Here is a 71,898-nt window from a genome sequence, read left to right on the forward strand (position 1 = left end):
CGTTTTTCCCCTACGTGGCATCACTGGCAAAGTCACTCGAGAGCGCGGGCAGAGCAAATGAAACCTTTTATATAGTTTCTTACTCTATGCCCGGGCAGAGCAAATGAAACCTTTATATAGATTTTAACTCTTAAGCCTAGTATCCTGATCGACGAAAACCGTACGCCAGTCATGAGAGAGAGCGAGAGGCAAACAGCTGGCGTTCACTTTTCGTCGGGCCTTTTTTTCACTTCGGTCTCCTGATCGACGAAAAAAATACCAGAAAATTCCATAGCGTTGCCAGTCTGCGGAAATAAACTTTGGGTGAACCCTAGCGAAAAGATTAAAAAATTTAATCTTTCGGCGTGCGCTTCTCACTGAACATTATAAGAAATGGAGGGAAAAACTCACAAAACTCACAAAAGTCGATTGCAGGTGTTTACATGTGAGGACAAAATAACATTAATACTATCTGGGGTGCCTCTTGTCAGAGCAAAATGTTTTTTAGGTCCAGAATGTACGATTTTTCGTACACAATAAAAGTGCAGCTATGAACTTTAAATTAGCAAATAATTATCAGTAAATTAAAAAAAATAACTGTTAAATTTAAATTGTGTTGTTTTTTAATTTCTTTGTACACCGGCAGACTTGTCTTGCCAAGGTATTTGATAATATCTTAAAGGCTCTTTCCCGCAAATACGATATTTGAATTTTAACTGCTTGTCAACAAACCCAGCTGATTGACAGTACGACCGTAGCACGCTTAAATCTGATGAACTCTCAAAATGTTGGTCACACTGGAAAGATTATACCGAAACGGAACACTCGCCCAGATGCTATACCAATAAAAGCCAAGTTGGCCATCGTTTTAGAGTAATTAGATTTTAAATATTTAGTCTTAGATAACAATATATTTATATTTTGTATCCTTTTATTTAGATTTCTTGCCTCTGGAGACCTGCAACGCCACATTGGATCAACTTATCGGATCAGTAAGCAACATTTTGGAGTGATTCTCCTCCAGGTGTCTATTGCCATTTGGACTGCTTTGCGGGATGAACTCCCCAAGTGGACAACGGGGAATATGCTGATGTGGGTTAAAGACTTCGAAGACGAATGGAACTTTCCTAATTGTATTGGAGCAGTCGACGGAAAGCATGTGGCGATAAAAGGCCCGCCAAATAGTGGAAGCCTTTTTTACAATTATAAGGTAAGTACTTTTTAAATGCCAATAGAATTTAATAACAAAATCGTTTGTAATGTAGGGCTTTCATTCGATTGTGCTTATGGCAATCTGCAACGCTCACTATCGCTTCACCTACATTGATGTGGGGGCTTTTGGTAGCGAAGGAGACATGAATGCCTTCTCCCACAGCGCTCTTGGCAAACAGTTGCTCTTAGACCAGCTGCCCTTTCCGGAGGACAATGTTATAAACGGCCATCGAACCCCTTATTACATTGTTGGAGATGATGCATTCCCCCTTCATAAGCGCATCATGAAGCCGTATAGTGGCAAGGATCTGCATAGGGAGGAGCGGATTTTTAACTACAGGCTAAGTCGGGCTCGTCGTTGCATTGAGAACGCATTTGGGATTCTCAGCGCTAGGTGGATGGCTGTACAACGAACTTTGTTAAGCAATCCATGCAAAGCTCAAAAAATCATTGTAGCCTGTTGTGCCTTGCATAATTTTTTGATGCAAGCACTGTCCTGACCGACTTGCGACCCTGCCGACGAGGTCGCCGACAAGACTTCAGTAAGGAGGTTTGAAACAACCTTAAAGAATATTTAAACGGAAGTGCTGGAAGTGTACCTTGGCAAGACGAGTCTGCCGGTGTGCAAAGAAATTAAAAAAACAATAAAAGTTATTTTGCAATGTTAAATATTTTTTATTTTTATTGAATTGTTAACTGGCGTCTTTCTCCTCCCACAGAAGCCGGGTCATCTTCCTTTCGACTTCGGCAGCACGTTCCGGAGGAAGCGTGCTAAGAATCGACTCCCAGTAGGCATATACCGGCCTTGGAGGAGTGGGAAGGGGAGCCTTTTGTTGCTGCTCCAGAAAGTTGCCCAGCATGTCGCACATTTTGGCTGCTGGTGTTTCCTCCACCTTTCGCTTCTTGGCGCTCCTTCTTCCGCCACCCTTTGAAAGTATAGGAATATTTCATAAGAAATTATATTATTTAATAGAAATTGGACAACTTACATAGGAATACAGTTCCTTTTGGGCCTCAGACAGCTCGACCTCCAGCTCCGCCTCCGCTTCCAAAAAGCCAACTTCAACAGGGTCTTGAGTTTCCTCAATGGAGTAGTCCATTGCTTGTGCTCCGTCGCTCTCCGAAAACACAGAATGGGTTGTTCTGTTAAAAATAAATTATATTAGTATAATGTAAAAAAATTGTTGGCCAGAACCTACTGCCTCTGCGTGGATAAGTCCGGCAGGAAGCTCATGTAGGGGGCGAAATCCCACTCCGCAGCACCTGTTGGCTTCTCCAGTGGGTCTCCTCCAGCACTTCCACTCTTTGGCTGCTTGCACTTGTGGTACTTGTAGCTGTCCCGTAGAGACTTCCACGCCAGCTTGCAACTATTATCTAAACATAAATATTGTATATGTCCACGTTAACAAATATTTAATAATGTACAATTGTAACTTACCATCTTTGTCCATTTCCCAGGCTATTTCCTCCCACGATCTTTTTATAAATGTTGCATTAAAATGCTTTTTATTGGACAGATCCCACAATTCTGGGCGCGACTCCACGCATCGAATTAATGCTTTTTTTTCTTCACTGTTGAACTCCAACAACCGACTTTCCCGAGTTTTCTGATGTTTTCCCTCCATTTTTTAAAATTTCCGATGAGAAGCGCACGCCGAAAGACTAAATTTTTTATTCTTTTTGCTAGGGCTCACCCAAAGTTCATTTCAGGTGGTTGGCAACGCGATGAAATTTTCTGGTATTTTTTTCGTCGAACTGGAGACCTAAGTCAAAAAAAAGCTTCACGAAAAGTGAACGCCAGCTGTTTGCCTCTCGCTCTCTCTCATGACTGGCGTTCGGTTTTCGTCGATCAGGATACTAGGCTTTACGCTAGCGTACTCCAGTGTTGCCAGATGAAAATTTTGCTTTCCCCCTAAAAAATCTCAAACAGGCGATATTTCCCCCTAAAAAATCCAGTTTTCCCCCTAAATTCAAAAAATCTGTTAATTTCGAACATACAATAAAATAAGAAATATCTCAATATGACGTTGTAGTAATGTTAAGATTGGAAAAATCTGTGTATAGTAATTTGTTATTTAACATATATTTTTTATTATATTTTGAAATATATGAATATTCTTTATACTACAAAACGAGATCGAATTTTAAGAGATCACCTCGAGAACTTCATTTGAGAAATTGGTCTTGTACACTTCCTCGCTATTGAATAGCTTATACATTTGAGGGGATGGTTCAAAGATATTGCATTTGTTTGGTAAGGTTAATCTTATTCGAAGAAGAGCATCGGCGGTTTTGGTTGCGATTCTGTTTCGCAATTCATCTTCAACAATGTCAAAAACCGAATATGCTCGTTCAACAGATGCATTTGAAAATGGCAAGCACAGAATGGACATTGCTTATTTTGGATACATTGTCAAATATTTTTTTATCACCAGCATCGGTTTGTTCGTCGATTGTAGCCCAGTATTCATCTGAGGACGTTGCTTTTGTTTCGACGCGATGCAACAAATTGTACTCGGTCACAGTAGCGTCGAGTCTTAGGTTGGGGGTGGGAAGAGACAGGCGCACGCATAGTTCTCCGGCTAATGGGGTGGTATCTTGGCCGTCCATTTTCTGAGGTACCTAATTTTTCCATTATTATATTCGATATTTTTGCGTGCTACGACGAGCTAAATCGGGAGGACCACAACACAACACAAACACATTGAAACCAGTCTATTGGACATGCACGATCGGACAACTATTTACCCCAGCTGTTGTTGAGATTATTGATGCCCCTACCTGTCTTGGCCATTCTTTGCATTCCCATAGTCAAATGGAATTTCGATTTTTTTGGTGAATGGCCCCTTTGGGTTTTACGGGAAGATCGCACTAGCCGAAGGCAAAACTACTTGAGATTAAAACATTATAATTATTTTATTCCTTAATGACTAATAAAATTGTTTAAACTAAACATAATGTTAAGAATATAGTGAAATACAATGTGCATGCAATGGGTTTATGTGTATAACAAAGAAATAATAAATATAAAAGAGATTAAATTGGACATAACTTTTTTTTTGTGGGACAAAAGAGAATTGAAAATCGGCGTTATGTTTCGTCAAGCAAGGGACATTTAGCAACAGATCTTTAGAGAAAGATCGGAAAGTTTTGTTACTGTCGTTTCTTTTGATTTTTAATCTGTTTCGTTTTAATTTAGATTTTTGGGATTAGGCGTTTAGATGAACTTTTTTTTGTGTGCATTTTTCCTTTAGTTTAGACATTTAGATAAAGAAAATAATAATTCGGAGCCTAAGCCACCAAGTCACTCACCCGAAATATTCATAGATGTCCAACGGAGAAAATGTTTGGCCGTGGAGATCGAAGCAGTGGAAGTTAAAACTTTATACACAAAAAAGATTCTCTAAATATATTGTTAACACCAAATTTTTCTTTTAAAATTCGCCTAGATCCGTGCGCATCTTTCTTCTTTGACGGTCTATTACTTTTCTCTTTTTCTTTCCAAGAACTTCTCTCGCACTTTCACTTAGTTTACATAAAAATTAAACCAAAAAAACTATACTAATCTTAAATTACTTAAATTCTTTTTTTTTTTTGCTTCTTTTGTTACGTATATATGTGCAGAAAAACTATAGATGTCTTACCTTATCTGAGGGCTCGGCAACACAAAGGATACAAAAAATTCACTTCCCGGGCCAGCTGAGGGATCCGAATTCTAGCACCCGCGAATTTATTGGCTTTTAGCCAGACTTTTATTTAAACGCAAGCTTTTCTTAACACTCGATATAATCTTTTAAATCGCTGAGCTAAATTGACTGGATCCTCCGGCCGCCAAAAGGGAACAGAACGAATGGACGCCCCGAATTAAGCGGGAACCCATGTCGCTCTCCCAAAGGTGAATTTTCCCTCCGGAGAAAGCCTGACATTCGGCCCTGTTAAGTAATCTATCTAATTTGACCGGGGCGGGACTCTCAGCTTGTTTTGCTGGGACAAGCGTTACAAAAAACCCCCCACGTTACAAAAGGTCTGACCCCCAAGACTGATACCACCAAAGCTTGGCACAGCTATTGCTTGAGATCTTTCGCATGGTAGCGACCCACAGAGCGACCCTGCAAATCCTCAAGATCGTAATAGGAATTACCTATCTTTTCCCTTATCCGCGCCTTCAAGTAAGCTGGACCAAGTTTAGCGTTATACCCTGCCTGAAAATTGCTCTGCTTGAAATTTTTCCTGAACACTTCCTGTCCCTCGGCATAAATCCCATCTCGCGACCTCAAATTGTAAGCCCGCTCATTTTTGTCTCGTTGCTTCGCCATCACCTCCAAAGCCTTGCTTCTTACCAGATCCAATGAATCTCCTTTTCTTCTTCAATGCTTGTCGATCTGTCGTCTAACAGGCGAAAAACTCTTAATAACTTGTATGTAGCTCCTGAGCCGACAAACTGATGTCCAAACACCATATAATATTCGTCTTTGACTTTCAAAGTGAACGGTCGTGTTTTTTTTCTGCGCTTCGAATTTTGTATTTTGTTTTCGTTTATTCCCATCGGTGGGTTTTATAAAAACAACATTAAATTTTCTTTCGGTTATTTAAACATAAATTTAAACTCCGTTCGCTTCGCGAGTGCACTTTGTATTGATACTAATAAATTGTTTTAGTTTTTCGTAATTCTTATCTGTGTTTTCTATCCTATTTATATCCACGCTGTTTCTCTTTTGTGCATGCACTTTAACTTATTTACGCTCCCGCTCTCTTGCTCTCTTTGCTTTTGAAAGTTCTAAGCGTGCAGTTTCTGCGCTCTTGCGGTACTTATAACTGCTCGTTTATAAATTTCGATTTCGCTTTCTTGGTACAGTGGTAAATAAATAAAATGAATAATAAAAATTTAGTCTGCTTCTGCAAAAAATGCAGCCTCGTAATCAGGGCTGACCAGTCTAATATGACTTGCTGGCTGTGTGAAAATATGGTGCACACCAAGTGCGCCGGTTTTACTGGCCGGACAAGTGATGACCTTTCAAAGGGGCCCAATTTGCAGTTTTGTTGTGACGCTTGTGTCGAGGTTGCGAACGAGATGAAATCGTTCATGCGCCAAACTAAAGGCGGCCTGATGGGACTGATTAGCTGTTTCGGAGTGGCTAGAGATAGTTTTCGCCGAGCTGATGATCTCCTATCTGCGCTGGACTCGCAGTTTAATAGTCGTAAGCTATTAGAAGAGTCCCCTAAGCGCAAAAAGGCCGCTGGTGGTAAGGAGCAAAAGGGGAACACCCCGCAACCGAAATCAAAAGAACAACAGAGCATTCCGGCGGATCAGCAGCTGATTTCAGCAAACCCTCAAATGTTGCTAAGATCAGCAGCTAAAAAAGATTCGGTATCCGAACAATCCGTTACAGAATGCATGCAACCAGGGACTTCTAAGAATTCCGATTTGTCCGTAGTGGTTTCGCAATTAGTGGATCCACCTATCTCTCAGAATGTAGTATCACCACCACAAGGGACTACTGAGTCCGGACAACCGGCTCAAGTTGGTTTTGCAGAAACAATGTCTGCTCCACCAAAATCCCTTTTAGTGGTTCCACTAAAGAAACAAATTTTCGTTTCTCGGCTTTCCCCTGATCAAACATCTTCTGATGTATTGTCTTATATACAAGACAAAACTAAAGCCGATTGTAATAATGTAAAGGTGGAAAAGTTTAAGTTTTCTTATGCTAGAGACATTTCATCTTTCAAGATAACTGTCCCTAACGAGCTTTTTGAAGCCATATGCTCGGGCGACTTTTGGCCGGATAATATGGTTGTAAAAGAGTTCGAGGCCAAGATAAAGAAGAAGGGGCCCGTAGGAGTAAAACTTCCTAGTCGAGGCCAAACCAGTGTACCAATTTCAAAAAACTAACTTCTAACCTCCTTCTTTCCTATCAGAATGCAAGAGGTTTGCGTAGCAAACTCACTAAATTGTATTCTGATAGCCTTTCCTTTGCATCTCATATTATTGTGTTCACAGAAACCTGGTTAAAGCCGGAGATCTTTAGCTCCGAAGTTTTTCCAGGTAAGTACACAATATATAGGTATGACCGTCCCTCTAGACGGGGAGGTGGAGTCTTAATTGGAGTTGATTCAAACTTCCCGTCTGAGGAGTTATTTTTTGATGAATTCAATACCATTGAATTTATTTGTGTAAAGTTATCGCTTCCTGGTAACTTTATATACATAACTTGCTCTTATATTCCGCCGTTGTCTGAACTTCCTGATTATTTAAATCACCTATCCGTTATTAAGTCCGTTGCAAATAAGCTTTCCGATAGGGATCAGTTGATAGTTCTAGGTGATTTTAATATACCTGGAGTTACTTGGTCCACTGAGGATGGATCGAATGTCTTACTACCTATAGCACAACATGATTTTATTGATGGCCTGCTTGACATATCTCTATCTCAAGTAAACCATGTTCGAAATTCATTAGGTCGCCTACTTGATTTGTGTTTTGTATCGAATCCTGAAGGTGTGTTTCTGTCCAGAGTAGCACCACTCACGCAACCTGAAGATCCATATCACCCAACAATCGAACTTTCATTTGATACGGGTAGAGTTATAGAAGAAAAATCAGAAAAATCCAAACGAATACATTGTTTTCGCAAGGCAGACTTTCTGAGGCTTAATAATTTTATTTCTGGCTTTAATTGGTCTGATCTTTACTTATGCAATAATATGTCCGATGCAGTTAATGTTTTTTATACTGCAATAAACTCATTTTTTAATTCCTGTGTTCCGTGGTACTATCCGTCAACTTCCAATAAATCACCTTGGTTTAGCAAAGAGTTGACACACTTAAGAAATGTAAAGTCCAGACTTTTTAGGAAATATAAAAATACCGGTTCTCAATCTGTTTTTACTAGATATCTAAGTGCTCGGTCAAGATTTACCGTGCTTAATGCTCAGTGTTATAATAGTTACTTAAACCGTTGTAAGGTCCAGTTCTCTCAGGACCCGAAACAGTTTTATAATTTTGTTAACACCAAGCGTAAATCTAATTCTTATCCTTCCTCGCTGTCGTTCGAAAACATGACGGGAACCACAGATCAGGCAATAGCCGATATATTTGCCCAATTTTTTCAAACGACTTACTCTACTTTAGATTATTCATCTCAGCCTTATTCTTACACCATGCCCAAGTCAAATCTCATATTCTGTCCCACTTTAACAGAAAGCTCTCTTCTTTTGGATCTTCTTCGTATTAAGCCTGTTTATTCGCCAGGGCCCGATGGTATTCCTGGGTGCGTGCTTAGGTATTGCGCTAAGGCCCTGTGCAAACCTCTTCACAAGTTGTTTACCTTATCTCTAGAAACGTCCCAATTCCCAAATATTTGGAAGGAATCATTTGTTATTCCTCTTTTCAAAAAAGGTAACAAGTTAGAAGCCAGTAACTACAGAGGTATTTCTAAGTTGTCAGCTATTCCTAAGCTTTTTGAAAAAATTATTACTCCTCATTTGCAGCACTTTTGCAGATCAATTATTTCTCCGTGTCAACACGGATTTATTAAACGTAGATCCACAATTACAAACCTTCTAGAGCTCACTACATTTGTGATAAAAGGCTTCAATAGTAGTTTTCAAACAGATGTCATTTACACTGACTTTAGTAAAGCATTTGACTCTGTAAATCACTTACTTCTTATTCATAAACTTGACCTTTTAGGTTTTCCAGTTGATCTGCTTAAATGGATTTCAAGTTATCTAAATGGCAGGTCACAAAGGGTCCTTTTTAAAAATTCAATTTCTGAAATTCTCCGTGTTACCTCCGGTGTCCCACAAGGGAGCCATCTGGGTCCGTTACTTTTTACATTATTTATTAACGATCTTCCCTCAATTATAAGTCATTCTCGCGTACTTATGTACGCAGATGATGTTAAGTTGTGCCTGCAGTATAAGGACATTTCCTGCCATTTAGACTTGCAATCCGATCTAGATAATTTTCAAAACTGGTGCCGAGATAATTTACTAAATTTAAACGGCTCCAAGTGCAAGCTGATGACTTTTTATCGGGCCAATCCGATATACGCGACTTACACGTTAAGTGGCAGCTCTTTGGATAGAATAACTCTTGTAAACGATCTTGGCGTTCTCTTGGACCCTAAACTAAAATTTTCTAATCACATTTCGTCCATGGTTAATAAAGCCAGAGGAGTGCTTGGATTTATTAAAAGGTGGTCAAAAGAATTCGATGATCCTTATTTGACTAAAACTTTATTTATTTCGCTAGTCCGTCCGATTCTGGAGTATGGGTCTCCCGTCTGGAGTCCACAATACGGAATACATATTGGTCGTATTGAATCTGTACAAAAAAACTTCCTTCTTTTTGCTTTACGGCGCCTAAACTGGGATGCAAATCTTATCTTACCTTCTTATTCTAGTAGACTTCTTTTGATTAATTTACCATCCCTAGCCAACCGTAGAACGATGCTTGGTACTATCTTTATTTATAACCTTATACATGGTGATATTGACTGCCCCGACTTGTTAAGTCGGCTAAACTTTTCTGTGCCAAGTAGATTAACTAGAAATTATATTCCCCTAATTTTAAATCATTGTAGATCTAACTATGCCTTGCATGAGCCTTTCAGAGTATTATGTTCTGACTATAATAGACTTTTTCCTGTAATATCAAATCTTGACTCTCTGCCGCTCCTAAAACGATTAATACTTGCTTCATTGGCACAAGATTGATCTAACTATTACTTTTTCCCCGGACCTTTACCTTTATTTTCCTATCTCGCGTCTATCCTATCGCGAATCGTGCCGTACGATACACGACTGCGCCCCTCGGTCGGTTGGGCGGGTAAGTGGGCCGTGGGACTCCGCGCGAAAAAAAAAAAAAAAAACAAAAAAAAAATACGGAGAAGTTCCTATACTGGAAATCACTGCCGTCCGTAAAGCGCAACAAATGCTACTGAGCTGTTCGTCCCAGTTCTTCTGATCAGGCTTCACAAATGAGCGTATTGCTGCGATTACCAAACGATTAACTCTTTCTCAGGCGTTAGCTTGAGGAGAATATACCGCGGTCAGAGTGTGCAATATCTTGTTAACTCTGAGAAACTTTTGAAAAATCTCCGCCTTGAATTGGGATCCGTTGTCCGAGATTATGGTCTCCGGAACTCCAAACGTGAGGAACAAATCTTCCTGAAGATATTTTATTACCACATCCGCCGTCAGTTTCTTCACGGCTTTCAAAAACACAAATTTAGAATAGTGGTCTAGAACAATAAAAATGCCGATGTGCCCACTTTTCGACCTGGGCTACGGACCCAAAAAATCAATATACAACTTCTGGAAAAATCTTTGCGATTCTGCTGGTACTCCCATAGGCGGTCGCTGAATCTTAATCGCAGCCTTAGTCTCGCAAGCCAGCACATGGACCTTCACGTCTTTAACCAAACTTGGCCAGTAATAATATTTACGCACCCGCTCCAACGTTTTGTGGATGCCTCCGTGCGATGCTAAGGGCTGATCGTGTGCTTTGTTTAACACTTCCGGTACCAAATCTTGAGGAACCCATAGTTTCCATATATAGTTGTCGTGTAAAACTTCACCCGTAGCATGTTGGGTTTTTCTATATAACCTTGAGATCCGATAGTTTATCCTCATTTGCCCTTATTCGCTCCATCAACGACACATAATCACTTGACCTGAAAGCTGGCGACTCCAAGTCGACCAGAAGACCTTGACTAGCTTCTGTGGCCGCCACGCTATCCTCATTCATCCTGGAAAGAGCATCCGGTACAACGTTTAATTTGCCACTTCTATGCTCAATCTTAAAGCTGAAGCATTGCAATTTTAGAGCCCATCTTGCCAAACGTGAATGCAAATCGGTCTGTGTCATAAGCCATTTCAAGGATGCATGATCAGTTATGACCGTGAATTCATGCCCTTCTACATAAGCCCTGAATCGTTTTATGCACACCATCACAGCCAATAGTTCTTGTTCAGTGACTGATACAAAAGCTAAGGGATGCTCATCAACCTCGTCTGTCTTCTGTACCAACACACCGCCAACACCGATTTGACTTGCATCGCAATGAATAAAAAATGGCTTGCTGAAGTCAGGACTGCGAAGTACTGGAGCGACACATAGCATTTCCTTTAGTTTTTCGAATGCTTGCTGGCCTTCAGGAGTCATGGCAAACTTTTGTTTGGGCTTTATTAAATCTGTGAGCGGAGAGGCTACAGAAGCGAAATTGACAATAAATTTTCGGTACCAACCAGCCATCCCCAGGAATCTTCCTAATGCTTTAAGAGTTTTGGGCAGTGGGAAATCGACTATAGCCGCTATCTTATCCGGATCTGTACGGATCACCCCCTCTCCAACAATATGCCGCAGATATTTTACCGAGCGCCTACAAAATTTACTCTTCTCCACGTTTAGAGTGAGACCCGCAGCTCTCACTTGGTTTGCTACTGTTTGCAAAACCCTCAAATGTGATTCGAAGCTGTCAGACACAATTAACAAGTCATCTAAATATACGAAAACCTCATTCCGAAGCTCGGCCGGGATAACCTTGTCCATTAATCTCGTCATAGTTTGGGAGGCATTCGTTAACCCAAATGGCATGACATTATACTGGTATAAAGGCTTTCCCGGTATTGTAAATGCTGTCATTTCACGAGACTTTGGATCTAGCGGTATCTGCCAATAAGCATCATTCAGGTCTAAACTAGATGTGTACATAGCCTTTGGAAGTCTACCAAAAATTCCATCTATTTGCGGCTGGGGATACGCATCCTTCCTAGTCACTGCATTAACTTTCCTACTATCCAGACACAATCTTAATTTTCCCGGTTTCTGAACCAAAACAACGGGTGATGACCATGTACTATCCGATTCTTCAATTACCCCAAGCTTGAGCATTCTGTCTACCTCCGCATACAATAATCTTTCTACTGCCGGTGACACGGGAAAATGCCTTTGCTTAACTGGCTTAGCATCCCCAACATCTATAGAGTGCGACAAAAGCGACGTTGTTCCTAGCCCAGACAATTCTGCAATTCTTCTTTTTGGCTAGGCGACTGGTCATTCGAGACAACGGCGATTATAGAAATCAACATTTCAAGCGGTAACAAAAATCTATGTCCAAAAATCTATCCCAAGGTACAGGTCTTGGCTAAGGGATGGAATGATGTGCAAATCGAGCCCTCTGACTTCTTGATTATACTGCACTACAGTCCTTAATCCTTGGTTGACTAGACATACAATCGGACGAAAACGGATTTTTGACCAATGAAACGTTAGCAATTTGCTATATCCGCTTGCTTCCTGATTGATCGTCGGCCGGCGACGTGGAACACACGGTGGCTGACGGGACTGTGTGTTCGACTTCCCGTTTTTTTGACATTTACCACAAGAAGGCTTGTATACGTTTAGAGAACCACAGCCAGCAAAAGATTTTTCTCTTGCTTTCGCAGTCCTGATACCTATGTCCCTTTTTGTGGCAATTCCAACACACTAATGCCAAAGCGCCGATTACAAGGTCTCCTTCTTGATCAGAAAACTCGGAAGCCTCATCTGACAACGCTTCCTCAAGCAATTCTGCCACCTGTTGGCGAAAAGGTGCTCCTTTCTGATACCCGTGAGTCCGCTTTACATCTTGCAAGAATGCTTCCCTACGCCTGCATATCTCCCGGATGCTGTCTACCGTTTCTATAGTCACATTTAATATTTCGTGACGGATTTTAGGCCTTAAATTCCTTTTTAAAATGTCCACTATAGTCCTTTCTGACAGTGGGGACTCTAGGGTATCCATTAACTGGACAATCGAGTCATAAAATGAATCAAAGGATTCCTTTTCCCTTTGTTTTCGATCCCGAATGGCTTCAATTATATCCACATCAGTCCTAGTGTCGCGAAATTGCTTTCGCAATGCCTCACATAGAGTACCCCAGTGAACCTGCCTTTTTGCCTTGTGGAACCTCCAGAAAAATTCACGGGCCTTGCCATCGAAAAGAATGCTTGCGTTGTTGCATACTAATTCGAATCTACTCTCCAGAGTTTGGTGGGTAAGTTATTCAACTCTATAAATGAAGTTATCAACACTAATTCCGTCCGCGCTGCCATTAAATTTTAATTTCCACCCGTTCATGATGTGGCCGACTTTATCCGGCCTCTGCATTAAGTCATTTCTGTGAGTCTCCGCCGCATCGGACATTATTGATCCTCGCCGCTCTACATTATGCACAATGAGATCTGGAGTCGGATCCCTGAGCAACTATTGTCCCTTTTGCTTCTGTGCTGACTGAAGCCTCATTAATCGAGGCAGCTTCTGAGACAGGTGGACAGGTTGCTATCGCTTTCGAGTCAGCCGCTATACAGGACTTGTGGAACTCGTGTCCACATTTGGTTTTGTACGTAACTCCAGTGCATAAATCTTTCCCACAAAGATTGCAATTTGGGGTTTTGTCCTGCCCATCCATCTTTACAATGCGCTTTTCCGATCTAAGATATAGAGAGTTTCGCTTGTGATGCTCCAAGCTTAAGATACTTTGATCAGAAAGCTTAAACACTGTCTTTGGCCTTTTAGCGAGTGAGTTTGTTATTATTTTTTTTTTTTTGCAAAATTTTATTTATATATGTGCTCAGCAACCGTTGCTTCTGGTTCAGGCAGTCAGCTGAAATTCCAAAAGCCCACTGATATATATGTTTGCTACTCTGTAAACTATTTAATTGTTGAGCTGTGGATGTATTGATAATATCATGGCCTAAATTGGGCCTGAAGATGGGCGCCAGATTATAATAATGTTATTTATTGATTAATTATAATTGTAACGAATTACTTAGGTTGGTGTTGGGGTGGGAAGAGACAGGCGCACGCATAGTTCTGTAGCGTGTAACGACTGGGAGAAGTGTTTTGTTTCCGGTGGAATCTGTAGTTACGGGTGCTCGCTATAGGATCGGGCTCTCGCTCGTCGGATTTGGGGGTGGTGGTCTTGCGCGTACAGATTCTAACACTAACTACACATTATTATTGCTAAGACTAGAATTGAGCAAGCTAGCGACAAGAGAGAATAAGTTAAACGAATCCGGAAGAGAAAACAGATAAATTCTGGAAGGAAGTAAAGAGATAGAAAAGCTAGAGAGGAAGTCAGAGATCGCGAAGTCACTGGTGTTGTTGTGGTCGCATTTTGCCATCCCAACCTATGATACCCTTCCTTGGAGCATGTCTCCGGTGACCCCTTTAATACCCTACGAACGCGGGTACCTCAGCAGAGTTCAAAAATATATGGTTTTAGTTATTCATAGCTTTAATTAGCGGCTTTCTTTATAATAAGAAAATATTGATATATAAACATAATGATGTTTCGATGATAGAAGTTATATTTATAAAACAAAGTAAATTTAAATAGTAGTGAAGTAGAATAATATTTAAAGTTAGGATAAGAAGAAATTTCTTTAAGTGTAGTTAAATATTTAAATTTTAAATTTAGAAAATATTTCTTTAAGTGTAGTTAAATATTTATGTTTTAATTCAGAAAATATTTAATTAAATGTAGTTGAAAAATTTATATAAAATCCAGAAAATATATCTTTAAGTGTAGTTAAATGTTCAAGATTTAATTCAGAAAATATTTAATTAAATGTAGTTGAATATTTTAAATTAAATCCAGAAAATATTTCTTTAAGTGTAGTTAACTATTTAAGTTTAAATTCAGAAAATATTTCTTTAAGTGTATTTATATACTTAAGTTTTAAATTCAGAAATATTTCATGGTCTTCTTCCATTTTAATTTAATTTACTAATTGTAAATTCTATTAAGAGTTTAATGTATGGCTAGATTTTAATTCAAAAATCATTTAATAAATTTTAAGATTCAAACTTTAAAGTATTTTCAGTAATATTTAATTCTCAGTGTAGAAAGAGTATTCGGAGAGGTTATATTTGGCTTTTAGTTTGGCAAGAATTGAAATAAATACATAATAATGTATACGCATGATGTAACTCACTCATTTGTATCCAACGATGAAGATCGATCTCCGGCGTGGCTTACACTGAAAACCATTTTTTGGTAATATTTTGTAAAGGTTTTTAAAAATAATTAAATTCTCATGCATTTCCACTCAAGCCTTGATTATTTGCTTTTATAGCCAACACCGAAATCTCATTCTCGATTTAAATAAGATTAAGAAAATGTTAAATTTAAATTTAAACAATAAAAAAAAATCTATAAACTAATTATTTCCATTTGCCTTAAGGCGTTGCATCTTCTTCATTTTTTTTCAATATTTAAATTAATTAATTAGCTTTATATTTAAGTAATTTATCTTTCAGCTTCTTGATTTTTGTTGGATAATTGCAAGTTATTTCCACGAGGTTGAATGTATCTCTTTTCTGAGGTTAAGATTGAACGAGTAAAAATTAGGTTAGGCTCGATCGGCCATGACAAAGGCGAGGCAATATGGTTATGGCCGATATGCATTAGGTTATGGCCGACATGGCACGCAGGCCAAATTGTGCACGAAAAAGATTTAATTTCCACTCATCTGTCGTTGTTTTCCTCCTGGCAGAGATATGGCTATTTGTTTAGCCGAAAAGCGCTGCTGGATTTTCCCTCGGTGAAGCAGCAGCGTTTAGCTATGAATCCGCCATCTTGTCGGGCACTGGAGCCCCGTCTAGGAGATCACCATGTGGGGTGCTCCTCGGGACGCGATAAGGCGCGAGGGGGTGCTCCTCAGGACACTACATGCAGAGGTTCACTGAGCTGGGTTCTCCTTAGTTCTTCAGCTCTCTGGAACTCTCGGGGAGTTTATATCGTGGGGCACAATCTATGGATCGAAGATTTCATTAGCCATTTGCACTGGCAGCGGCTTAAGATGTAAAACATACCTATGTGCCCCGAAAACTGACTTGCTGGGGTTTTCTTTCGGGTTTTCCTCTGAATTGGCGAGAGATGCGGATGCGGCGCAACTTGTGCAGCAGCAGTTTAAAATAATCACTTGTAGCACTTACTGGCCACTTTAAATAGCTGGATGCCACTTCGCGACTTAATATTTCGCACTTTAAGACTTTTCCGCGTTTTTCAAACGTATGAAGAGCTACACGTCTGTATCGGCCGCCGGTTCAGAGAAAAAGAATGGTTGGCGGAACCGGGGCTTGATGAGCTAACATGGCTGCGGAAATACGTGGCAGCTGTTGCTGACAGGTGTCAAGGCTAAGCTTTCCAAAGAAACCCTGCCAACTATCGATATCAAATTTATCGATCTGGCAATACTGCTCTAAGATCGGCTTGACTGTTCCAATTTTAGAACACTTTTTGACCTCTTCAGTGTTCGAAAATCTCTACAGGATTTTCAAGTCCGGTTTGAATCCTTACTTAACTGTTTGAAAATGTCCATAATATCTTCGGTTAACAAGGTCAGTTTAAGTCAGGCTTTGCTGGATATTACGAACATTTTTAAAGTATGCTTTTAGGCAAAACAGGTTTTGCAGTCGCTACTGGCGCCGCTACAGTTCTCCGGCTACTTGCTCATCGGCTAATGGGGTGGTATCTTGGCCGTCCTTTCCCTTAGGTACCTAATTTTTCCATTATTATACCCGATATTTTTGCGTGCTACGACAAGCTAAATCGGGAGCACCGCAACACAACACAAACACATTGAAACCAGTCTATTGGACATGCACAATCGGACAACTATTTAACCCCAGATGTTGTTGAGATTATTGATGCCCCTCCCTGCCTTGGCCATTCTATGCATTCCCATAGTCAAAAGGAATTTTGATTTTTTTGGTGAATGGCCCCTTTGGGTTTTACGGGACGATCGCACTAGCCGAAGGCAAAACTACTTGAGATTAAAACATTATAATTATTTTATTCCTTAATGACTAATAAAATTGTTTAAACTAAACATAATGTTAAGAATATAGTGAAATACAATGTGCATGCAATGGGTTTATGTGTATAACAAAGAAATAATAAATATGAAAGTGATTAAATTGGACATAACTTTTTTTTTGTGGGACAAAAGAGAATTGAAAATCGGCGTTATGTTTCGTCAAGCAAGGGACATTTAGCAACAGTGTAATACAAACGGATCATAGAGAAAGATCGGAAAGTTACTGTCGTTTCTTTTGATTTTTAATCTGTTTCGTTTTAATTTAGATTTTTGGGTTTAGGCGTTTAGATTAACTTTTTTTTGTGTGCATTTTTCCTTTGGTTTAGACATTTAGGTAAAGAAAGTAATAATTCGGAGCCTAAGCCACCGAGTCACTCACCCGAACAATTCATAGATGTCCAACGGAGAAAGCGCTTTGGCCGTGGAGATCGAAGCTCTGGGAGTTAAACTATATACACAAAAAAGAATCTCTAAATATATTGTTAACACCAAATTTTTCTTTTAAAATTCGCCTAGTTCCGTGCGCATCTTTCTTCTTTTACATTTTCTTCCCTCTTTGACGGTCTATTACTTCTCTCTTTTGCTTTCCAAGAACTTCTCTGGCACTTTCACTTAGTTTACATAAAAATTAAACCAAAAAAACTATACTAGTCTTAAATTACTTAAATTTTTTTTTTTTTTTTTTTTTCTCAGTGCCTTTCTGTTTTGCTTCTTTTGTTACGTATATATGCGCAGAAAAACTATGGATGTCTTACCTTATCTGAGGGATCGGCAACACAAAGGATACAAAAAATTCACTTCCCGGGCCAGCTGAGGGATCCGAATTCTAGCACGCGCGAATTTATTGGCTTTTAGCCAGACTTTTATTTAAACGCAAGCTTTTCTTAACACTCGATATAATCTTTTAAATCGCTGAGCTAAATTGACTGGATCCTCCGGCCACCAAAAGGGAACAGAACGAATGGACGCCCCGAATTAAGCGGGAACCCATGTCGCTCTCCCAAAGGTGAATTTTCTCTCCGGAGAAAGCCTGACATTCGGCCCTGTTAAGTAATCTATCAAATTTGTCCGGCGACCTCGAGTTCGAACATCTCTCTCCTAGATGGCGCCTGCAAACTCGTGTTTTTCTCTCATAGAGGGCGGGACTCTCAGCTTGTTTTGCTGTGACAAGCGTTACATCCGTCGATGCCAATGCCGATCAAGTTTTCCAACTCTAACTTATCTGCTTTCAGTTGACCTTCTAGGCACTTTTTCATATGCTTGGCGGTTCCATTTTCCAGTTGGATAAGACGATAGAAAGATGTGCACACTTTACGTTGAGACCTGCTGGAGTAACGCACCTGATGCACTGTAACGAGCTGATTTTTACGTTCTGCTCGCTACGAGTATCGTGCGGCTAGCTCGGAAGATTTGTGTTGTTCGTCCCACCAAATTTATATAAACGTGACCGCCCGATTGTCTAGTGAGAACGCACAGAAGGTTAGGATATTTACAAAGATCTTTATTCGCCGACTTGTCCCTCGGCCTGGGACTAATGGTGACAGATGGGTATCTCAACGCCTCCCTTGAAGAATTGTGGTCGCTCCACCGTCGCTCTCCGCTGCCTCGCTGTTCGCTGCTCGCTGCTCCGTAACGCCTCCGCTGTCTTTGGCCTCGGGGCTTTTGAGGGTCTAAGGATGCGTCACCGTTCCCAGACTAGGGTGAACAGGCACTGGGCTCTCAAAGCGTACGCCTTTCGCAGCCACAGCCTCCTGTCCCTGGATCTGTCCCGGCCGGTCACACCAGACGCCACACAGTTTCTACCTGACGGTTCATACGCCGGAAGGCCGCCAATGTAGTCCCTGTGGCAGGACGCTAGGTTCAAGACGAACGCTTCCGCCCTCGCCTCTTCGCCGTGGACTAGATACGTCGATGACTGCTCGTCGTGTCTCGTGTCCTCGCTCTGCTTGCGGCGCGAATCCTGGCTCCTTGCACAATTCTCGCCTGTCGGTTCAGGCGTACGCCGGAATTCGACAAGGCAATTGTTTTCGCACGGCAGCTGGTTCTGGACAACTTCCTTCCGAGCCCACGGTTCTTTGTCGAAGGACTCTTTTTATTCACTTCTGTCGGATTCGCCGAGCAATACGCCAAGCTCATATTGCGACCAGAATTAGAACAAAGCGCCTGGACTTAGCCGCGTGATGCCTTAAGGACCTCAGCTACCTGTTTCTCTTGACTCTAGCGATCTTTGTCTTTGCTCCTGTTGACTCGGCGCGGCTCTGCTTCCTCCTGATGTTGACTTGACTTGTTTTATTCACTGATTTTCTGCTTGTCTACTGATCTTGCTGGATTGACTCCTTGTGATCGACTGATCCCGCTTCCTGCGCTCGGCCCGCTTTTATAGGCCGGCGTATCCCGTTAATTCTCGGCTTCTCCTTTTTCGGTTTTGCGCACGGCACCATACTCGGTCCAAAATCTGCCGCCTTCTACCGTTACACGTTCTCTCCAAACTCTCTCCAGCTGTATTCTCCAAACTCTCACCAGCTGTATTCTCCAATCTCTCACCAGCTGTATTCTCCAAACTCTCACCAGCTGTATTCTCCAATCTCTCACCAGCTGTATTCTCCTAACTCCTCACATTCTCCCCTTTCTTCGGGAACAAAATGAGACTTGCTCCTCTTCTCCGCTGTTCTGGATTGCTGATGTTGGTCCTCCTTCCCTCGACGTCGCTCCTTCTCGTTCTATGTATTTCCCGCCCCAAAATGTTTCCCCCTTAGACTTGATTTTCTTCTCTCCGACTGTCTTCCTTGTAAATCATTGTAGCCTTCGAGTCCTCTTGCTCCTTCAAATGGTTCCTTCGACGCTCACAGCTCGTACCTGAGTTCCACAGCGCCGATGTTCCATTCCTCTTCCCGCCCGAGATGTTTCCCCCATAGACTTGATTTCCTTCTCTCCGGCTGTCTTCCTTGTAAATCCTGGTAGCCTTCGAGTCTTTTTGCTCCTCCAAATGGTTCCCTCGACGCTCATAGCTCGTACTTGAGTTCCACAGCGCCGATGCTCCATTCCTTTTCCCGCCCAAGATGTTTCCCCATAGACGTCTCGTGTTCTCCTTCGTATCTCCTTTGAATGTCCCGCCCAAGATGTTTCCCCCATATGCTTCGCGTTCTAAGCATCTCCTTTCCTTCGTTGTCTGGTCACACTACCGCTTTCCCGATCGGTTTTCCAGCCGATATCGATGATTCGAATTAGTGCAGCGTTGCCATCCGGTGGTGGCGATATTTTTTAGTGTGCCCCTTCCTGTGCCGTCATCTCCAGTGTTCTGTGCCCATCGATCGACACTATCGTCCAGTGCCAATCGACCGCTCATTAATCGAAGCGCCCCCATCCCTTTATACGTGCAGCGTGCTAGGAAATTTTCTCCGGTAAGTTTTCTCCTTTTCTTCTTGCTTTCACATTTCTTACTTTTACTCTCTCTTCCTCTTAGCCTTTCCCCCCACACGCCCCACCTTTGCCTCTCGGCCGTGGCTCTCGGAGGCGTAACAGGACGGGCAAAATTGCCACCGATTCTTCCATTCCCCCCTTCAGCTGGCAGGAACCCCTCATCGCACATGTATTTATCACAATGAGTACCTCACCGCTTCTTCTTTGTGGGTCGAATTTAATGCATTTCCTTTTTTTTCAGGTTTTTTTTATGCAAATATACAACCCCTTTTTTTTGTGTTATCATTTTGAGTGTTTTTGTGCGCGTTCGTGATGTTTACCCCGTTCACCCTGTGCCCAATATATTATTTTAGGTTTGTGTTCTGTGTCTTTCTTTTATTGGCTATAAACCCTCATCCCAGACAGGCCCAGCCTTACCCGGAAGCGGCGTCCGCCCTGCTGCACCAAGACGCACTGCTTCCCGCCCCTCCGACGTGCGGCTGTAACTGCCGGCGCCGTCTGGATTCCCTCCGGCCAGTCTTGCTGTTGGACCTCCGCCCATCGCCGCTCGTCGGGCAAAGACGCCTGCCGCTGGAACGAAGGTCTGGCGGTTCCCACCGGCGCGGACTCCTGTCTGGCGAGCCTGGGCCTCCCTCTAGGCACGGGATCGGACCACACCCACGGGCCCTTCTCCAGGGGCTCCTCCTTCTGCGCCGACCTGCCGCCGTCTGCCGGTATGGATTCGGCCGTGGTCGGTGGTGTCGGCGGCGTCACGTGGGCGTGGCCCCCACGTAGGCGGGGGTCTCTGGGATTGGGTGTGGGTTGCTGCACCTCCTCCGCATCCTCGGTTGGCGCTCCGGCCGGTCCCTCCGGCCAAGACCACGTCACGGCATGCTGCCTCCAAAGGACCCCTTGCACCGTGAATGAGTGCAGGGCATGGCTCACGTGGGCCATGGGTATCTCCGTCCGGAAATACCGTCCTTGGGGCCCGTGCGTGTCCTGCTGCTCCTGTCGGTCTTCTGGGGTTGCCTCCTGGCGCTTCTTCCCTGGTCCTTCCCCGCCGTGGACCTGTCCGGGCGGAGATGGCTCGGCCGGGTTCTCCTCCTCGTGCTGCGAGGGTGGTGGGCTCGCCTGTGGCTCCTCGTCTTCCTCCCAATAGATCGGGACGTGGCGAGGCGTCGGTGGGCGGGCGGGTGCCCATTTTGGGGGTGCTGGCACCTCCTCGTCCTCTCAGTCGGGCAGGTATTGGGGTGTGGGAGGGACTTCGAGCATCCCGGGCGAGGCTGGCGGGACCTCATCCATTAGGACCGGTCCTGCCCAGAGACGCTCCTCCTCCTCCTGTGTGGCACGGAGAACCGACTCCCACTGCGCCTCGGCATATCTCTGTCGCCGCTTTGATGCCTCCTGCCTCTCCTCCTCCTCCTCCTTGGCCTCCCGCTTCCTCCTGGCCTGCTGTTGGGCCTCTTGGAAGGCCAAATGGACAGCCTCCGCGTCTGCACGGGTGAACTCCCGCTCCCCATGCAGTCCAGGGGTATTGGGGTCCCCGGGCAGGATGCTGCCCATCATAGGGTCCACGGCCCTCCGGAGCCGCCACTGCCTTCGCTCCACGGCCGGGTCGTCCACCATCTCCACGTCGCTGTCGGAGCTGATGGTGGGTTCAGGCGCCGAGTCTTCTGGCTCGCAGACCGGTTCCGGGACCCGCCTCGAGGTTCGGGTAGGCCGGGTGACAGGCGTGCGCCTGTCCTCCGACCATCCTTGCCCCGGGTTGGGCCCCGTCGCGGTTTGGGCTGCCATCCTCCTCCTCGCCTCCGATCGGGTCATGCGTGTCGACATATTGGATATTGATTTTTGAATGCCAACCCCTTCGCATGACCCTCCCATGAACCTCGGTTCGTCTCTTCCATGATCCCGCTATTTCCCTCGGGATTTCCACCTTGTTCTTTCATTGTGCCGCATGCCGTTATTTTCGGTCCTGCTTGGCTTCTTGGCATTTTTCTTTTTTTTCTGCAGTCGCTTGGCTTACTTTGGGTCCTACGGTACAGCTCCGCTGTGCCGTCTCTCCCCTTTCTTCGGCCGACATTAGATTTATATATTTTTCAACCGTATAGAGTCTCGCGACGCTACGGGCTGAGCTATCTTTTTATTATTTGTACTGTGTTTGTCGTATCATTAATAAATTATTTACTTATTATTTAATTTTCTTGTTGTTGTTTTTTTTTTTTGTTGACGTGGTTTATAGGCGGATGACTCTGGCGTATGCCCGACGATTAATCCGTCTGCTCCGTTTTTGATCCTTGTTAGCCCTTCCTTGTGTTTTCCCTGTGCTACGCGGCGTATAGGTGGATGACTTGGGCGTATGCCCGATGCTGAATCTGCTTGCCTCGTTGCATGGGTTCTGTCCTTTTGTTTTCATTGGGTACCCTATCTACGCGGCGTATAGGCGGATGACTCTGGTTTATGCCCGACAATGAATCCTTCTGCCCTGTTTTGGGATCCTTGTACATCCTTCCTTGTGTGTTCCCTGTGCTACGCGGCGTATAGGTGGATGACTTGGGCGTATGCCCGATGCCGAATCTGCCTGCCTCGTTGTATAGGTTCCCCTTTTTTTTTTTTTGTTACACCTTATCTACGCGGCGTATCGATGGATGACTCGGGCGTATGCCTGACGCTGAATCCGTTTGCCTCGTAGTCGGGGTCCCTAGCATCGTTTTTCATTTATATTCCGTGTCTTATCCTGGTGATTATCCTTTCTGCGTGGCGTATGGATGACTCTTGCTTCGGCCTGACGCCTACTCCTGTTGCCTCGCAGTCTGTGAACTCCTTGTCCTAGTCCTCCGATGTGTCCGCCGTCTGCTTTTGTGCCGTTTCTGTTTGTTGCTGCTTAAGCTCGCCAATGTGAATAGTCCGCTCTTTCTTCGAATGTGTGTGGCGTATTTTGCAGATTACGGGCGAGACGAAGTCTACAACCTGGTAAGGACCATCGTACCTCGGGGCTAGTTTCGCCGCAAACCCTTCGGCTGCTTTGGATAGATGGTGTTCTTTGGCCCACACTATGCTGCCCACCTCTGGTGTCCACTGCCTCCTCCTCAGATTGTAATGTCTGGCTTGGTCCTGGGATGCCTTCTCCATATTTCGCCGTACGATTTCAAAGATTTCTTTTAACTTAGCGGCCTTCTCGTCTGGAGTCTCTATGTTTCTCCCGGTGCCTAACGTTTCTCTGTCATATAATGCGTTAGGCAAACGTGGTTCCCGGCCATGTGTGAGAAACGCTGGGGAGTATCCCGTTGATTCAGATATGCTTGAGTTTACTGCTAGCATAATTTCTGGCCAGTTCTCGTCCCAAGTTCTGTGATCCTTTCCTGCGAGTTGAGCTATCATCGTTTTTACCGTACGGTTAGCCCGTACTGTTGGATTTTCCTGCGGTGTGTAGGGCGCATGAAATGCTGCTTTATTCCCATTTCGCTAAGAAACCTTTTAAAGGATCTACTGGTGAACTGTACTCCGTTGTCGGTTATCACTATCTTTGGAGCCCCGAACCTTGATATTACGCGTTCTCTGAACGCCCTCTGTAGGGTCTCCGCTGTCGCTGTTCGTAGCGGCACAATTTCAGTCCATTTGGAAAACCGATCGATTAACACCAGTATCATCTGGTTTCCGTGCTTTGATCTTGGCAATGGCCCGACGAAGTCCGCACATACTGTTGCCCATGGTTCCTCTGGTACCTGAGTGAGCATTTTCCCTGCAGCCTGCAGCTGATTGGGCTTGTATTTCAGGCAAACTTCACACTTGCGTACGTGGGTCCTGGCGTCCCTGTGCATCCCTGGCCAGTAGTACCGTGCTGCCAGGCGTGCTATAGTTCTTCTACTCCCAACATGACCAGCAGATGGGGAGTCATGGTTTTCTTCCAGTACGGCTTGTCTTAAACCCTGCGGAACGCACAGTTTCCAAGCCACGACATCTTCATTTCCCGCTCTGTGTGGGATGTGCCTATAGAGAGACTCGCCTTCCATTACATAATCTGGATACTTTTGAGGTTGAGCTTTTATTTTCTCGCACATACTCCTGACCCAGCTGCAGCTATTGATCGGTTTTTCCGATGCGTCTTTTATGGCCATGAGTGTCTCCGGCAACGGTTGTCGGGATAGGGCGTCTGCCACTACGTTCAGCTGTCCTTTCCTGTACGCTATCTCGAAGTCGTACTGCTGTAACTCCAGAGCCCATCTTGCTATCCTTCCAGACGGGCTTTCTATGCTGTTTAACCACTTTAAAGCCATGTGGTCTGTAACCACTTTAAAATGGTAGCCCTCCAAGTACGGCTTCAGCTTCCTGATTGCCCACACGATTGCCAAGCACTCTTTCTCTGTTGTGGAGTAATTTTTCTCCGCGCCGTTTAGAGTCCGGCTTGAGTATGAAATGACCCTTTCGCCGTCCTCTGTCTCTTGCGTCAGGATTGCACCTAATCCATAGTCGCTGGCGTCCGTCTAAAGGATGAACTTGTTATCGAAATCTGGGCACGCCAGCACTGGATCGGCTACTAGTAGTGCCTTTACCTCTTCGAAGGCCTGTTGGTGTTCCGGCGCCCATATCCACTTTGTGCCTTTGCGTAGAAAATCATTCAGTGGCTTTACTATCCGCGCAAAATCTGGCACAAATCGTCGATACCATGAAGCTACGCCTAGGTATTGCCGTAGTTCGCGTAATGTCGACGGTGGCTCTAGTTCGGCTATGGCTGCTACCTTTCCTGGATCTGTGCCTATCCCTTCGTTAGTAACGCGGTGTCCTAGGTAAAGCAACTCTTGCTTGAAGAATTTGCATTTATCGGCGTTTATTCTTAGGTTTGCTTCCTTGAAGCGCCGAAACACTACCTTTAGATTCTCCACGTGTTCTTTCAGCGTGCGTCCGATCACAATGATGTCATCTTGGTATGCAAACGCGTATGGTGACATCTCCGGAACGTGGCCGAACCTGAATGTAGACCGAAAGGCATTACTTTCCATTGGAACAAGCCTTTGCCGGGTACTGTAAACGCCGTATATTGCCTTCTATTTACCTCCAAAGGGACTTGCCAATATCCGTCTTTCAAGTCTAGACTGCTTATGTATTTCGCCTCTCTGAGTTGGTCCAGGATATAATTAATCCGCGGCATCGGGTAGGCATCTTTTATGGACTTCGCGTTTATCTGTCTGAAATCAACGCATAGCCTCCACTTGCCCGTCTTCTTTTTCACCATTACAATGGGCGAGCTGTATGGACTTCTTGAATGTTCTATGAAGTCCATTTGTAACAACTCGTCCACCTTTTGCGTTGATCTCTCCTTGGACTCTTGGGTTCTTAGGATAATACCTCTGTTTTATTGGCTTGTCGTCTTTCATGGTGATTTGGTGCTCGGCCACTGTAGATGTTCCTGACATGGTGCTGAATTCTGCTAGCTGTTCATCGAGGAATTTTTCAATGTCCTCTTCATCACTTACGTGTGAATCTACCGCCACCGACAGCCTTTCTTCCAGACATCCATTATGCCGTTTTCGTGCCGGTATTCGCAATTCATGCCCGGCACATTTTATTTCCGCCCCGACTCCCGTGAGGAAATTCCATCCCAGCACTAGTTCATCCACTACTCCTGGAAGTATTAGCAGATTCATCTCCAATTGTTTGTTTCCAAATTCCACCGTGATCTCGAGCTGTGAGCTTATTGAGCTTATCTTGTCCTTGTGATCCTTCCTTTGTCAGCCAGTCTATCCGCTAGCTCCTCGTTGATGAAACTTGACGTTGCTCCCATGTCAATTGTAGCCTTGTATGCGACGCCTCCAATTTCAACGTACGCGGATAACTGCTGCTCTTCCTCGATCAAATTGCCAGCTAGTTTGGAGAGGAGGCACTTTGCGACCCCTGTGCGCCTCTCTGCGACTGGGATCGCTGCCCATTATCCGACCTTTGGCAGCACTCTACGCTCCTGATGCCAACTTTGCCGCACACCCAGCAGAACAGTACTCTTTGGTTTCTGCATCCTCGTGCCCAGTGGTCGTGTCCTCCACACCGGCGACATGCCTCCTGTGGGTCTGTGCATTGGTGTCTCTTGGCATTGGGTTTGGTGGCCTCCATAACGTGTTCGTTGGGTGCCGTTGGCTGCGATTTTGTTCCGAGAGAACTTGTGTTCGTGAACGAATTCTTCTCGCTCTTTGTCTAGTTCTTCGTATTCGTTAGCCAGGATCATTAATGTGTCCAGATCATCCACCTTGTATGTTCTTAATGAAATTCTCAGGTCTGGTGTGCAGTTGTCCTTGATTATTTCTAAGGTCTCCTTTGGCGAGTACCCGAGTGGCCTCATCAAAGTCTGCATGTCCACCATGTAATCTTTGAACGGTTCCCTGAAACCTTGCTTCCGCTGTTTCACCTTGTCTGCCAACTTCGAGAAGAACCCTCTCGGCAGAAAGTACGTCTGGAAACTTTCGCTGAAATCTCCCCATGTCCTCCAATGTTTATTGTTTGAAATAAACCATTTCAGAGCTTTGCCTTGCAATAGCTCTGGCATTGCACGTGGGATCATGTTTAGGTTCAGACCGTACGTGTTCGCGGACCACTCCACCTGTTCTCTCACTTGCTTCGCGACTTTGGCGTAATCTGGTGTGTTAGGTCTTTGCTGCCCTGATTTTCTTTCTTGGCTTGCGTTTCGACTCCTGCCAGCTTCCTTCATGCTGTCCACTCCAAGACTTGCTATGAGCTCCTCGGCGTCAGGGTTCAGCAATTTGATTGTTGGGCCTGGCTTATCGTCGTATTTCTCTTCCAGCTCAGCCCAGATCTCTGCTACTCCTGGGTCACCCTGTTTCTTTGTTAGGTACTCTGAGAGGGCTTTCCTCTTGTCCTCCGTTCTTCCCTCCAAAGTGATGCCTAACTTGGCTCCTACTTTGGCGAAATCCTCTTTCTTGAGGAGATATATCCATCCTTTCCCCATTTTCTGTTTATTTGCTGATTCTCACCGACCGGACAATCACGTTTTGGGCGCCAGATGTATCGAACTGATTTTTACGTTCTGCTCGCTACGAGTATCGTGCGGCTAGCTCATAAGAATTGTTTTGTTCGTCCCACCAAATTTATATAAACGTGACCTCCCGATTGTCTAGTGAGAACGCACAGAAGGTTAGGATATTTACAAAGATCTTTATTCGCCGACTTGTTTCTCGGCCTAGGACTAATGGTGACAGATGGGTATCTCAACGCCTCCCTTGAAGAATTGTGGTCGCTCCACCGTCGCTCTCCGCTGTCTCGCTGTTCGCTGCTCTCTGCTCCGTAACGCCTCCGCTGTCTTTGGCCTCGGGGCTTTTGAGGGTCTAGGGATGCGTCACCGTTCGCAGACTAGGGTGAATAGGCACTGGGCTCTCAAAGCGTACGCCTTTCGCAGCCACAGCCTCCTGTCCCTGGATCTGTCCCGGCCGGTCACACCAGACGCCTACACAGTTTCTACCTGACGGTTCAAGCATACGCCGAAGGGCCGCCAATGTAGTCCCTGTGGCAGGACGCTAGGTTCAAGACGAACGCTTCCGCCCTCGCCTCTTCGCCGTGGACTAGATACGTCGATGACTGCTCGTCGTGTCTCGTGTCCTCGCTCTGCTTGCGGCGCGAATCCTGGCTCCGTTGCACAATTCTCCCCTGTCGGTTCAGGCGTACGCCGGAATTCGACAAGGCAATTGTTTTCGCACGGCAGCTGGTTCTGGACAACTTCCCTTCCGAGCCCACGGTTCTTTGTCGGAGGACTCTTTTTATTCACTTCTATCGGATTCGCCGAGCAATACGCCAAGCTCATATTGCGACCAGAATTAGAACAAAGCGCCTGGACTTAGCCGCGTGATGCCTTAAGGACCTCAGCTACCTGTTTCTCTTGATGTAGCGATCTTGCTCCTGTTGACTCGGCGCGGCTCTGCTTCCTCCTGATGTTGACTTGACTTGTTTTATTCACTGATTTTCTGCTTGTCTACTGATCTTGCTGGATTGACTCCTTGTGATCGACTGATCCCGCTTCCTGCGCTCGGCCCGCTTTTATAGGCCGGCGTATCCCGTTAATTCTCGGCTTCTCCTTTTTCGGTTTTGCGCACGGCACCATACTCGGTCCAAAGTCCGCCGCCTTCTACCGTTACACGTTCTCTCCAAACTCTCTGCAGCTGTATTCTCCAAACTCTCACCAGCTCTATTCTCCAAACTCTCACCAGCTGTATTCTCCAAACTCTCACCAGCTGTATTCTCCAAACGCTCACCAGCTGTATTCCTTCAAACTCTCTCCAGCTGTATTCTTCAAACTCTCATTCATTTGTGAGGGGTTATTTAACTCCTCACAGCACATAGTTTTCGTCGTGTCGATGGCTGTAGTTTCATCCACTATCAATGAGAAGTGAGAATCTCCGATATCTTTAATGATGTATTCCAAAAGGCATGGCGACAAAACATTCATGATCAGACCTAAAAACAATTGACACAGTGAATGCCAAAAAAGGAAGCAATACATTTGCATATAAATTATAAATGCGTTGAATATACCTGTAAATTTTGTGCGGTGCAGTTTCATATTCTTCAAAGCTTGAGAGTTTTAACTCAGCCCTCTTACTACTTTCTTCGATTTTAGGCTTAAAAAATTTATCCAAAATAGCATTGCTTTCAAGAGTTTTCCTCTCGCCAACATTTCTAATTTGCTTTTTTGTTGCAGCATGTTCGTCTAAGCCTTTGCGGTGCACACCAATTTCTGCTTTGCAATAAACGCACAAAAATTTAGAGGTGCTACCTGGCGATGGTTTCAACCAATCTTAAATAAAACAAAAGTACTTGTAAATAAATGTACATTCATTTTGTGCACTGTACATTTAACGCTTAAAACTGTTTTACCATGTAAAATTTAACTCACCTTTAAAACATGCTTCAGTCTCCCATTCCTTTTTATATTTTTGGACATATTTAGTTTTTGGAAGCACTAGAGCCATGTTAAGCTTAAATTCACTTAATAACCAGCAACAAAATTTTTGGGTAATCACAGTGAGAAAACTTAAAACCGGGTTCCCAGAAAAAAAATTTTGAAAAACATATTTTTTTCTTTGCTCTGGCCATAGAGTAAAGCCCAGTATCCACTTCGACGTAAACCGTACGCCAGTCATAAGAAAGAGCGAGAGGCAAACAGCGGGCGTTCACTTTTCGTCGGGCCTTTTTTTCAAGTCGGTTCACCCAAAGTTTATTTCCTCAGACTGGCAACGCTATGGAATTTTCTGGTATTTTTTTCGTCGATCAGGGGACCGACGTGAAAAAAAGGCCCGACGAAAAGTGAACGCCTGCTGTTTGCCTCTCGCTCTCTCTCATGACTGGCGTACGGTTTACGTCGAAGTGGATACTAGGCTTAAAAAATTTAATCTTTTGGCGTGCGCTTCTCACTGAACATTATAAGAAATGGAGGGAACAACTCAAAAAACTCACAAAAGTCGATTGGATGTGTTTACATGTGAGGACAAAATAACATTAATACTATCTGGGGTGCCTCTTGTCAGAGCAAAATGTTTTTAGGTCCAGAATATACGAAAAAAACAATAATAGTGCAGCTATGAACTTTAAATTAGCAAATAATTATCAGTAAATTAGAAAAAAAGAACTGTTAAATTTAAATTGTATTGTTTTTTAATTTCTTTGTACAGCGGCAGACTTGTCTTGCCAAGGTATTTGATAATATCTTTTAAAGGCTCTTTCCCGCAAATACGATATTTGAATTTTAACTGCTTGTCAACAAACCCACGTTATGGAACTGCATACTGTTCTCCCTGGGACGGCCCCGGCTAGCTCTGGAATCCTCAGGTTGACGTCTCACACTACAAATACTAACATCTCTAACAACAAACAAGAAAGGCAAGCTAACTTCGGGCGGAGCCGAAGTTGATATACCCTTGCAGAATACTCTGTAAATAATATTCTCCAAAATTATTCATATGATGCATTCTTAATACTCATAAAAAAATCCCAACATCCTAACTTTAAAAACACCAAAGTTATAGCATGTCCAATCGTTCAGTTATATGGCAGCTAAAAGATATAGTCGGCCGATCCTTATGAACTTTGGTAGGTCGGATTGATTGGCCAAAAATAAAACCCATAGAAAATCCCAACTTCCTAACTTAACAAACACCAAAGTTATGGCATTTCCTATCAATCAGTTATATGGCGGCAATAGGATATAGTCGGCCGATCCTTATGAAATTTGGTAGGTCGGATTGATTGGCCAAATATAAAACCCATAGAAAATCCCAACTTCCTAACTTTACAAACACCAAAGTTATGGCATTTCCGATCAATCAGTTATATAACAGCTATAGGATATAGTCGGCCGATCCTTATGAAATTTAGTAGGTCGGATTGATTGGCCAAATATAAATCCCATAGAAAATTCCAGCTTCCTAACTTAACAAACACCAAAGTTATGGCATTTCCGATCAATCAGTTATATGGCAGCTATAAGATATAGTCGGCCGATCCTTTTGGTAGGTCGGATTAATTGGCCAAATATAAAACCCATAGAAAATCCCAACTTCCTAACTTTACAAACACCAAAGTTATGGCATTTCCGATCAATCAGTTATATAACAGCTATAGGATATAGTCGGCCGATCCTTATGAAATTTAGTAGGTCGGATTGATTGGCCAAATATAAATCCCATAGAAAATTCCAGCTTCCTAACTTAACAAACACCAAAGTTATGGCATTTCCGATCAATCAGTTATATGGCAGCTATAGGATATAGTCGGCCGATTCTTATGAAATTTAGTACGTCGGATTGATTGGGCAAAAATAAAACCCATAGAAAATCCCAACTTCCTAACTTAACAAACACTAAAGTTATGGCATTTCCGATCAATCAGTTATATGGCAGCTATAAGATATAGTCGGCCGATCCTTATGAAATTTGGTAGGTCGGATTAATTGGCCAAATATAATACCCATTGAGAGTCCCAACTTCCTAACTTAACAAACAGCAGAGTTATGGCATTTCCGATCAATCAGTTATATGGCAGCTATAGGATATAGTCGGCCGATCCCGGCCGTTCCGACTTATATACTGCGTGCAAAGGAAAGAAGGGTGTGTGCAAAGTTTCAATTTGATATCTTTAAAACTGACAGACTAGTTCGCGTAGAAACAGACAGACGGACAGACAGACGGACAGACAGATAGACGGACAGACAGACGGACAGACAGACGGACAGACGGACATGGCTATATCAACTCAGGAGGTGATCCTGATCACGAATATATATACTTTATAGGGTCGGAGATGTCTCCTTCACTGCGTTGCACACTTTTGACCAAAATTATAATACCCTCTGCAAGGGTATAAAAAAGGTAAACAAGACAAAATAAACAAACCGGGACAAATATGACGGAAAAGTGGCATTGGATGTGGCTGCCACAGCGCACCCACCCTTCCTGTGGTGCCCCTAGCGTCGCGAGGGAGGCACCACCCATGTTCCAAGGCCGGAGCCACTGCCAGGCCAGACTACGACCGGTTCATCTCCCCGCTGGTAATTGCCTTAGGCCCACATCATCTTCATCTCCATTCTAAGTACATTTATTTATAAATATATACATAAGATTGCCAAATATAAACGTTAAGTATATCCTCTCCTCTTTATACCATTGCTTACAGGTCAGGGCAAAACCACTACCCGGCCTGGACTGCACCAGCTGCAAGGCCTTCTTAAAATCGGAAATTTGGCCGCGCGGAAAATTTTAAGCCAAGTGGCTGTCATTAATCAAACACCTCTTTTCTCTCCTAATTACCCTGCTGGAGCTCCAAGAGGACACAAAAGGGACAAGTAAATATAAATAAATAAATTGTATTGAGTTCTGCTAAGCCCGCTTTCGCAATTTCAGACCCCGAGTTAGCACAAGGCCAGACTCAAGCTCGCGGAATCACGAAGACGTACAGAAACGGACGAGGCGAGTACGCAAATTTACAAATACAAAAATTAATCTTAAAATCTAATCACAGGCGCGGCGAGACGTTCTGCTGCTCGGGTTCTACGTGCCCGGAACGGACTCACCGAGGTAATGTAGAATTCTTGTAGTTAAGGTCAACTGCCTGCGGCGGTGTTGGTTGGTGGTGATGGCTGTGGCTGCTGCCTGTGGCTGTTGCTGCTGCCTGCGGCTGTCGCTGCTGCCTGCGGCTGTCGCTGCTGCCGGTGGCTGTTGCTGCTGCCGGTGGCTGTCGCTGCTGCCGGTGGCTGTCGCTGCTGCCGGTGGCTGTCGCTGCTGCCGGTGGCTGTCGCTGCTGAGCACTACCACGAGGGCTGCTGCCCTTCCTCCGAGAAAATTGTGAAAAAACCGAAGAAAATCACAGAAAACTGCCGGGGCCCTATGTACTAGGGTCCCCGGTGGACCTAAAATAAATAAATTTCCACTTAATTTTCTAACTTTACTCGCACTAATCGCACTCTCACTTTTTCTTGGCCTATTCTAAGCAAAGAAATATCAAAATCCCGTCGACATGGCTTCGATGTCTGGCAGCAACTAAACCCTATCCCTGACCTACGCAATGTCATGCTCATCACGCCATGTTCCCTTTTCCTTTCCCAAAAGTGGGTCATTGGACGAATCCAAGGCCATCCCAGCCATACCCAGAGCGAACCGGGCTAGTTTAAATAGCTAGATAGCCAAGGGCATGAGCAGAAGGGGGAGCCACTTCAGTAGGCGTTGCCACCCACCAACTTTTATCGATAAGTCTTTGCCCTCGATTTCGATCAACTCCCGGCCGGTTCCAACTTGAAATGCAACACCACCCAAGGATTTAGAGAGACGCCATCGGATTTCAAGCCACTCGACGAAATCATTGGGAGCATTTGGATCCTTTCCTAGTGGAACCTGGACATTTACGCAGCTTGCAGTTCCATACGGTGCTCAACGCGGGGCCCACGCATGCCGGAAAGTACTGCCTTTGTTTTTCTTGCACTCCTTTACTTTGTGCTACCCTTTTTTTCAGATTACATCCGGATATCCTTGGCGTGGTAAACTCCGAGGTGGCGTCCTTGCAGGTCTTACAACTCGTAGGCATTGTTACCAACGGCTTTCACCACTCGAGCCTTAAGGAATTTCCTGGCGGACTTCGCGTTAAACGACTTTCCAAAGTCACTGAGGACGAAGTTACGGCGGTATACCTCCTGACCTGGCTTGGCCATGAAGTTCCGAGCCCGTTGGTCATATTGCTTGCGGCTTCGGTCATAGGCTGTCTCCAGATTCTTTCGGACCTTTTCCTGGATCACTCGGAGTTTGTCCGCCGTCTTCATGCCCGTCATCTCGTGGTCACACAAGGACTTTAGCTTCCTCGCTAACCTATAGTTGGCGCCGTTCAGGAACATATGATGTCCGAACACTGTAAAGAAAGGCGCTTCTCCTGTCGCCGAGTGGATCGCGTTTCGAAGGGCTACCTCAATCTCAGGAAGGTAGACGTCCCAGTCTCGATGGTCACCATCTAAAAAGCTCCGGATTGCGGCCAACACGCTTCGATTTACTCGTTCTGCTGCGTTGCTCTGTGGGGAGTATACCGGAGTCTCTAGGTGTGAGATACCGAAACTCTCCATCGCCTCCTGGAAGATCTTCGACGTGAACTGCCGACCATTGTCTGAGTGTAAATTTGTAAAATACCTCGTGGATGAGAAAATCGACGACGTTCGAGGATGTAGCTTCCCTCATGGCCTTCAGGAATACAAATTTGGAGAAATGGTCCACCACGATAAAAATCCAGGCATGACCCTTCTTTGACCTCGGATATTTTCCCAAGAAGTCGATATACAGCTTCTGGAATGCCTGTTCCGTCTGGACTCTTTCTCCAATACCGACCTGCATCCGGAAATTTGGCGCCTTGGACTCCTTGCAGACATCACATCCACGCACAAACTCGCGGACTTGGAGAACCATGCCTGGCCAGTAGAACTGCCGTCGGAGGATTTCCAGAGTCTTTCCCATTCCGCCGTGAGCTGCTGTTGGGTCCGTATGCGCACGCTCGATTAGGCTGTGGGTCAGACTCTGTGGGATCCACAGTTTCCACTCGGAACCTTCCACCTCATCGTCCAGATTTGCCGAGGAGACTCTCTTGAAGATGAGACCATCCTCGATCTTCAAGTCCGGTAAGTTTTCCAAGTTGTCTTCCACATCTTTCACTAACTCGAGATAACCTTCTCCAGCGAACTCGGTGGTTTCGAAACCCAACAAATCCGTCGGATTCACTACGAGCTCCTCCACACACCGTGAAAGGGTGTCTGCCACGACGTTCTCGCTTCCTTTTCGGTGCTCTATGTTGAAGTGGTACCCTTGAAGCTGCACCACCACCTCGCCAAACGTCCCGACAGATCCTTCATGGACATGAGCCACTTCAAGCTGGCATGATCTGTGATGCAGGTGAATGGCATCCCTTCGACATATGGCCGGAACTTTCGAATGGCCATAAGCGCAGCGAGACTCTCTTTCTCGGTCACGGTGTAATTTACCTGATGTTTATTCATCTTGGCTGAGAAAAAGGCAATTGGCTGCTCTTGTCTCGTCTCGCTGGAAAAGCACTGCTCCGACTCCGACGTGTGACGCATCGCACTGGATAAAGAAGCGTCTCTTGAAGTCCGCATGCACCAAGACTGGTGCAGTTGTTAACGCCATCTTCAAAGCTTCTACCGCAAGCTGAGCCTCTGGACTCAATGAAAACTTTGAGTTTCCAGTTTTCTTTAGCGATTCAGTGAGCGGGACGGCCAACGTCGCTAAGTTCTTTATGAACCGGCGGTACCATCCAGCAGTCCCAAGAAACGCTCTCACCTCCTTCATCGTCCTAGGCTCTGGCATCCTCCTGATCGCTGCCACTCGTCCTGGATCCATTCGCAGACGACCTCCACCAACGATAAAGCCCAGGTAGGTCAATGATTTGAAGCAAAACTTTGACTTACTCATACCTATCGTTAACCCCGCTGCTTTCAGGCATTCTGCGACTCTCCGAAGGTACCTGAAATGGGTCCGGATATCTGGAGCCAGTATCAGCAGATCATCTAGGTAAACAAATACGTTGGAACGGATCTCAGCTGGGATCACTCGGTCCATGAGTCTCACCAACCACTGCGCCGCGTTGCAAAGTCCGAGGGGCATCACCCGGAACTGGTAGAGAGGCCGACCAGGAACCGTAAAGGCCGTCAGTTCCTTGCTTTTCGGGTCCAACTCGATCTGTCAGAATGCGAACTTCAAATCCACGCTGGAAATGTAAAATGTTTGGTCGATTCTGGACAGGATTCCGTCGATACTCGGCAGCGGGTAAGCGTCTTTAATGGTCAAATCGTTCAATTTGCGCGCGTCTTAGCAGAACCGATCTATCCCAGGCCTCGACACTACCGTCGTCCGGTTGCTCCACGGGCTCATGCTCTCCTCGATGACTCCGAGCGCTAGCATCTTGTCCACCTCATCCTCGACAACCTTCTGCTTCGCTGGAGACATGGGATATGGACGATCCTTGAAGACCTTGGCTCCCTCGATCAGCTCGATCGTGTGCTTCTCCAAATTAGTCGTACCCAGACCATCCTTCTCAAATGTGAGAAACACCTCCTGGATCTCAGCGAGCTGTCGTGCGTCGGCTCCGGATAAGGTCCAGGATTCGGGATCCGGCTTTTCCTCGTCGTCATCTTCCTGTTCAGCGTAGTGCTCCATATCCCTGGCGTGGATTTCGTTTGCCTTCTTCACGCTTTCCGGGTCGCTGTGGCCTATCACCGCCGGAGCCAAGCCAAACGCCTGCCAGAAGTCCACTCCGAAATAGGCTTCCTGCTCCAGGTAAGGACATACATAAAACAGGATCCGCTTTATCTGTCCTCTGTACTCCACAGGTAGCTCGACGCGTCCTATAATCGAGCGGTCTTCTCCAGACGCCGTGCGGACCACGGATAGGTACTTCTGGATTGGCACATCCAACGCTTCGACCATCTCCCTACAACCTTTACCCAGCAGGCTGACACTCGCTCCAGTGTCCAATAATCCAGTCAGCTGTTGGGTCAGGATCCGGACTTCAGCGAATGGTCGAGGGTCTCCCGTTCCACTGCGCTTCACAGCGGCAACCACTTCTCGCCTCCTCGCTCGTCTCTTCCGGAATCGATCCCTGGCCTTCTGGACTTTCCGAGACACCAATCTCATCCCGCCCAATTGATGGTTGGAGAAGATCCGATTCCTGGCCTCCAAGTACCGTCGCATCTTTTCTTCATAAGGTAAGTATTTTAATATGTTCTTATTACTACTCGTACATACTAAACCTTCTTTTAGTCCTAGAACATTTACTTCTTCGCGGGACTCTTGTCTGGACGCATCCTTCCCGCCCTCGGATCGCCCAGCCGACCGTTTTCCGCGCAATCCGGACATTTCGGAGACACGGTGTCTGGCCTTCCGCATCGGTAGCAGAACAGGCGCCGTTCTGTTGCCGCGCAGTCCCGGAACCCGTGGTCTACGGCTCTGCAATTCCAGCAGCCCGCTCGGAACGGATTTCGGGCCTTCGCTTGTAACGCCTCCACTTGCCACTGAGAATCCTCTGCAGTATCTGGACCAGCTGCCTCGCTAACCCTGGCCTTCTCCGCCGGAGGATAACGCATCGGGTGCGCATAGGCCGCGCGTCCTCGTCGTCCAAAATTACGCTCCACCTCGCAGCACTCTTCCCTCAACTCGTCCACAGTCATCACATCCATTGCGTAAACGAATCTTGCGATACCCTCTCTCAAGCCCTTTTAAATTATTTTTACCATCTGTCGCTCTAACAGTGTTTTTTTTAGGCGAGAAGCTAGCTGCTGCATCGCATGGACATAATCCTCCACGGCTTCTCCCGGCTGCTGCTCCCTCTGCAGAAGCTGATGCATCCGGTCGTGCTCCGTCTGGTGGCCTCGGAACCTGTCCATCAGCACGGCGCGCAGCTGTGGCCATCTCTCCACCCTGCAGTGACGCACGTGGACCCAATACCACTCGCGTGCCCATCCTGTTAGCAGCACATGGAAATGGCGGAGCACTTCCTCCCAAGGGCACTGGTACTGCCGCTGCAGGAACTCGAGCCGAAACAGGAAATTTTCCACCGAGTTTCGCTCGTCCTCGCCATCAAAAGTAACGCCCCACCGCTCGATGCGAACCTGTTGGCTGCCGCCACCTAGCCCTGTATTGGCATATAAACGCGGCTCCTCGCGGAAATCGGAAGCCCTGCGGGCCTCGAAGTGCCAATTTCGAGGCTCGTTGCGTCGCCCTCGTTCGCCTTCCAGAGGATATCCTGGACTGCTGCTCTCCACCGGAAACGACTCCAAGGGCCTTCTAGGCGGCTTTGGTGGAACCTCTGGTGGCGGTGGACGGGAGCCAATCGTACTTGCTGATGGTGCCGTCTTTGGAATTGCCCCTTTCTGGACCAGACTTGGAGCCTGTGGTGCCGCCGTGTCCGTCCAACCCGGATGTTGCTGCTGATCGGTATGGTTATCCTGTGGAAGCTGCGGCCGCTGAGCGGCAGGCCTTAACACCTCGTTCATCAGCTTCATCATTTACAGGAAGCCACCTCTGATTTAATCCCTTAAGGACTGGCTGACGCCGGACTCCTGAGCCTTTCGATGGGTCTCTGCAGCCTGGGCCAATGCCACGTTTACGGCCGATTTCGCCGCGTTGTCCAGAAACGCCTCCGAGCTCACTTGCTCCAGAACTTGATGTTGCGTGGGATCTGTTCCCATCTGAAGTTCCCAGCGCAGCTCCTGATGAAGACGACCCAACTGAGTCCTTGGCAGTCCCATCGATATCCGTGGCTGTTCGGCCCCGGCAACCTCATCTAAATCGGTGGACCACAATTTCTCCTCTTCCTCGGCCGGAAGAACCTTCGATCGGAGATCGTAATTAGAAGGCATCGTATCGCACAACCAACAAAACAAAAAATATACCTATCTCCCTCAGAATTCCTCGATCCTACCCTAAACAAATCACCACAAGAAATAAGTACTTAAGAAGAATAATAAATATTAAAATAAGGACTAGCAAATAATAAATAAACAGATAAATATATAAACATGTAATAACGGATAATAATTACAGAAACTAAATTTTTAAATAAATAAATAAATATTTGGAAAAGTAAATAAATAATGTACGAAAATAAATAGAATAAATAAATAGAGTAAATAAATAAATAAATAATATATCTATGATTCTTCCGTTTTGATTTGATTCCTTTGAGATTTTATTTATTTTTTTTTTTTTTTTTGACCTGGGGAGATGGAACCGGTCACCAGCCGGTGGACTCCGTGCCGGAAACTTTTCTGCGCTTAAATTTTTTTCTATTTTCCGCCATATGCCCTTCCGCACGCCGCTCGTCAACTGGACTGTTAAGGACATCGGCTGCTCGTTGAATCCTTTTTGATTTGTTTTCGCGCGTATGTTTTGATTCTCAGGTCGTGGTGGTCGTGCAGCGCGTGTCCATCACGGGTCACGATCACACATTTAAGTTCAAAACCGAGATGAAAAATCAAACACACCCACGAAACCAAAACAAAGGATCAACTTCTACTCTCACAACAAAAATATCACCAAAACAAATTACTTTACATCAAATAAATAACTACATAACTAAACCCTACCTAATTTATCACAGTTTTTTATCACAGACTAGCAAGGTAGCCCGCAGCTTCGCCTGCGGAAATTAAGATTAGCAATTTCCTAACTATATCGCTTAAAACTATACTTTTGATTAACTTTTTTATTTGCTACTTTATTTAAACTAAAACCATTCCACATTTCCACACCACCATAGAGGTAGAGGTTTTGGCGCGTTTTTTATTCCACAGTGCATTTTAATTAGAAATGTTTAACATTTTTGCAAGACTTCTCTATAAACGATATTTTTTGATTTTCCTTCTGGCGCTAAAATAATTAAAGACTCAGAGGAGCTAACTCTTGAACAGGCCACATAAAACTGACCATGAGAGAAGCAATCGTCCCTTAAATCTAGTCCAGCTAGTTTTAAGGTCTGACCTTGCGATTTATTTATCGTTATTGCAAAGCAAACTTTTACAGGGAACTGAAGTCTTTTAAACTGAAACGGTAGATTTGATGGTATTAGGGGTATTCGTGGTATAAAAACAATTTCTCCTTTGGCACAGCCAGTAAAAACCACAGCTTCGATTAAATTGTTATGAAGAGCTTTTACTTGCAATCTTGTACCGTTACATAGTTTTGGAGGTCTTAAATTTCTCAACAGCATAATTGGTGCACCAATCTTAAGCTTTAGAATGTGTACGGGAAGTCCAGGTGGATTTTGTTGGTTGAGAAATTCAACCGGAAAATGAACTGCTTCATCAACTTCAGTGACTGAATCAATAGACTTATACGTAACTTCAATACCATCAAATGATTTTAACAGTATGTTATTTATTACCACAGCTCTATCATTTCTAGCAGTTAATATTGCTCTCTCCGAAAACCAATCTAATGATTTGGTTGAGATTTTTGAAATTTCCGGAAATATATTTGATGTGAGCTCCTCAAGGGAAGTTACAACAGTTCCTAAACCTGAAGGAATAATTATTTTTCCTTCGACAGTTGGAAAAAGACCGTCTCCAATTCTCAATAATGTATGTGCAAAAATTCCAGCAGTTGTATCGCCTTTTAAATGCACACGCATGTTTTTTGTTAGGCACAATTTTTGAATAGTAGGCCAAAGAAATGATGATTTTAAGCAGGCTTGTATTTCATCTGCCCTTGTTCCTCGAGGAACTACAGGAAGCGTTTGACGAAAATCTCCAGATAATAAAACCGTCATACCTCCCATTAGAAAATCATTACCACGAATATCTTTCAACATTCTATCCAACGCTTCAAAAGCACTCTTATGAGCCATTGTGCATTCATCCCAAACAATAAGTCTACATTCTTGAAAAACCAATGCCATATTACACCGTTTAGATATTGAGCAACATGGTGTTTCTACATTTATTAAATCCAATGGGAGTTTAAACACAGAGTGGGCTGTGCGTCCCCCATTTAACAGCGTAGCAGCTATACCTGAAGAAGCAACAGCCAATGCTACATTATTATTATGTCGTAATTTTGCTAACAACAAATTCAATAAAAATGTCTTGCCACCGGGGGCATCCAAAAAAAATATTTCACCGTTTTCATTTTGAACACTTTGTAATATTTTTTGAAATGCCATTATTTGCTCATCGTTAAGGGAATTTTCGCCTTTACTTAATTCGAATTCATTAATATTGTAATTTATTTCGTTTAAATATTCCCTATTTTGAAGTGGTCTACTAACTCTAATCGGTTCGGGCAAACCATAGTCTAATCGACACGTACCTCCAATGGACAGTGTTATATCTTCGATTAAAATAAGACATTTATTAAACACTCTATCCAGTAGATCTTGATTGACTTCTGCCACTATTAGAGAAAACTCGTACAAAATGTCTTCTGAAAAGCTTTCTTTATACATTTCCCAAAGATGTGCGGCATCAGCCATTTGACAATTTACTAACATCACCGCAAATAAATCACGTAATTGAATTGGCGATTTACATAAAGCTGCTTCCTTTAGGGTATATTCCCAGTGTGTGTCATCTTCTAGTAAGCCTAAAGCCTTACATGCCAATTGAAATGTAGCATACGTAATGTTATTAACTGTTTTAAGAAATAAGAATGAGGTTGGTCCCCGCACTTCATGAAGAAGTAGTCTTAGGTAATAGCATTCCTAAAGAGTTGGTGTTGTTGTACGATGTGGTTTCCTTGCAATTTAAGGGTCGTGTTTTCAAACCGAGTTCTTACCAATCTTGGATTTCACTTTCCAAAAAAAAAAAATGTCAACATCATTTTTGGCAAGAACTGAAGTGGGTTTGAACCCACGACCTACAGATCACATTACATTTATATACAACCTCTAACACCTGAGCTATATTGCCACTTAAATGCATTACAGCAAAAGATCATTTAATGAGAAGTACAAATGTATGCAAAAGGAGAAGATTAAATGGTTGGTTTTATTGTTGTTCACTTGCAATTTTGCTAAAGATGAGAAAAAAAAAAGAAAAAAAAAAAAACTTAAATTTTTAAATTTTATTTTTGTCAAAAAATTAACAATTTTGATTAAATTGAAGGTCTACGACCTGGCTGAAGGCACAGGTTCTTAAATCTCCTTTCCATAAGAGATACGTTTTCGTGAGTTTTTTCCAGGTCTGCTACCTTCTTCTTCATTGTTTTTAATTCGTTCTGCATCCTCTTGCACGTTTGCGTCAAAGTTTTTATGGTTTTATTTTGCGTTTTCAATTGCTGGTTAATGTTAACCCAGTTTTGTTGTCGTTTGTTTTTTCCCATAAAATTTTTAGTTTCTTGCTCATCTATTGATTTCACCTGAACACATTGCGCATGTTGCGGTACATGTTGCGCAACGTGTTGCGGGAAATGCTGCGTGAAGTGCTGGACGGGTACGGGTTGCGGGACGTGTTGGCACACAACTGGAGGCGGAACTGCAGCTTGATACGGATACGAATAGCTAGCTGGAGCTGCCGTGTAATTGGGTTGCCATGCAACCCACTGCCCAGCACCATTTCCATGGGGATTCATTTTAAAACTGACAGAATTGCTGCCTAAAAACATATATAAGTCCAAATTTGCCGAATTACGGATGTATGTGTGCGTATTCCATCAGTTTACTTCCCTCTCTTTGAACTTAACCATTTTGTGCCGAAGATTTTAAATATGGTAGGATCTTTTTCTATAATTATATTAATTTTAATTTTTTTTTAAATACCGATCGCTTACATTTTATTTTGCCACATCTTTTGTTTTGCAGTTAAGGGCGATACATTATATTGAAGGACAAAAATAAAAACAAAGTGTTTTTCAAAAACAATCTAAAATTAAGACTCTTCATTGTTTTTGTTTATATTTAGATTAGAACTCTTTATTTTTAATTTTTAATTTTTTTTTTTATTTTTTTAATTACAAATTGAAATTAAAGAATTAAAATTTTAATTTAACAAATATACATTTTTTTAACATTTAAGCCATGCTATGTTTACTTTCTTCTAGTGATGTTATTGCTTGACAAATAATATTAATGTACTATTACTATTACAACCGAAGAATGTAGAAAAGGTAATTTTATGCACATTGGTAACGAAAGGGTTAATAAAAAATCACATACTGTTGACGATTTAAAAGAAGTTTAAAAGAGAATCCACAGTAGACAACGCTTATAAGGAAAGCAAATATTTATGTAAGAAAAATTAAGAAATATGCCAAAGGAAAAGTTAAATGCGTCCCCAATAATACAATTTCCTTTATTTTTATCTTGGTTAACAATTTTAAGAGGCTGTCCATCTATCACCTAATTACAGTTTTGGCGTTTTTGGGCCCCCAACCCCTCTTTACACACCTTCTTTCCACACATTAAAAAAAAAAAACAATTGGCAAATAATGAAGTATTTGTACACGACCAACAGGTTATGTTTCACTTGAATTAATTACAGCAAACGGTCATTTAATGAAAGATTATATTAATAATAAAGACAGGTGGGGGACGCCGTGAATCAAATTGTTTAAACATTTGCATTTGTTTAAACAATATGAGGCACGTGTAATAAAGAGCGTGAGAATCAATTGGTTTGAATATTTAATGTTCTTTTAATATTATCAATGCGATTTGAATTTTAAATGACAAAAATCGGTTACAAAATGTCTTAAATCTGTTGTGGAAATGTAAATTAAATATTCTTTTAGCAAAAGGATATCAGTATTATCTTGATTTTTTGGATATACATATTTCGTGCGTGTGTGTGTACATAGCAGAGCGAATCATTGTTTATTTTTGTTTTTTACAAATCCAAAGTTTGTAGATAACTCAACATTTGAAAACAAATGAAAAGATTTGCGATATAATCGATTTTTTAACCGCGCATTTTAAATTTTTTGTGACTGGTATTTTCATTTTTTCCCCTGCGCGGTCACACTTAAAATGCTACATACACTCATTTACGACTTAATGCAAAGTGCGCCAGCAGAACATACATACAAACATATGTGGAGGCCGTGACGTCACGCATAAGAGAATTGGAAAATATTGGGGACTTGGTTAAGGAGGCTGAATTTCCAAAAAATTTAAATGCAGTTAGTTGCGGCTGTGCCATAAGATTATGATCATAATTTTTTTAAACCATTTTAACAACATTTATAACAGAAAAATGGCAAAAGAAAGAATTTAAAAAAAAACGAATCGAATTTTGGGGCACTTTGGGGTCGTTTATTGTTTTAATTTGTACCTCACACACGTCTCCTAATTATTTCAGAATTATGCGGATTTTTCTAGATTTTTATGTCAATCCGCTCTGGTAGGAATTTACCACTGACCCATTTTTTATTCGAAGACTTTTATATAGTAGTTTAGAAGTTTAGATAAAGACAGGTGGGGACGCCGTGAATCAAATTGTTTAAACATTTGCATTTGTTTAAACAATATGAGGCACGTGTAATAAAGAGCGTGAGAATCAATTGGTTTGAATATTTAATGTTCTTTTAATATTATCAATGCGATTTGAATTTTAAATGACAAAAATCGGTTACAAAATGTCTTAAATCTGTTGTGGAAATGTAAATTAAATATTCTTTTAGCAAAAGGATATCAGTATTATCTTGATTTTTTGGATATACATATTTCGTGCGTATGTGTGTACATAGCAGAGCGAATCATTGTTTATTTTTGTTTTTTACAAATCCAAAGTTTGTAGATAACTCAACATTTGAAAACAAATGAAAAGATTTGCGATATAATCGATTTTTTAACCGCGCATTTTAAATTTTTTGTGACTGGTATTTTCATTTTTTCCCCTGCGCGGTCACACTTAAAATGCTACATACACTCATTTACGACTTAATGCAAAGTGCGCCAGCAGAACATACATACAAACATATGTGGAGGCCGTGACGTCACGCATAAGAGAATTGGAAAATATTGGGGACTTGGTTAAGGAGGCTGAATTTCCAAAAAATTTAAATGCAGTTAGTTGCGGCTATGCCATAAGATTATGATCATAATTTTTTTAAACCATTTTAACAACATTTATAACAGAAAAATGGCAAAAGAAAGAATTTTAAAAAAAACGAATCGAATTTTGGGGCACTTTGGGGTCGTTTATTGTTTTAATTTGTACCTCACACACGTCTCCTAATTATTTCAGAATTATGCGGATTTTTCTAGATTTTTATGTCAATCCGCTCTGGTAGGAATTTACCACTGACCCATTTTTTTTTTATTCGAAGACTTTTATATAGTAGTTTAGATTTAGCTATCTGCCAGGTGCAAATCTTGTCCCTTTTGGGCCAAGATGCCACCCACAGGTCACTGCTGCTTCTGGGATCTGTGACCAGGAGCAAATTGCCTCCGGTCTGGGCAAGCCTCCTGTCTGCTCTAAATCCTACCGTGCTCTTAATTTTCCCCCAGCCCACCACTTCCGATGCTGTTGCATGCAACTTGTATTGCCCTGCAAGTCACCGGTCGTGTTGGCTGAGGGGAAAAGAAGAAGGCAAGCTCGTGAGACGCCGTCGTCCGACACATTATATTTATATTTAGTTTGGGCGCCATAATGTTATGGAACTGCATATTGTTCTCCCTGGGACGGCCCCGGCTAGCTCCGGAATCCTCAGGGCGGAGTTCCCCCCTAAACAAACCGGGACAAATATGACGGAAAAGTGGCATTGGATGTGGCTGCCACAGCGCACCCACCCTTCCTGTGGTGCCCCTAGCGTCGCGAGGGAGGCACCACCCATGTTCCAAGGCCGGAGCCACTGCCAGGCCAGACTACGACCGGTTCATCTCCCCGCTGGTAATTGCCTTAGGCCCACATCATCTTCATCTCCATTCTAAGTACATTTATTTATAAATATATACATAAGATTGCCAAATATAAACGTTAAGTATATCCTCTCCTCTTTATACCATTGCTTACAGGTCAGGGCAAAACCACTACCCGGCCTGGACTGCACCAGCTGCAAGGCCTTCTTAAAATCGGAAATTTGGCCGCGCGGAAAATTTTAAGCCAAGTGGCTGTCATTAATCAAACACCTCTTTTCTCTCCTAATTACCCTGCTGGAGCTCCAAGAGGACACAAAAGGGACAAGTAAATATAAATAAATAAATTGTATTGAGTTCTGCTAAGCCCGCTTTCGCAATTTCAGACCCCGAGTTAGCACAAGGCCAGACTCAAGCTCGCGGAATCACGAAGACGTGCAGAAACGGACGAGGCGAGTACGCAAATTTACAAATACAAAAATTAATCTTAAAATCTAATCACAGGCGCGGCGAGACGTTCTGCTGCTCGGGTTCTACGTGCCCGGAACGGACTCACCGAGGTAATGTAGAATTCTTGTAGTTAAGGTCAACTGCCTGCGGCGGTGTTGGTTGGTGGTGATGGCTGTGGCTGCTGCCTGTGGCTGTTGGTGCTGCCGGTGGCTGTCGCTGCTGCCGGTGGCTGTCGCTGCTGCCGGTGGCTGTCGCTGCTGAGCACTACCACGAGGGCTGCTGCCCTTCCTCCGAGAAAATTGTGAAAAAACCGAAGAAAATCACAGAAAACTGCTGGGGCCCTATGTACTAGGGTCCCCGGTGGACCTAAAATAAATAAATTTCCACTTAATTTTCTAACTTTACTCGCACTAATCGCACTCTCACTTTTTCTTGGCCTATTCTAAGCTAAGAAATATCAAAATCCCGTCGGCATGGCTTCGATGTCTGGCAGCAACTAAACCCTATCCCTGACCTACGCAATGTCATGCTCATCACGCCATGTTCCCTTTTCCTCTCCCAAAAGTGGGTCATTGCACGAATCCAAGGCCATCCTAGCCATACCCAGAGCGAACCGGGCTAGTTTAAATAGCTAGATAGCCAAGGGCATGAACAGAAGGGGGCGCCACTTCAGTAGGCGTTGCCACCCACCAACTTGTATCGATAGGCCTTTGCCCTCGATTTCGATCTACTCCCGGCCGGTTCCAACTTGAAATTCAACACCCAGCTGATTGACAGTACGACCGTAGCACGCTTAAATCTGATGAACTCTCAAACTTTTGGTCACACTGGAAAGATTAAAGTTTTTATGCTAGCGTAATCGTAAGCCGATCTGGATACTAGGCTTAAGAAACTATTTAGAGGTTTCATTTGCTCTGCCCGCGCTCTCGAGTGACTTTGCCAGTGATGCCACGTAAGGGAAAAACGGAAAAAAAAAAGTTTTTCATTTGTTCGAATCGAGCTTGAATCGATGCCCATGGTGAATTCTTATTGCTGCGCTGCTCGCTATTATTCCTAAGGATAGGTGCGAGAACTCCCCATACTATTGCTTGTGCTTCGCACATGTTAGATGTGGTGAGAAACCGAAGTTAGCTTCGAACATGGCTCTCAGCACAGCTTTGGCAGAAGTGCGGGCAGAGCAAATGAAACCTGTATATAGATTCTTACTCTATGCCTCTATATAGAGGTTTCGTTTGCTCTGCCCGCGCTCTCGAGTGACTTTGCCAGTGATGCCAAGTAGGGGAAAAACGGAAAGAAAACAGTTTTTCATTTGTTCGATCGAACTGGAATCGAGTCCCGCGGTGAGTTTCTGCAGCTGGACTGGTTGCTCTTATTCCTAAGGATTGGTGCGAGAACTCCCCATACCATAGAGTAATAATGTATAGAGCCGTCATTTGCTCTGCCCGCGCTCTCGAGTGACTTTGCCAGTGATGCCACGTAGGGGAAAAACGGAAAAAAAGAGAGTTTTGCAAATGTTCGAATCGAGCCTGAATCCATGCCCATGGTGAATTCTTATTGCTGCACTGGTCGCTCTTATTCCTAAGGATAGGTGCGAGAATTCCCCATACTATTGCTTGTGCTTCGCACATGTTAGAAGTGGTGAGAAACCGAAGTTTGAAGAAGTTAGCTTCGAACATGGCTCTCAGCAGAGCTTTGGCAGAGGCCCGGGCAGAGCAAATGAAACCTCTATATAGTTTCTTACTCTATGTCTATGGTATGTATGCGTGTTCATGCATTCTCATACAGGTGTGCATGTGTGCGATCATTTCATTTCGATGCAGCAATAATATTTTGTCTTTTGCTTCTTTTCAGACTTGGTACCCTTACAATATGGGCGTATTCACTATGGGGTTAATGATAAAAATAAGAATATTATATGTTATAGTATAGTTTTTAATATTTCCGCATATATTTCATTTTGGTTTACAAATTCAAATCAGTGGTAGCAGAAAAATGTTTTGCATATATGTATGTATTCCAATTAATAGAAATTAAACTAAACTACGATCTAATCATGCAATCAGTAATTCAGCCAATTTTTATAATATTTAAACACATCTGGAATATTCCAAATTTGCCTTATTTCTGTCTCTGAAAGAACACAGAAAGCTTTTAAATATTTAGGCAATATTTTGTTAATATTGCAAGTTATTCAATATCAAAATCGAATAAAACAGAGATTAAACTAAACGACGATCTAATCATGCAATCAGCAATTCAGCCAATTTTTATAATATTTAAACACATCTGGAATATTCCAAATTTGCCTTAATTCTGTCTCTAAAAGAACACATAAGGGTTTTAAATATTTAGGCAATATTTTGTTAATATTGCAAGTTATTCAATATCAAAATCGAATAAAACAGAGATTAAACTAAACGACGATCTAATCATGCAATCAGCAATTCAGCCAATTTTTATAATATTTAAACACATCTGGAATATTCCAAATTTGCCTTAATTCTGTCTCTAAAAGAACACAGAAGGCTTTTAAATATTTAGGCAATATTTTGTTAATATTGCAAGTTATTCAATATCAAAATCGAATAAAACAGAGATTAAACTAAACGACGTCGTAGACGTCGTTTTTCCCGAACCAGTTGTTCGATTTGCAGATTAGTTTTGTATTGGTTGCTACGCACGATTGTCTCTTCTGGTGTTGAGATTTTGGCTGCTGCCACGAGTACTGACTCCAGGGCATCAGAACAGAAGTCGATGTCGTTCTCTATGTTTAACTGTGGTGTTAGTTCAATGTGGGAACTTACGTACTTTTTGTACTTTAGCCAGTTGGTTCTAGTCGAGGTCAGCCTGAAGGGGTGCTCGATTACTTTCGGGCTTTGAAGGAAAGTTATTAAAACAGGCGAGTGGTCCGATGATAAGTCCGATAGCGATTTGGCGCTGACTAAATTTCTTGGGATGTTCTTGGTCACTGTTCAGTCAAATACACAATAATTTTCGTTTTCAATCTTTATTCTGCGTTTGCGTTTCAATTTTGTGCTTCCTTAGCGCGTCTACTTTTCACAACTCTTTTCTTCACATTGCCAGTATGACCAGCTCATAACAAAACAAATTTCTTTTCTTTTCAATAACAAAACATATTTTTCTCAAATTAAATACTAAATCTTTACATCCTCCCTCCCCGTGAATCGTCCTAGGATTCACCACTTAACTGAAGTTTAATTAACTTAGATGTTGGCCGGCGTAGCACGTTATCTTCAGTTTTGACATCGGCAGAACGAACTTGTTGATCCTTTCCGACAAATACCTTTATGACTCTTCCTTTTTTCCAAGTACTTCTCGGTGCAGTGGTATCCATGACAAGTACTAAGTCGTCAACTTGAAAGGGATTGGTTTTATGATGCCATTTAGTTCTACACATGAGTTGAGGGAGATACTCGACTATCCACCTCTTCCATAAGCGATCCTTAAGGGCTTGAGCGATCCTCCATTGCTTCCTTAGGCATATAGCTTCATCCGGTGGGTGTGGGGTTTGCGTTGAATTTGTGCATCCCATTAAAAAACAAGAGAGAACGCTATAGTCGGGTGCCCCGACTATCAGATACCCGTTACTCAAGTAAAGGGAGTGCGAGGGAGATGGAGATAGAAACTTTGATCACGCATAACTTTTTAACGAATGGTCCGATTTGAAAAATTTCTTCTACATTTCGATAGGTATTGATAAACACAATAAAACTGCATTTTTACTTTTCCGAAATATTTAAATTTTTAAAATCGTATATAAGCGATTGTGGGCGTTAAAGGGGGCGTGGCACCTTTTTGAAACAAACTTGCGCTGCGTAGGAACTCCTAGAATCTGCATGCAAAATGACAATCTTCTAGCTTTTATAGTTTCCGAGATCTCAGCGTTCATACGGACAGACAGACAGACAGACAGACGGACAGACAGACGGACAGACGGACAGACGGACAGACGGACATGGCTATATCGACTCGGCTAGTGACCCTGATCAAGAATATATATACTTTATAGGGTCGGAAACGCTTCCTTCTAGCTGTTACATACTTTTGCACGAATACAATATACCCTTTTACTCTACGAGTAACGGGTATAATAATTTGGTGTCAAAGGTTCTTCTGCTTCATGTGTTAAGGGTATTTCAGTCAAAGGTCGCGCATTCAGAATGTTTTCGGCTTCTATCAATACTGATTGAAGAGTCTCCACGCGTGGGTAACTATCGCGTAAAGTTTTCTTCAGCAATCCCTTTATGATTCGAATTAGCCTTTCCCAACACCCACCGGCGTTAGGTTGAAGTGGGCAGTTGAAGATCCACTTAATACCCTTTTGAGCCGCTTCGTTTGCTATTATATCGAAATCCAACAAACTCTCATGATCCTTGAGCTCCTTATTAGCACCAATGAAGTTTGTACCGTTATCGCTTCGAATAATTACAGGTGTACCCCTACGGTTGACGAAATTTCGTAGACAGATTATAAATGCATCTGTTGAAAGGTCTGCAGCTAGTTCAAGATGAGTGGCTCTGCATGTCATGCAAGTAAAGATAACGGCCCAGCGTTTTTCGTGGCGGCGACCGACTGATACGGTTAGTGGACCAAACAAATCCACCCCTGTATGTGTAAATGGCTTAACGTAAGGTGGTAGCCGATCAGGTGGCAATTGACCCATCTGTGGGGTTTTTGGTAGTCCTCGGTCTATAATACATATAGAGCATTCGAGCGTTACTTTGTTTAGCAATTTCCTGGCATGCGGAATCCAAAACTTTTGTCGACTTTCATTGATTATAACCGCCTGATTTTGATGATGATATTTTACATGAAAATGTCTCATGATAAGGGTGGACACTCTGTGATCTTTCGGAAGCAGAATAGGTCGCCGTCTCGAGCTTGGTAGATATGATGCCTCATCTATTCGACCCGCGAGGTGTAACAGGCCATCTGTGTCTATGTAAGGCGAAAGTCCATAAATTGTTCTATCCTTCGACAGCATTTTGTTGTTTAGCAGCGACGTGATCTCATTTGCGTATGCCTCTTGCTGGACCAGTCTACATATCTCGATTTCAGCATCAGATAGTTCGTCGGCAGTCAAAGATCCTCTCTTGGGTGGAAGTTTAAGCCAAATTAATTTTGCACGCATTACCCAGGCTACAACACGCTTCAGATTACTGTAAGAAGAGAATCGATTAAAATCTATTACTGAGAGTCCTACCTGACACCTCAGCATTTTGCGCTCGCAAAGTTCCTCTTCCAATGGTTCCGTTAAGGCTATGTCAATCATCTGTGGCCAGTCTGAACGTGGCGATTTCAAGAAGCTTGGACCAAGTAACCAAGGACTGTCGTTACATATTTTTGGTTTACTCAAACGAGTGGCAGCGTCCGCGGTGTTCAAGTTGGATGGTACCCAGTTCCATTGCGCTGATGTAGTACTGGCTAAGATCTCGGCAATTCGGTGGCCGACAAATGGTTTAAACTTTCTTGCTCTCGAAAAAATCCACTGCAGTACGGTTTTGGAATCACTCCAAAACAAGATGTCTTCTATAGGTAGCTTCAGATGTTCTTGTATCAAGCGATTTAATCGAACCCCGAGAACGGCAGCTTGCAGTTCCAACCTAGGGATAGAAAGGAGTTTCTTCGGAGCTAAACGCGTTTTTCCCATGACAAAGGCAACATCAACTTTAGTTGGACTAAGAACACATAAATAGGCTACAGCTGCAAAAGCGGCCTGGCTTGCGTCAACAAAAATATGCATTTCCAATTTTTCATAACAACTTAAGTTGGGAGAGTATACTCGCGGAATTTTGAAGTGGTGCATATGACACAGTTCTGATAGCCAGTAGTTCCAATTTTGATGTAACTCTGTTGGTATAGCCTCATCCCAATTTGTACCATAGCTCCATGTATTCTGTACAAGAATTTTGGCAGATATATGATAGTCCGCAATCAAGCCAAATGGGTCGAATATTGCCATCACTATGCCTAGTAGCTCTCTCTTAGTTGGAACTCGATCTCCATCTATTACTTCTTTCGGTATTCGATGAAACTTAGTTTCGAATTGAAAGACGTCTTGCTGCGTATTCCAATACATGCCCAAGACCTTTTCACTGCTCAATTGGTTCTGTAGATAACTTGACTGCCTTTGGAAGTTTTTACCATTCATGGCGCTCTGTAATGTATCGGAATTCGAACAAAAATTACGTAGTTCGAAACCTCCATAACCATGGACCTTGACAATTTGTTTACAGATTTCGATGCCTTCTTCCTCTGAAGTAAAACTTATGACGAGATCATCCACGTAATGATGTTCAATAATAGTATCTGCTGCCCTTGGAAATTGCTCTCTGTACTCTTCAGCATTGCGATTCTTGACATAATCGGCACAAAATGGTGAGCATATGGCGCCAAATATTAAGGAAGTCATGGCATAATGTCGAATTGGCTGAGTCGAGTCTCCATTTCTCCATAAAAAGCGCTGTGCGTGTTGATCAGTTTCGTGCACCTTTATTTGGGAAAACATTTCCCGAATATCTGCGGTTACACCGATTTTGTTTTGTCTGAACTGCATAAGAATGGCTATCAAAGACTTTAAGTTGTCAGGACCTTTAAGTAACGCTTTGTTAAGTGACATACCTTCGACCTCAGCAGCAGCGTCGAAGACAATTCGCATTTTATCTGGCTTGTGTACTGTTTGTACCGCGAAATGGGGTATGTACCATACAAGATTGGAAGAGTCACTAATTTCAGAGGTACTAAGTTCTCGAGCGTAGTCCTTTGAGAGATATTTGGCCATTTTCGATTTGTACTTTTTAGCAAACTCTGAGTTAGCGTTAATTTTCCTCTCGATTCCATGTAACCTCTTTTCAGCCATCTTGTAACTACTAGTCATAATTACGTTTTCCTTCCATGGTAATCCTATTTCAAAATGTTTTCCTAATCGAATTGTTTTTTCGGTCAACAGCTTTTTTGCTCTGATATCATCAACGGATTCTATTGGAGGCAAATTATTCAATCCAAAATTTTCAGATTCCACGAACTCGGTAACTACATCATGCCATTTGTCCTCTGTTTCCACGAAATGTACGCGAAATGTCTCTACATTGCGTTCTTTTGACATTGGTTGTCCTGGGCCATAAGCTAACCATCCCAGCTTTGTGTTGATTGCTACTGGCTGTGTAGTTTCTTTTTTTACAATATTTTGCGGCAACCCTAAGTAGGCGTTATCGAGCCCTATTAGCAAAACAGGCTTGACGTGGGTATAATCAAGAATCGGTACGTCGGTTAGGTGTTCATATTGATACCTTGAAAAGGACTGTTCTGGTAAATCTAAATTCTTTACAGTTTGTACGCCTTTTAGGTCGTAGTGTACTTCAGCGTGTACGCCGGCTATTTCAAGTCTTACTCTTTTAGACATTTCAACACTCTTTTTTGTTATCATACCACTGCACATTGGGCCAGCGAGCCGATTTTTCGACGAAAATTCAAATTTTTCATAGCAAGTAAACATATTTTAATAATAAAATTTGAATAGTATATACTTTGACTAAAATGAATCAAAATATTTTAATTGTTTTAATGCATCCCTGAAATTTTGGCAGCCCTTCAAAGTCAGTTGTCTGATTGCATGCGTGCAAAACTAAAAAGCGCGGGAAAGATTTTGTTTACTTGCGAGCGTGCCAATATTGTTGTGGTTTAAGCAATTTTCACTAAATTATGGAAACGAAAGACAAAGGTATGTAGAATATTTGTATTAAAAAGGACTTTGTTCATGTTTGATAATGTGTTCTTTGTGTGCGTTTATTGGTGTTGTCCAAGAGTAGAAAAAAGCTAACCTGCTAACCCGTCTGTTGTGGATTATAACAAATTTTGTGCCAACTTGTGCCAAAAAGTAACTATCTGTCATTAAAGTGCAAAGTGTATATAAACTAATTTTATTAAGCTTTTTTGCTCCATTTTGCACCGATATGTATAAATTCCACATATTGTAGCTGCAATACAGCAAGGAGGGCGATTGCACAACCTAAGCTACTAGCTAAATTCTTAGGTCTTGATGAATTTCTCATTGCATATTTCAACAATATTTTAATTTCAATTTCTTGCCACCTACCAATTGATCCAACAAAATTTTAAAAATATTGTCAGAAAACCATATCACTATATATGTCCTTGTATCCATGGTTTCCAATGTCAGCAACAGTCCATAAAGTGTTAATGCACGGATACCATTAGGTGTTCTCGGCGAGAACGCCTCAGAGGCTCGCTACAAATACTATAAGAGAGACAGGAGGTTACATGCTCGATAGAGTACACGGCAGAGCAACATGGCAGACGTTTTCCACAGAGCAATGGATTCCTTAGATCCTCTTGTATCAAGCATCTATTTAACAAAAAGATTGGGTCACCAAAATAAACTACCCCTACCAGCAGACGTAATCGAACTTTTGGAATCACCTTGCTATATTCTTGTAACATGAACAATAATAACAATGTTCCCGATATTGATGCTAGCAATAATGATAGTGATTCAAACTCTGACTTTGAAAATCCGTTTTCAATAGAAATTGATGTAGAAGACGACTGTTAGGAACATTTTTAAATGTAAAATACCCATTTATAGCCATTTTGAATGCATTGTTATTTTTTACTTATTAATATTAAGGTTAAGTGTTAAAAAAATGAATTAAAAACATTTGTTGAATTTAACGAGTGCTAGCAATATTTATTACCGTACAAGTATTAATAAGAAAAAACCTATCTCATATGGGCGGCTAGGGAAGGCGTGGTCAGATCAGTCTGAAACTTAGATACATTTTTATGTGCATCGACACTATCATATGCACCAAATTTGAAGAAGCTAGCTTTAAAACTTTAATTTTCGTCGAAAAATCGGCTCGCTGGCCCAATGTGCACTGTAGAGTTAATGGAAATTGTTTACCTTTTAATCCCAATTGGTCTGCGATAACTTCCTCCAACAAGGTTACTGCACTTCCGTCGTCAAACATGGCGAATGTTTCCATTTTTCCATTTGGTCCATACAAATTAACTGGGATGATTTTAAAAAGGTATGGAAGTGCGTCTGTAGAGTTTGGATAGCAATTCAGTAAAGGCTTCGAATCCGTGGGTTGAGGAAGTTCCGAGTGTGTAGAATTGTGCAGACTGACATGATGTGAATGATGGCAACCTTGAATTGCGCAAATTCGCTTGTTTCTGCAAACCTGCATGCTATGTCCATTTTTAAGGCATGCGAAGCACAAACGGTTCTCTTTTACAATGTCCCATCGCGATTTGACATCAGTTTGTTCATTCCAAATTTTGCATTTTTTTTTTTTTTTTTAACATTTGCATTTTATTTATTGGATCTTCTCTGAATTGAGACTAACAATAAGTATATAGAATCTTAAATTAAAAAGCTATCTGACAGTCAAGGTGACTGGCGCGAAAATTTAGGGGCTCTAATAACTATTGCTGAGCTGGAAGGTCATTGCGTTGCAATCGGGTCCGGATGGAAGCCCTGGCTAGGCCCCTGGCGAGCTGGTTTGGATGAGAAGTTAGCTTGGTGTGGTAGGACGCTTTTTGTTTTGATATTTCATCTTTTACGGGTAGAATGCCAAGATCTCTGTGGATGCTGTCGTTCCGAACATACCAAGGTGCCCCAGTGATAGTTCTCAGGATTTTTGATTGTGCTCGCTGAATAATGTCGATGTTGCTGCTGCTCGCGTTTCCCCACAATTGGGAGCCGTAGGTCCAGACTGGCTTAAGCGTTGAATTGTAGAGCAGGACCTTGAAGTCCAGGCAGAGGGGGAGCGCGCGTTTAAAAGCCAATGGAGACTGTTTGATTTTAGTTTTAGGTGAATTTTCTTAGCTTCGATATGTCTCCGCCATGTAAGTCTCCTGTCTAGGTGGATGCCAAGGTACGTTACATCGTCAGCTTGTGGAATTGGCGTGTTATTCAGGGTTAGCGGGGGACACGTTTGTCTGTTAAGAGTAAACGTTATGTGTTTACACTTTTGCGCATTTATTTTTATACGCCAGTCTGATAACCACCTCTCCACTACAACGAGATGATCAGCTAGTAGTGCTGTTGCCTGAGTTGGGCATTTGGACCGATTTATGATCGCGGTATCGTCTACGAATGTAGAAGTAGTTAGCCGCTCGTTCGTGGGAATATCTGCGGTGTAGAGGAGAAATAGAGTTGGACCAAGGGCGCTACCTTGGGGAACTCCAGCCTCTATAGCGTAGTCATCGGATGTTGTGGTGTTGCATCTCACGGCGAAGGCTCTGTTGTAAAGGTACGATTCCAGTATCCTGTGAGTGTTTCCTGGCAGGATCGTTCTGATTTTATGGATAAGGCCATCAAGCCAGACTCGGTCGAAAGCCTGTGCAACGTCAAGGAATACCGCACTGCAGTATTCCCGAAGCTCGAATGCAGTCCTTATTTCTGTTGTTAATCTGTTGACTTGCTCTATTGTTCCATGGCTTTCTCGAAAGCCAAATTGATGTGCTGGAATAACGTTGTGCTCTTTCCGATATGGAATGATGCGCGTCAGAAGGCATTTTTCGAACAGTTTTGACAGACACGAGAGTAAACTTATCGGTCTATACGAAGCTGGTATTGTGTCATCTTTCCCTGGCTTTGGGATCATTATGATTACCGATTTTTTCCATTTTTTTGGGAAATAGCCAAGTCGTGTAATCCCGTTGAAGAGTTTACAAATAACCTCAACTGCACAGTTTGGAAGTTCGATTAACATTTTGGGAGTTATTTGATCACCGCCTGGGGCCTTTTTTGGTTTCAATTGCTCGCTGATTACTTTTGCAATTTCATTTGGTTGAAACAGAATTGGCTCCGTCTCAGATTCAATTCGAATTGACGGCGACGGTAGTGCGAATGAATTAGTTGCAGGGTTTGGCTGAAAAACATTTCGAAGGTGTAAAGCAAATGTACAAGCTCTGTCTTTGTCGCTTCTGGCCCAGCTGCCTGAAGAGTCTCTTATGGGGATTACTATTTCGGCCGGCGCACTTAGTTTTGGGTGGGCCCTCCACAAGGGATGCTTAGTGCTGGTGGGTGAAAGTTTCTCAATGTACTGGCGTTGTGCTTTTTCTTCTTCTTGCCTTAGAGCCCTGGTAAGTCTGCGACCAGCTTCTTTAAGACTTTGTTTTGAGGATGGCGATCTGCTGGTTTGCCAAGTACGTCTCAAACGTCTTTTCTCCAGAACAAGCTGTTCGATTTCATGGTTAGTTTTGTGTTGGTGTGTGTGCCCATCCCTCCCTTGCGGTGTTGAGACTTTGGCTGCTGCGACGAGTACAGACTCCAGGGCATCGGCGTAGCAGTCGATGTCCTCCTTGATGTTGAGCTGTGGAGTTAGTTCAATGTGGGAACTTACGTACTTTTTGAACTTCAGCCAGTTGGTTCGATGCGACGTCAGCCTGTGAGGGTGCTCGATTAATTCAGGGCTTTGATGAAGAGTTATTAGCACTGGTGAGTGGTCCGATGATAGATCCAAAAGCGATTTTGCAGATATTAGATTGCGAGAGATGTTTTTTGTCACAGCAAAATCAATTAAATCAGGTAGTTTTCTAGGATCTGTAGGCCAGTATGTAGGGCTGCCTGGTGAAACGTAGTCCAGTTTGTTGCATGTTTTAATGAGTGCATTATATAGTTGCCTTCCTTTGGGGGTCACAAGGCGGGATCCCCAGTGCGTGTGCTTGGCGTTGTAATCTCCTGCTGCTATGAATCGCTCTCCAAGCGAATTGTAGAAGTCCATGAATTGGTCTTCGGAGACTGTAAAGCGGGGTGGGCAGTAGACAGCGGCAATGGCAAGGTTGCAGTTGCCCAACTGTAATTTTATCGATGTAGCTTGCAGATGATTTTTAGCAAACCGTTGGTGAAAGTGGTGTTTGACGCGGTCTCTTATTAAGATTCCAGTGCCGCCATGCGCTTTACCATCTGGATGATCTGTGCCATAGAACGTGTATCCCCGTATTTGAAAGTTATATTTGCTGGTGAGATGCGTTTCTGCCAGCAACATAACGTCGATGTGGTTTTCGTTCAGAAATTGAGTTATTTCAGGTTTATGCCGTGAAACACCGTTGGCGTTCCACAGAGTTATTCGAAGGCTAGGCATGGTTTATTTGGACTGCTGAGCTGCAAGCATTTGTAGTAAGATATTTTGGTTTTGCATAAGGGTTTGCATGGTAATTTTCATGAAGGACATAAATTCCATCATATTTTGTTGCAAAGTAATCATCATAGATTCCATGTTACTTTGTGGCTGTCCCATGGCCTGCTGGATGTTATCAACTTTCGGCTCTATGTGAGCTGTGCCTGATCTTAGAGCACTGGCGTAAGAAATTCCGTTGGTGGTAATTGAAGGGCCAAATGATGATCTGGCTGCTTTTGCGAAGAAAACTTCCGGTGTCGTTTGTGATCTCATGTAAGTGTTTTGTGTGTTCAGGGAGCGTGCCGTTGTTGCTCGTTGCATCCGACTTTTCATTGCCTTGTAGACTGGACAGCCTCTGTAGTTAGCTGTGTGGTTTCCTTGGCAGTTTACACACTTTTTAGTGAGAGAGTCTTCCTTGTTGGCAGGGCAGGGTTCGGAGCCGTGGCAGTTTCCACAAGCTACACATACTGACCTGAGGGTGCAGTAAGCCCTGGTATGACCGTATTCCTGGCAGTTTGTGCATGGCACTGGTCCGGTCCGTTTGTGCGGCTCTTCCACTGTGATCCTACGGTGCAGAAGGTACTGCAACTTGTAGATCGGGTGCACTGCGTTTTTTTTCAAAGTTCTGCTGTCTGGCTCCAGCTCGACCTTGAAGAGTGGTTGCGGCTTCTTGTTTTTGTTCATAATGTTTATAACATTTTTTGCGCAAAAACCGTTTTCTTTTAAGGCCTCTGTAATTTCGCAGGGGGTCACATCGGGTTCTATTCCCTTAAGCAAAACTTGCAAACCCTTGCAACTTTTCAGCTGGTACGTGTAGTAATTCTTTTTGGCATCGTTTAAGAACTTCGACACTGCTCGGAAATCGTCTTCGGTTTTGGTTTGGAGTTTAGTTTCGCTTATATTCCCTTTCATAAGCGGAATAACATGAAAGTTATCTTTTCCGACAAGCTCAACTATTTTGTTGACTAGGGCATTCGAGATCTTCTCCCGAATAAAAATAGGTGGGGGCTTTAGTTTCCTTGGGGCTAATTGTTCAGACTCTGTTTCAGGCTCCGCCAGAATGGAAAATCTGTTTTCATCTAATGGCCCGGGATTTACAGGGCCTTTGCTGGAACGATTTATTTTGGGCTTATTGCCGTCCGAGTTTTTTGGGGGTGTTAGCTTGCGCTTGGAGATATTAATGTAGCGATCCATGCCTGTCTGAATGGCCGAACCCGCTTGCAGAATTGTCACTTCTTCTACCGTAGCTTTGTTTTTGCCGTTTGCACCGATTTTTGCACTTGGTTGTGTTGTTGCTTTACCCGCAGCACAAGAAGAGGGTGGAGACGTTATTGCATTGTTGGCGACAGAGACCGTTGTAGTAGTCGTAGTAGTTTCTGTTGTTGTTGCGCTAGGCGGCAGAAGCTCTGTTGGAGTCTTGCATTGCTCACTCCATGGCGTTCGAGCGGTGAAGAGCAGGGCGGGAGAGCAAGAGTTAGCTCTCTGGTTTTCGGCGGTCAGTAAACTTGCACCTTCAAGCACTTTCGGTTCTAGAGTATTACTCGTCACCGTAAAATAGGCGTTGTTACGGGCCAAAGAGAGACGACGTTTGTCTTGTTCTCTCTGAATTTTTTCACGGGTTTCGTCTTGTTGTTTTTGTCGTTGAGTGCGCTGATCCACGTTCTTACTCATTTGTTTATAGTTAGTGCGTAAAGATTAATTATTTAATTAATTAAAACTTTAGTTTACGATATGCGATTTGCATCGCGAAACGCAAAACCTCGCGCTTATTTTTTTTTTCGAACGTTTTCGACTGATTGGCTAATTGTTTTTCCGGAGCGTTAATAAAACACGTCTGCACGCAGCCGAATTGAACAATTGAGTCCAAATTATGCTCTTCTTTGCATAAAATGCAGCCTGAGGCTGTGTGTGTATTCGCGATAAATACTGGCTTCGAGTTGCGTGTAGGTAATTGTCTTCCTGAAGTATCCACCACTGCTGGTAATCGACCCACTATTCTTGCAGTAGAGCTCAACCAAGTGGAAAATTCGGTGATAGAAGTAGACACGGCTTTACTTTCTGCGCTCTTGAGCCATTCCATCTGTAAATGAGTGGGAAGTTTTGTTAGAAGTTCTTCTAATAGGATTGGGTTATGTAAGTGTTCGTTGTGGTTGGACGCTGATAAAAAATTAACCACTCCACGAACATTCGTTGAGAAAGTTACAATTTGTTCAGGCTTATTATATGGCACCTTCGGGAATTCTCGAATTCTGGTTAGTTGAGCGCGAATTAGCAATTCCGGCCGACCAAATCTAAATTCCAGTTCTTCCATGGCATCTCGTACGTTGTCGGAATATATAAGTAGGGATGCTACTGTTTCTTTAGCTTCTCCAACCAAGCATTTTCTTAAACGCATCAGATTCTGCAAATTATTGTACTGAAAATAAGTTGTTGAGTCATCGAAACTTCTTTTAAACAGCGGCCATTCTTCAGTATTTCCAGAAAACTTAGGTAGATCATGAAGGACTACGGTGGAGCCCTGAAGATTTTGAATATTCGTGTACAAAGGTTGTTCATAGTTGTTCATAGCTCATACTATCCGTCAATTTCAAATAAACCTCCATGGTTTAATAAAGAGTTGTCACACCTAAAAAATATTAAGTCCAGACTTTTCAATAAATTTAAAATGTGCGGTTCACAATCTGCCTTCTCTCGGTACCTAAGGGCTCGGTCAAATTTTATCGTGCTTAACGCCCGGTGTTATAAAAACTATTTGACTCGTTGTAGGGTCCAATTTTCACAAGATCCAAAACAGTTTTATAATTTTGTTAACACTAAGCGTAAATCCGCCTGTTACCCTGCATCACTATCATTCGAAAACTCTACGGCAAATTCTGATCAGGCAATTGCCGATCTATTTGCCCAGTTTTTCCAGACAACATATTCTGTTTCATCCCGTCCAAATCCGTCTTATTTAAATTCCATACCCAAGTCGAACTTGATTTTTTGTCCGAGGTTAAGCGAAAGCTCCCTTCTTTTGGATCTTCATAAAGTTAAGCCTGTCTATTCACCGGGTCCGGACGGAGTTCCAGGCTGCGTGCTGAGGTACTGTGCTGAAACTCTGTGTAGACCTCTGTACAAATTGTTTACCTTGTCTTTAAAAACATCTCATTTCCCACTTATTTGGAAGGAGTCATTTGTCATTCCCCTTCATAAGAAAGGAAATAAATGCAATACAAGTAATTACAGAGGCATATCCAAATTATCCGCCATCCCAAAGCTTTTCGAAAACACAATTACACCCCATTTGCAACATCTTTGTAGATCGATTATATCTCCATGTCAACATGGATTTATAAGGCGAAGATCTACGACGACAAACCTCTTGGAGCTAACGTCTTTTGTAATAAATGGCTTTAGAAAGAACATGCAGACTGACGTAGTTTACACTGACTTTAGTAAAGCGTTTGATTCAGTAAATCACTCGCTACTTGTATTAAAGCTAGACTTATTAGGGTTTCCATGTGATCTTCTAACATGGATCTCAAGTTATCTGAGTGGTAGGACTCAACGAGTCCTCTTTAAAAACTCGATCTCTGATTTGATCCGAGTTACTTCAGGCGTCCCACAAGGAAGCCACCTTGGCCCACTTCTTTTTACTTTATTTATAAACGATCTCCCTCTAGTCTTGACAAAGTCGCGTGTCCTTATGTACGCAGATGACGTTAAGTTATGCCTGCAATATAACGAAATTTCTAGCAGTTCAGACTTACAATCTGACCTAAACGCTTTTCAAACATGGTGTTGTGAAAATCTTTTGGATTTAAATAGCGCTAAGTGCAAAGTAATGACATTTTTTCGGGTGAACCCACAATATGCAACGTATACGCTGGGTGGTTGCGCGTTGTCTAGAATTACGCATGTCGATGACCTTGGCGTCCTCCTTGACCCTAAACTTAAGTTTTGTGACCATATTACTTCTATGGTGAATAAAGCCAGGGGAGTACTTGGATTTATTAAAAGGTGGTCAAAGGAATTCGATGATCCCTATGTTACAAAGACTCTCTTCATTTCACTAGTCCGTCCAATCCTGGAGTACTGTTCTGCAGTTTGGAGTCCTCAGTATGGTGTACATATAGACCGGATAGAGTCTGTGCAAAAGAACTTTTTATTATTTGCTCTACGGGGCCTTAACTGGAATGCAAGCCTTATTTTACCATCCTACTCTAGTAGACTTCTCCTAATTAATCTACCATCCTTAGTAAACCGTAGAACGATGCTTGGCACAACTTTTATCTATAAACTTATTCACGGGGATGTGGAGAGTCCCGAGTTACTGGGTCGCATAAGCTTCTCCGTGCCTAATAGAATTACCAGGAACTATGTTCCTCTTACATTAAATATTTGTAGATCTAACTTTGATATGCATGAACCGTTTAGAGTACTGTGTAACGACTATAATAGACTATACCACATTATTTCTACTACCGACTCTTTGCCAAGCCTAAAATCATTAATTTTATCTTACCTAGCACAAAATTAGTATTAGTATTAGTCTCGTACGTATTTGTAATCTTAGTCTGTCCGCTTCTACATTGTGCTTTTAACTTCTCGCGATCTCGTTTTTGCGCCTATTAGGCTCCGCGCGTAACAAGCACTGCTTGGTGTCGTAAGGGCCACTTGTTTGCGCTGATCATAGTGCATCAACGTCCGAAATATAGCATCCGTTGGAGTCAGTATTATTTTCTTTACCTGTTCTGTGTTTACTCTCATCGTATTGCGTATCGCGTACACATTCAAACTGCCTCAATTGTCGATCAGATAGAGATTTAATCTCACGTTGATTACTCTGTATTCCTGAATGTGCATTTCGAATATCATGTTTAATACTTTTCATGTCTGCACGGAGCGCTGCTAGCATGCCCACATTTTCGGAGTTGTCGTTCTTACCTATTTTCTTTTGTGCGAAATCATACATACCCTGATGTACAATTTTGTTATGTACATCCTCTCCTGCATCTCGATCTATATTCTCGAGTATGGTGTCGTCCAAATTTTCCTGATCAGATTCAACAGAATCTTGCTTATCGGAGGAACTCATCTTCTTGCTTCTTAAATTGTATTGGCTCATTTAGTGGATTACGACTTTTTAGCGACACGTTGGGGGTGTTTTATTTGCCCTGGCGGCTAGCTATGCCCCTGTTCATAGCCGTCTTTGGTCACCAAAAATACGCTCTCCGCTTCCTGAGACAATTCTCGAATAGACTTGCAAACCAAAATTTAATGCGCAGCGGGTTCTGTGACTACACGTACATACTAATACATACACAAACTTGGCGTCCTTTTTCGCACACTTTCGCAGATTTCTATTGAATTTCACAATGAACAAATTGCTTACAGACAATAACGGCGTCGGGTCTGTGACAGCAATTGTTCTACCAACACTTTCAAATACGTTGATCGGTGTCTCTTTTAAACTTGGTTCAAAGTATGCTTACAGACAATAACGGCGTCGGGTCTGTGACAGCAATACTTCGAACTTCCGCCAATTTACACAGATTGCAGATCGCGCTAAAAATTGAGAACGCTACACAATTTATAAGACAAAATTGAAAGATGTTCAGTCAAATACACAATAATTTTCGTTTTCAATCTTTATTCTGCGTTTGCGTTTCAATTTTGTGCTTCCTTAGCGCGTCTACTTTTCACAACTCTTTTCTTCACATTGCCAGTATGACCAGCTCATAACAAAACAAATTTCTTTTCTTTTCAATAACAAAACATATTTTTCTCAAATTAAATACTAAATCTTTACAGTCACAGCGAAGTCAATTAAGTCCGGGGGTTTTCTGGGGTCAGCTGGCCAATATGTGGGGCTGCCAGGGGAGACATAGTCGAGTTTGTTGCTCAAATTTATGATTGCTTTATACAGTTGTCTTCCTTTGGGCGTCACTAGTCTTGATCCCCAGTGCGTGTGCTTGGCGTTGTAGTCTCCTCCTGCTATAAAGAGATCTCCGAGTGAATTGTAGAAGTCCAAGAATTGCTCTTCAGTTATTGTAAAACGCGGTGAGCAATAGACAGCGGCTATAGTGATACTGCCGTTGCCTGCTTGTAGTTTTATAGATGTAGCCTGCAAATAATTTGTTGCAAACCTCTGGTGAAAGTGGTGCTTAATGCGTTCCCTGATTAGGATTCCAGTTCCTCCGTGAGCCTTACCGTCCGGATGATCTGTGCAGTATGAAGTATAACCTCTTATTTGGAAGTTGTATTTACTTGTGAGATGCGTTTCTGCCAGCAGCATTACATCTATTTCGTTTTCATTGAGGAATTGAGTTATTTCAAGTTTGTGCCGTGAAACGCCATTGGCATTCCACATGGATATTCGAAGACAAGACATCGATTATTTAGATTGTTGGGATGTGAGCAAATTTATTAAAATGTTTTGATTTTGCATAAGGTTTGTCATTGTTGTTTTCATGAAGGACATAAATTCCATCATACCCTGTTGTAAAGTCAGCATCATGGTTTCCATGCTGTTTGGTATTTGTCCTATTGCTTGCTGAGGTGTTATTATATTTTGCTCAGAGCATTGAGCTTGTGGGAACCCCGTCTGATTGGCAAGTCCTGATTTTAGGGCACTGGCGTATGAAACTCACCCCCCCTTGGGGGGGCAGTTTGTGCATTGCAGCGGGCCATTCCGCTTATGCGGTTCTTCAACAGTAATCCTTCTGTGCAACAGGTATTGCAGTTTATAGATCGGGTGCACTTCATTTTTCTTCAAGGCTCTGCTTTCAGGCTCCAGTTCGACCTTAAAGAGTGGTTGCGGCTTTTTATTTTTGTTGATAATATTAATAATATTTTTGGAGAAGAATCCTTTTTCTTTCAGTGCCTCTTTTACCTCATTGGTGGATACGTCGGGCTCTATGCCCTTTAGCACTACTTGCAAGCCCTTGCTACTCTTGAGCTGGTACGTGTAGTAGGGTTTCCTAGCCTCGTCTAGGTAATTTGTTACAGCTCTGAATTGATCTTCGGTTTTAGCTTGAAGCTTTGTTTCATGAATATTCCCTTTAACAAGGGGAGTAACATAAAAGTTGTCATTCCCGACCAGCGCAACAATTTTCTTTACTAGGGTATTTGAATTCTGTTCCCTTATGTAAATTGGTGGGGGCTTTGGTTTCTTTTGAACAGACTGTCCAGATTCGGATTGATTATTATCAATTTCCGACAATAGGGCGAATCTGTTGTTACTAGATGCCCCTGGTTGTTCGCTGCCTTTATTAGGGCAATTTTGTTTTGGTTTATTTCCAACCATTTTATTTTGCGGACTTAGCTTCCGTTTGATTTGGATGTAACGGTCCATGCCAGTCTGTATAGCCGGACCCACTTGTTGTTGTTTGATATTGCCGATATTGGCACTCGTACTTACACTTGGCTTTGTAGTTTTATTCGGCGCTGCAGAAGTTGCAAACGCATTCGAAATCGCGTTGTTGTTAACGGCGACCGTTGATGCTGTTGTTGCAGTGGCTGCGGTTGCAGAAATTAACGAGGTCGCAGTGCTCGTGGCTGGTGAGCTGTGAGTCGAAGCTGGGGGTGGGGTTCTACACAGCAAGCTCCATGAAGTGGGAGTTGGTGTGAGTAGGGCGGGAGAACAAGACCGTGCTTTCGCACTGTCAATGGTCAGTAGGGCTGAGTTGCTCTTTGAAGAAGTTCTTTCTACTTCTGTATCACGGGTTGAGAAATAAGAAATATAACTGTTTCTCTGGTCTACGGAGCTTCTACGCTCATTTTTTGAATCGCCGCTCATTGAGCTATCACTCGTGGCACTTCTTAGTTTTTATAATAACTTTGCACTAGTTTTTTACATAGCACTAATTATTATTTACTGTTTTTAGCAATAAGATTGCCTTTATTACACCACTCTAGTATTTTTAGTTATTGTTTTTCACTTTTGAGCGGTTTTTTTTCCGGAGCTCGCGCAAAACACGTCTGCACTCTCCGGCTGTTGTTTGCAATCAATATCAAAATCGAATAATACGAAATCAATCTAAATACGATCTATTCATGCAATTTACCAAGTGTTTATAAATGTAATCTACTTTGGTTAATTAACTGAGGATTTATCAAATAAATAAATTAAATATTTAGACAATATTTTTTAAATAGTGCAATTTATTCAATGTTTATATCGAATAATAAGATTAAAAACTATAATAACGCATTTATATATGTACAAAATGCAATTATGCTAATTGGTATATCACAACTGAACATAATTAAAAAATTTGCACATTCAATAGAAAAAATTAAAATTCCGAGAAAGGCGAACTAAAATAATAATATTATTGCTCACATACGGTTATGCACCAAAATACACAGTTATGCAAAGAAATTTTCTTATTAATTAGGCACTCTTTTTACACTCTTTCCTCTCTCTCTCTACCTACTGCGATCTCCCTCTCTTATGTTTCCTAACAGCGCGTGGCAAAACACTGTAAAAATAAACACCGCAAAAAAAAATTTGAAAATTTGAATTGAATTTTAATGCATGTTAAAGATCTGACCCACACTGCTATGAATACATGAAACATGTGCACACGACAGCACTGAAAAAAACAACTTAAAGTTTGTAGTTTTTATTTTTTGCTCAAATAAGAAAGAAACAAGAGAGAACGCTATAGTCGGGTGCCCCGACTATCAGATACCCGTTACTCAGGTAAAGGGAGTGCGAGGGAGATGGAGATAGGAACTTTGATCACGCATAACTTTTTAACGAATGGTCCGATTTGAAAAATTTTTTCTACATTTCGATAGGTACTGATAAACACAATAAAACTGCATTTTTACTTTTCCGAAATATTTAAATTTTTAAAATCGTATATAAGCGATTGTGGGCGTTAAAGGGGGCGTGGCACCTTTTTGAAACAAACTTGCGCTGCGTAGGAACTCCTAGAATCTGCATGCAAAATGCCAATCTTCTAACTTTTATAGTTTCCGAGATCTCAGCGTTCATACGGACAGACAGACAGACGGACAGACGGGCAGACGGACATGGCTATATCGACTCGGCTAGTGACCCTGATCAAGAATATATATACTTTATAGGGTCGGAAACGCTTCCTTCCAGCTGTTACATACTTTTGCACGAATACAATATACCCTTTTACTCTACGAGTAACGGGTATAATAAAAAAGCAGACACAGTTTTTATTTTTAAATTTTGGTTTTTATTTGGTGCCATAAAATGCCGATTCCAGTCGGCTAAGTCGGGTATACAATTCGTGCGTATCCTGCCTAGCCTTAAACAATTTTTTTTTTAATTAAAAAAAATATATGCAAGCGTATGCTGGATAAGACGGCTACTTTTTAATCGGGTTGTGAGGACGCCTAAAGCCGCCTCTCATAATATCTCAGCCATTGAAGGCCATATGTACGTCCCAGCCACTGAAGGCCTGATTAGATATTAAGTTTCTCAAATACATGTTTAAGTCTAAAATCTAAGTAATCCTAGTTTTCAAATAGGCGCGCGCGAGGTCACCAGTATTGATCAGCAAGATCAGTCCGCTGGCCAGTCGGGGCGAATGCCCAACAGTATCGATAAGTTATCACAATCACCCGTGAATAAGCGCGCGTGCTGTTAAAAGCAAAGCGTGCGATTAAGGACAAGCTTAGTGCTGTTAATAGCAAAAAGCGTGCTGTAAAGAGAAAAAGCGTGTCGACCTGGAACCGCGATCGACGGGGATCGGCCTCATTATTTTTGGGCAGCCGAGCAACTCAGACCAGAAGGACACCACCAGTAGCAGAAAACACGCGGACGGCAACGTCATACCAAGCTATAGAGTAAGACAAGAAGCAGAGACTAGAAACCCACATACTGAGTGCGAAGGTTAGGGAGAAATACTAAGTGAATAAAATAAAACATAAAGTTGTGAAATTCAAACCCCAAGCCTGGCTACTAAAATTTAGTGAACTTCGCTGAGTGTTTTCGGGTCGGCTAGGTTACCGTATTGCGTTTCCGAGGTTTATTTTCTCTACGCAACGCGGATACCAAAGCTACCCACGTGCTACTCCCGGTCGGGCAAGTTCTCGTATTGCGTTTCCGAGGTTTATTTTCTCTACGCAATACGAACGCTTACCAGACTAGAGAAAAGCGCGGGAAAACTATCGCCGGCCTTTTCTGCGCACGCTCAGGTTAGGGAGAGGCTAATAAGATTTAGTGCATTTCGCGGAGGGGCTTTTCGGGTCAGTGAGGTTTCTGAGTTGCGTTTCCGAGGTTTATTTTATTGCCTATTCACGTCGGACAAGTTGCCGTATTGCGTTTCCGAGGCTTACTCTGCGCAAAACGAACGCTTGCCGGACGGGAAAATTTCCGTTGATTTCCCCGCGTTCCGCGTCGGTCCACAGATCGACGAAAAAAATACCAGAAAATTCCTTAGCGTTGCCAGTCTGCGGAAATGAACTTTGGGTGAACCCTAGCGAAAAGATTAAAAAATTTAATCTGTGCGTTGATTCCTAGTTTTCTTAGTGATAGAAGCTTTATGACGAAACATTCCTGAAATATAATTTTCATTGCCAGTCGCATTTGGCAGAAGAATGTATATTTTACCAAGACAATCTACATTCCATTAGTGCTTTTAAATATGAAAGTTATTTAAACAAAGTAAAGCAAATGGTAAGAAAAGGAACTCAAGTTGCTACCCAAATATATAATCGCCTTTTTGAGCAAAGCATCAATACAATATCAATTGGAGAGAGCGCTACAAAAATTTTAAAAAGATGTCAAAGAGGAAACGTACTATCAATTAGAAATTAGTACATATATATGTATATCCATAAATGCTTCAGACCATATTTACATTGTGGATTCCAGAGTTTATAACATCAAATGAAATTTTACTTAACGAAGATCTGTTCACTTTGCCTTTAAAATCAAGCCTTTTAAGCAGAAAATAATCGCAAGCGCTTGTTCTTAACGACATACCGAGAGTTCATAAAGTAACAGACGTTACCCAAAAGGCCTTTATTTTTAATATTTCGTCTCCAGGTTGTATAGTTGTCATTCCCATCAAACACAATGAATGACTTTACCGAGCAATTTTTAAACAATGAAACGGAATCAGAGGAAACGTAAACTTCGACGAATAAAGTCGATATGTCCAACGTTTCCTACACCCAGTTAATTTCTAACTATTAATATCCTTCTACTTGAAGTAAGTATAATTATGAAAAGTTATTTTCAAAGACTATAAAGTATGTTTGTATTTTTTCAGCTATGTTGCAGTTAATTTTCAACCAGATGCAAAAATTGAATAAAAATGAAGAAGGTAGATAATAATTACTTTGCAATTTACGGACAAAACCAAGCTATATTTATACCCTTGCAGAGGGTATTATAATTTTGGTCAAAAGTGTGCAACGCAGTGAAGGAGACATCACCTACCCTATAAAGTATATATATTCTTGATCAGGATCACCTCCTGAGTTGATATAGCCGTGTCCGTCTGTCCGTCTGTCTGTCCGTCTGTCTGTTTCTACGCGAACTAGTCTCTCAGTTTTAAAGATATCGAATTGAAACTTTGCACACACCCTTCTTTCCTTTGCACGCAGTATATATGTTGGAACGGCCGGGATCGGCCGACTATATCCTATAGCTGCCATATAACTGATTGATCGGAAGTGCCATAACTTTGGTGTTTGTATTATTTTCTATGTGTTTTATATTTGGCTAATTAATCCGACCTACCAAATTTCATAAGGATCGGCCGACTATATCCTAACTGAACGATTGGAAATGCCATAACTTTGGTGTTTTTAAAGTTAGGAAGTTGGGATTTTTTATGAGTATTAAGAATGCATCATCTGAATAATTTTGGAGAATATAATTTACAGAGTATTCTGCAAGGGTATATCAACTTCGGCTCCGCCCGAAGTTAGCTTTCCTTTCTTGTTTTATATCTTTTTATCTTAAGGAACGCTTAGTTAAATTGTAAGCTGAAAATAGTAAGATTCAAACTCGCCTACTACCGGAAGTGATAGCACAACGAAAGCTTGTACAAGGTAATAAGATTCGTATGCTGCTACCACCTAAGCCCTTTAATAAAATAGAAGACCTTAAAAAATTTAAAGAGGACCTAAACAATTTAGCAAATTTTCAACAAAATAATGCAGTCTATTTTTATTTTGTAAAAGCCAGAAATTATAAATTATAACATTTCCGATCATGCTAAATTTCTGCGCGCAATGTGAAAAAAATGTTAACGGATGAAATTGCATCTAAGTAACAACAGCAGTTAGAAGTAAATATTACATTTGAAAATTTTGACTTTAATCAATTTTAAATTTTTTTATTTAATTCTTTATTTTATTACTCTTTTTTTCTGTGCTTTCAATAAAAAATTTGCCGTCGACGAGAAGCAATGCTCGTTAATATGCAGCAAATGGTTCCAAATTGCCAGTAATAGAACTAAAGAAAAAGAATAAGAAAACCGAAAACAAAGTGAAACAAAATATATAAAACGTTCATGCTTAAGGGTATAAATTTAAGAATTAATGTTTAAGTTTATAATATTTCATAATTTAAATTTAAGAATTAATGTTTAAGTTTCTTATATTTCATAATTTAAAACCTGTCACTGTGAGTTCGGCATTTAATCTTATTTTATCATCTTGAACATATGCTTTTTTAAAATTTTTATTCCTAAATATCTTGTTTGAGTAAAATAAATACTAATTATAAAAAGTGTAAAAATTTATATTTTTTCAATTCTTGTTCAAACGAAAAAGAGTCTGAAAAGTGCCTTTTTCGTAGAGATTTAAGTGTCTGAGCCTTTTCTGACGGTTTTTATTTTTTCGCCCTCCATTGGAGGGTGAAAGCACTTATATCTGTGTCAGAAAAGAGTCAGATCGGACTCAGAAATCTTCCTCTTAAAGTGCGACCGTTTTCAAAGAAAAAACACTCTTTCCGGACTCTTTTTTGCACACTTTATGACTGTAAATGCTCAGAAAAAAGTATCAGAAAACGCTCAAATTGCTTGCTGGGAACTTGTGCAAGGCAGAAGCAATAGAAGCAAAAACAACAGTTTGTCAACGACGGAAGATGGTAGTCGAGTGCGAAGGTCGGATATAAGTTGTCCGCGTTGCTAAAAACGCGTTCTGACTCACAAGAAGAAGCGGGAACGCAAAGAAACTTAGTAGAGTACTTGTGACGGTTCGTCGTTGTCGGGTGGCTCAGGGATGGCCAGGATTCGTCACAAGAATTTGTTTGTGTCAGGCGTGGTTGCTGAAAGAGAGTTCCGACCCAGCCCAGAGTAGAATTCGTGGGGAATTACTTAGTAATTGAATTAGAACGAGGTTTTATTTCAGTAAGTATCTTGACAATTTATTAACAACTAACGAATTCACTGGTTTGGCGGGATGCCGCCCTTGCAGCCTTCGTTTCCTTCTTACGCTTAGAATACCTGGTCTCGGGAGCCGTCCAGCTGCTCGATAGGACCAGCACGGGTTGGGTTACCTGAGGACAGCCCCAAGAGAGAGAATTGGTTGCTCGGGGACCCTGAAGTCAGCCACAAGAGAGAGAATTTGTTTGCTCGGGGACCCTGAAGTCAGCCACAAGAGAGAGAATTTGTTGCTCGGGGACCCTGAAGTCAGCCACAAGAGAGAAAAAATTGGTTGCTTGGGGACCCTGAAGTCAGCCACAAGAGAGAGAAGTTGGTGCTTGGGGACCCTGAGGTCAGCCGCAAGAGAGAGAAGTCAGCCGGTGAACCGTGCTGTAGGGAGGTGTGATCCTAAAATCAGCCGTCTCATAGGGATACCTTCAGCTCGGCAAGCCGGGAAGGTTAGAGGGAGGAGGAAGTAGTGCGGGAACTAACTACAATGTATAGAAGCGGACTTTGATCGAATGATCTAGTCCACCCAAAATGACTTTGCTGCTTACCACCACTGGCATAGAGTAAGAAACTATATAGAGGTTTCATTTGCTCTGCCCGGGCATCTGCCAAAGCTCTGCTGAGAGCCATGTTC

At 42.6% G+C, this 71,898-nt stretch overlaps 3 protein-coding genes across 3 annotated transcripts; 1 reads left to right on the forward strand and 2 right to left on the reverse strand.

Moving 5' to 3' along the window:
• Positions 1 to 1,883: 1,883 nt before the first annotated feature.
• Positions 1,884 to 2,736, reverse strand: LOC123037250. The gene is made up of 4 exons (XM_044457125.1): positions 2,630 to 2,736; positions 2,391 to 2,565; positions 2,181 to 2,334; positions 1,884 to 2,117 (listed from the first exon to the last, which is right to left on the reverse strand). Exons 1-4 carry the CDS (start codon positions 2,640 to 2,642, stop codon positions 1,884 to 1,886), a joined length of 576 nt encoding a protein of 191 aa, XP_044313060.1. The 5' UTR covers positions 2,643 to 2,736.
• Positions 2,737 to 10,212: 7,476 nt separating this feature from the next.
• LOC123037251 (uncharacterized protein K02A2.6-like) lies at positions 10,213 to 10,942 on the reverse strand. The gene is made up of 3 exons (XM_044457129.1): positions 10,802 to 10,942; positions 10,488 to 10,686; positions 10,213 to 10,406 (listed from the first exon to the last, which is right to left on the reverse strand). Exons 1-3 carry the CDS (start codon positions 10,940 to 10,942, stop codon positions 10,213 to 10,215), a joined length of 534 nt encoding a protein of 177 aa, XP_044313064.1.
• Positions 10,943 to 35,614: 24,672 nt separating this feature from the next.
• Positions 35,615 to 36,643, forward strand: LOC123037252. Its single transcript, XM_044457130.1, has 3 exons — positions 35,615 to 35,763; positions 35,829 to 36,134; positions 36,327 to 36,643. The coding sequence occupies exons 1-3, from the start codon at positions 35,685 to 35,687 to the stop codon at positions 36,641 to 36,643; spliced, it is 702 nt and encodes a 233-aa protein (XP_044313065.1). The 5' UTR covers positions 35,615 to 35,684.
• The last annotated feature ends 35,255 nt before the right edge of the window (positions 36,644 to 71,898 follow it).

The sequence above is a fragment of the Drosophila rhopaloa genome, unplaced genomic scaffold, assembly GCF_018152115.1.
Source record: "Drosophila rhopaloa isolate 14029-0021.01 unplaced genomic scaffold, ASM1815211v1 contig_155, whole genome shotgun sequence".
Lineage (NCBI taxonomy): Eukaryota > Metazoa > Arthropoda > Insecta > Diptera > Drosophilidae > Drosophila > Drosophila rhopaloa.

Coding starts and splice junctions, on each gene's coding strand:
- LOC123037250 (XM_044457125.1), bottom strand. Junction 2,335..2,390: donor GACTTATCCACGCAGAGGCA/GTAGGTTCTGGC, acceptor TATTTTTAACAG/AACAACCCATTCTGTGTTTT. Junction 2,118..2,180: donor AAAAGGAACTGTATTCCTAT/GTAAGTTGTCCA, acceptor ATACTTTCAAAG/GGTGGCGGAAGAAGGAGCGC.
- LOC123037251 (XM_044457129.1), bottom strand. CDS start 10,942: ATGAATGAGGATAGCGTGGCGGCCACAGAAGCTAGTCAAGGTCTTCTG. Junction 10,687..10,801: donor ATAAACTATCGGATCTCAAG/GTTATATAGAAA, acceptor GCACACGATCAG/CCCTTAGCATCGCACGGAGG. Junction 10,407..10,487: donor GTTGTATATTGATTTTTTGG/GTCCGTAGCCCA, acceptor TGTTTTTGAAAG/CCGTGAAGAAACTGACGGCG.
- LOC123037252 (XM_044457130.1), top strand. CDS start 35,685: ATGCGAACTTCAAATCCACGCTGGAAATGTAAAATGTTTGGTCGATTC. Junction 35,764..35,828: donor CCGTCGATACTCGGCAGCGG/GTAAGCGTCTTT, acceptor GATCTATCCCAG/GCCTCGACACTACCGTCGTC. Junction 36,135..36,326: donor TTCCTCGTCGTCATCTTCCT/GTTCAGCGTAGT, acceptor TGTACTCCACAG/GTAGCTCGACGCGTCCTATA.